Source organism: Oncorhynchus clarkii, chromosome 9 (assembly GCF_045791955.1).
Source record: "Oncorhynchus clarkii lewisi isolate Uvic-CL-2024 chromosome 9, UVic_Ocla_1.0, whole genome shotgun sequence".
NCBI lineage: Eukaryota > Metazoa > Chordata > Actinopteri > Salmoniformes > Salmonidae > Oncorhynchus > Oncorhynchus clarkii.
The window spans coordinates 34,161,316-34,233,404 of NC_092155.1; the positions used below are offsets into that span (position 1 = coordinate 34,161,316).

Here is a 72,089-nt window from a genome sequence, read left to right on the forward strand (position 1 = left end):
TCTGACAACGGGCCTGAGCGGTCGCAACGTCACCTGCGACAACTTCTTCACCTCCTACGACCTGGGCCAGCGGCTCCTCGAGAGGAACCTCACCATGGTGGGCACGGTGAGAAAGAACAAGGCCGAGCTCCCGCCCGCGCTGCTCCAGTCCAGGGGCAGACAGGTCCTGTCCTCCAGGTTCGCCTTCACGCCCACCGCCACTCTGGTGTCCTACCTGGCAAAGAGAAACAAGAACGTGCTACTCTTGAGCACGCTGCACACAGAGGGCCACGTCAGCGATCGCCGCGACAGGAAGCCGGCCCTCATCCTAGACTACAACTGCAACAAGGGCGGCGTGGACAACCTAGACAAGGTGGTGGGCACCTACAGCTGCAGACGGATGACTGCCCGCTGGCCCCTGGTCGTCTTCCACAACATCCTCGACGTGTCCTCCTACAACGCCTTTGTCATATGGCGAGAGATCAAGCCCGACTGGATGCCTGGCAAGCGGAACAAGCGCAGGGTGTTCCTCGAGCAGCTGGGAAAGGCACTGGTGAAGCCGCTGATCCAAAGAAGGCAGCATCTGCCCCGCACCGAAGCGGCGTCAGCCCTTGTCAAAGTCCTACAGAGTGCTACGGCGGCTGAGGCGGCCGCGGCCGCGGCGGCGGCTGAGGCGCCTCGTGATCAACAGCGCCAGGGCCCCGCCGCTGACACGGCCGCTGCCCCGCTCGTTGCCCCGGCCACCGGGGCAAGTAAGAGGAAGAGGTGTCAGCTCTGCCCACCCAAGAAGGACTCCAAGACACACACGGTGTGCTGCAGGTGTAAGAAATACATCTGCAAAGGCTGTTCACACGCCTACTGTCACACTTGCGCACATTGGGCCTTTAGCCAGGACGGGACAGGGTGACCCGGAGGACAAGGGGACTAGACACAATACCAGGACAACGGGAGGGATAACGATACATAACAGCCATACCCAAAGGCACAATGTCCACAACACAGGGAAGGTAGTGGGTGAGGGTGAGAGGGGGGGGCGTTTTTAAAACCGATACCCAAACCCACACGGGGCCCAAGGGCACACGGGGGGCACACGGCTGGAAATCACACAGTGGCCTGCCCGTGAAATGTCCAGGAGTTTTTGAGGCAGGACCTCCCACTAGTGTCCACCGGTATCCAAATGGAAGACAACGTCTACTCAGTCTCTAATACCCAGTGGATCACAATACAAGGCAGGTGTACAGATCTTGTTGAACTGTGCATCTGGAAGAGACATGGATGGGCCCGGAACAGCCGTGGTAGATCGGCCTTACTACACAGCCTGTCCTGTGGACTGTACCGGATACAACGTGAACACTGGTGCCAGACTACATTCCCTGGGTCTCAGTGTACTAAAGACTGAAGGTGTGAGGATGATGGACCCGGCTTCGGTCTCACTGAATCTGATACTGCTCCGAGAAAGTATGGGGGAGATGTAATTATCAGTTTAAATTTTATACTGTATTAATTTGGTACTATGGTGATGTGGACCTCTTTTATCAATAAAGTACAGTGGTTACACTTGACAGTTGCTTGTCTGAGCATACTTTATTTTTACTTGCATTCAACAGCATTATAAACTATAACATGGCTACCCAAGCCCTCACAGTGAGCAAGCATGGCAGCCATTATAGGATCCTGTGGCTTCTGTCAAGCTGTGTGATTGATGAAGCTTTCCTTAGGCCCGCCCTATCATGACTCAGTCAGCAAGCATGGCAGCCATTATAGGATCCTGTGGCTTCTGTCAAGCTGTGTGATTGATGAAGCTTTCCTTAGGCCCGCCCTATCATGACTCAGTCAGCAAGCATGGCAGCCATTATAGGCTCCTGTGGCTTCTGTCAAGCTCTGTGTGATTGATGACGCTTTCCTTAGGCCCGCTCTATCATGACTCAGTCTGCAGAGCTGTGGGTCTCTGACAATAGGGGCCAAAGCGATATATTAATGACTATACGGACGTCTCTCAGGAAGCAGAACAAAGTGTATAATGGCACATGGGAAATCAGAGTCTTGCTATACACTCAAATATTGTAATACAGCAAAGGACAATGACAGTAGCGACGACTCAGACATTGACTTTGTTAGTGGCAGCACATGCAGAGAGCTGCAGTTCAACCCTGTTACAGCTGAAGATGCCCAGTCGCTGTGTACGAGGCTGAAGCTGCAGTGCAAGAAGAGATCTCTAAGTAATAATGCGTGTGGTGTGTTAGGGGCTCCTTGCAATAATGTGAAAATAAAAGGTGACGGAAACTGTTTCTTCAGAGCGGTCAGTGAAGCGCTATGTGGTACAGAGGAGTACCATGAACCAATTCGAAATGCTGTGGTGCGCCAGCTCCAGAGCAAACAACATAGGTATAGGACCATTCTGAGAATGTGTTACCGTTCAGTGTCAGAGTACGTTACGAAATCCAAAATGGACTGTCTAGGTAGTTGGGCGACCGAAGTGGAGATTCAAGCGGCAGCAGACATGTTGGGTGTGAGCATATATACATACTATACAAACCGTTGGATTGAATACAGATCTAACGGTTTACAGGTCTCTAGGCAGGGCATATATTTGGAGAATAGTCGGAACCATTATGAGACAGTTGTTTGTGTCAAGAGGCCTCAGACTCAGTCTTGTTATGGGTACTGTAAGGTTTATGAGATTGGGAACAGCGGTATACCGCAAGCCGTTAGGTCTTCAGGCTCCAAATCGTCCGATTCCAACAGCAGTTGGAGAGCAACAAGGTCAAGTGACTACGATGATTGGATGTGTGATGATTATCAAGGACACGGGCAAGAGGACTATACACATAACCGAGCTACTCCCGGTGCTGACATGGAGAATACCAGAGACCAGGAGGCTGACACTAGTCCCCAGTACCATTCAACCGAAAGTCTTGTGGACTATGACGTCTACGATTCTGAGGGTTCAGACTACGAGATCCACATCCAAGATGTCGACAGTGAAGAAGAGATTGACGACGAAGAGGTGGTGTACTGCGAAGAGGTCTACGGTGAAGAGGTTGACGATGAGATGGTGGACTGTGAAGTAGTGTACGATGTAGAGGTTGTCGATGAGGTGGTGGACCGCGACGAAGTAGCCAATGAAGAGGGAAACGAGGTAAAAGTTTGCGGTGACAAGGGTCACGATACGGTTCCAGCTGTGGAGGAGTCAAGAAAGCACCAGCAGATGCACAGCATCCTTCATTGGTCTATACTGAACAGATCATGGCATTCATTCCTAGAATGGCTGGGTGAGCGCTGGTGGGGATCTGTCTCTAAAGAGCAGATTGTCGCATTCATGGATACAGCTACGATTCGCCCAGGGGACATTGTCATCTCAGCACACTTCGGTGACATGCAAGGAGGAGTGTGTTCGATTATGGTGAAGACACAGGATGCAGTCGTGACCTTTGCTGTTGTTATTAGTCGAGGCCGGTACATCTGCACTGACATGGTACAAGGTCTATTTTCAACTCCTATTGATATTATGAAAGTGCTGGTCCGTAAACTGGGAGAAGGACACTTGCTACGTAGACCCAGGGGAATGTCTCATAACCCTGAATACTTTGCTATGACACATATAGTGAACGAGATGTGTTACATGCTAAAGGTGATGAAAGGCTCATGTTGGGGAGCTACATTCCTCAGTTTGGAAATGTCCCCACCGCATGGTGAAGTGATAGAGCTTCTACAACAGAAGACAAACATGTACACCAACCCAGCTGCCGTAATCCATTATATGGATGAGGACAGTCTGGGATACCTGTTTGATATTGTAACTGCCAAGGGAAAGAGATTCAAGGTGGCGTTTGATAACTTGGGTTTTACGATTGGGACAGGCGCACGCTTCTCAGAGATAACAAGTGTACTGTCCCACATCAGCAGCCTTGAAAGGGTAATATTTGTAAACCGAACAAGGAACCTGATCCTTGAGGATGAAGAACTGTGAGGACACCCAGGTGTCAGATATGCCACACACACTATGTAGATTAGGAAAGATATAGGTGGATAGCGTATGTGATCACTGTCAAATGGCTTGGTTCATGTGCCATTACAAAGCCCTTGTACTGTACTATTCAATGTCCATATCCATGTGTGAATAAAGACAATATTGTTCAGAGAAGGAATATCCAGTCACATTTATTGACAATTTGCATTTAAATACATCCATACCTAAAGCAGGGCATAGTGACAGCATTCATTGTCAAAGAACACAACCTCTATTGCGAACAGAAAAGGAAAAAAAGGTTTGGTGTAGTTAGGCCTCCACATCCCGGCACCTAGTCGTCTCCCTCCTCATCATCGGCCATATACTTGAGAGGAAGAGAATAATCGCATTACCAAGATGTCATTAGACACAAGCAAAGTGTAATCACAGTATACACTACCATATCTACCATGGCATTGTCTGCATTGTTCAGCTGGGGAAGAGGAGGTAATGCCGGGTGAGGTGGAGGCTGCTCAGGCTGTGCATGGTTGAGGACCTCTGGGGGCAACAGTGGACGCTCTTGTTCCAAGACAGGGTTCCTAGGTCCCTCGTCGTCAGACGATAGTATGTAATCACTCTCCTGAATGTGTATTAAAGGCATGGGATGTATATCACATACACATGGCATTTACTTTGTACAACAGTGAATGAAAGGACATGAAACATAGGCAGTCTCAATCAAACCGAGTACATACAGAACGGTTCAGGATAACGGTAGACACCTGTGGAGTGGAGATGAGGGTCAGAATCAGTACAGTGCAAGTTAAATGACCTAGGTTAGCATGGTCTATGAACAAGTTGTGTATAGCGTATGATATAATCATGTGTGTATCTTACCGGGCTCAGCTCGCTGTTGTCAGTTTCTACACCACTGTCCTCTGACATCATTACAATTCTGAAATGCACAATGGCTTGAGTTAAGTACATAGAGTTCTATATGTGGCTGGTAAATGTGACAGTTGCAGTAGGTGTCACGGTCAACTGACATTCCATGATGGGTTACGGTTAGGCACAGGCATTGTGGCTGTGTAAGCTGTTCAGAGAGCTACATCTCAGCATCATCCTGAGGAGCCACTAGCCACCTCGCTAGCAACAACAGTTAGAAACATGAGGCAATTTCCCTGGGGTTATTGAGTGTTTGCGGGTTGGGGTATGCTTCCAATTCCCTAGTACTTACCATTGCTGGTTTCAAAAGAACTATGATACCATTTACACACATATAGCGAAATAGCTACCGGTTTGGACGATGGCCTATGTAAACGGAAGACAATTCGATTCAATCCGTGTCTCTTACCGAAATGAATATGGCAACTGGCCTCTATTGAACAGATCGTGGCTTCCACTGTTAGACTCTCTGGGTGAGAAGTGGTGGGGTTCCGTCTCCGAAGAGCAGCTAATATCATACCTAAATAGACCCGATGTTACTGTAGGAGCTATTGCCATCGCGGCCTACTTTGGTGACATGCCCGGAGGTGTGTGTTCAGGTATGGTGAAGAGGCCCGACAATAGCCTCGTCACATTTGATATATACGTCACCCGAGGCTATTACAAATGCACAGACTTCGTAGACTGGGACAACAGTGATCCTGCTGCGATGATAGAGGATGTGATTAAAGCAGTCCCAGAAGGTTACTTGATGGCTAGACCGGGAGACATACCCGATGGGCCGAACAATTCGTCTGGCACACTTGCGGTGGAAGGCATGCGTTACATGAAACAGCAACTAAAGCATGCATGGTGGGGACTTCTAACGGGCAGTTCCCCAGGGTCACACAAGCACATTGAAGTGATACAGGACCTACAAAAAATGGAAGAGGAACACCCCAATCCGGCTGCAGCAATCTGTCATATGGACGACAACGAGATTGGATACCTCTTCGAACTTGTAACCGCTAAAGGCAACACATACAGGGTAACATTTGATAAGTGCGGGTTTGTGCTTGTAAAAGATGTAGTAGTCAACGATGTGATTGACACAGAATTACACTTCCACAACATGGCACGTTTGCTGGACTATATGAGCAGGGTTGAAAAGGTGACCTTTGTACCAAGACCCTCTCCTACTCTGCAAGAGCTCTGCAGGAGCAGGATGGCGAAAGATGTAGCAGGACCGATCAGGAGACAATGGGAGATGGAAACTCCACCCCACCTCAAACACTTCATGCAGTCCGGTCCATATGCAAAGAGATAGAGAACATGAGCATTGAAGTCCTGCATCTCAATGAATATCAGGCAGTATATGTGTGTCATTATACTATACCATTATGTATCCTTGTTTTGACGTGACAGCAATAAAGTGAATCACCAGTCATTTCAGAGCCTTGTTCGTTTTTATTCACATAGATTACAAGGAGAAGTCACATTACCACCACACATGTTCCACCCAGAGATTATGGCTGTATCCAGCCAGGCTCACTGTCTACACCCCTGTCACAATGTTTGTTTATTTAGCCCTGGGCACTCAGCCAAGTGTGTCTGGTCTCCAGGCTTCCAAATCAAATAGTTTATCTAGCCCTGAGCACACAGCCAAGCCTGTAGTGGGTGTGTACCCAACCATATTACAGGAAATTAGTAAATATCAAGGTATGTTCTTTGGCTCTTTAAACATTCGGCCTGTCTCAACACTGGGGAAGAAGTATGAAGTCTATTCAAAATGGCTTGGATGGGAAGAAACATATGGCAATTGGCCTTTATTGGACAGAACATGGAGTTAATTAATGATCAGTCAGATATGTGTGTTGGGTTTTATTCATAGGAAACATTACTGCATAACATAGTGCACCTGCACATATCACACCAGTGTTGTTAGTCCATACATGTCACCCCATAGTAAAAGTTATACCAATCTTTTAAGGACATATGATTAGCCAACATAAACTTCAACTGGGTTCTCCTGATCAACACCTCAGTGCTTAACTGTGTGACAGTAGCAAGACTGTCAATGTCTTCTTCCTCACATCCCTCCGCAAGCCTCAGCCCATGGATGAGTTTGGTGTATATGCCCGAGAGTGTTGATCCGTAGATTATGGTGATGGAGAGATGTCCAGTTATTTCACCTATGTTATCAGAGGGGCTCTCTATCAAGACTTTGATGTGAGGCGTATGGTGGTCTACAATGGCAATGTTGTCTGCGTACTCGCTCATGGTCTGGTACAGTGCGGTGACATATTTCATCACCTCATATGAGATGACAATGTCCCCCCCATACATGTGTCTAGGAGGGAAAGATGTACAGTCAAGGTCTTGGAAGACTCGGTTGGTTGCCATCTCCTGAGTGACTCTGTGGAGAATTCCAAGGTTGTCAAGGGAGGCTGATCTCAAAAGAGCTAGGACATTTCTGAGAGCATCATAGTCCTTGTCTGCGCTGAGTTCCTGACACGGTATGCACAAGTAGCTGTCGGCACACTGAGGGAGAGAAAAGGATGAGATTCCACTGGGTCCCCTAGTAACGCTGACAAGGCCTATGGTAGAACACAGGCCGCATGTGAATTGAAACTCCCCTCGGGTAGAGGCGACCAGAACGTCTAAAGCTCCTTTCGCTCTGTCCGAAGCCCAGAGGCTGTTTGACATCATGAAGGCAAAGACATTGATGAGAGCCTGTCTGTTGTCCTCGTCATACACAGATAGGGTTCGATTAAACGGCACCGTGTCCGTGCCAGCTATCTTGATACAGGAGCCACCGTTGATGTCAACATTCCACTCGGATGAAAGCTTAGCCGGATCATTAGTCAGGACCCTTGTCTTGTTGTCGTTGAGGACTGTGAACTTGACCGGTATTTTTTCCAAGGTGCCTTGCTTGTATGCGGTAACTGTCATGTTGTCAATGATGAACAGAGTGCTGCAGTCTCCAAAGGGTATGAGTCCGTGCAAGTCGATCTTGAACATGGCAGGTTGATGTGCTTCACTGACCTTGTTCATGGTCTGGGTGAACACATACTCCTTCTGACTGAAAGACATCTTTACCCGGGCTTGGGATGATAATGTGTACTATCACCGGTGTTTACTCGATGCATGTATACGGAATCGTATATACGCTGCTTTTCGTGTCAATCTAGGTTGGGGAACTGTTGAGCAGTGGCAATGTTGATGTGATCGAGGCCGCGCCAGGATCACGAGAGCCACCGTTTTTCATTGACACACCGCCCTATCCTTCTCTTCTTGTCCTCACCGTAGACACGCTGGATAAGCCTGTGGCCGGGGATATTGTTAGTGCACAGGTCCTTGTAGAAGTTTTTACAACCTGTGCAATGATAGGTAACCTCCCTGCAGTCAGAGAGAGGACGGGTCCTCTTTCCGAGCTTGGCCCGGATTGGGTTGATCCACTTCTTCTCCTTGAAGGTCTCGATCCAGGTTCGCATGACTTTGTCGTCGGCGCAACAGTATGGCATGATGCAAAGAACAGATTCGGGGTACATGACGGGCCCAGAGCTGAAGGCGTCAGGGGTGTGTATCTGCAACAAGAGTACAGTCTGATACAGAAGACCTGCCAGGTCAACTAGAGTCCTCTCACACAGCTCGCTTCTCACTATGGAAAGCCTACCAGTGGAGCCGGAGATCCCCGCATCTGTCAGCATGCCATTCGGCACCGAAAGCGAGATGGAGGCGTCAGAGCAAGAGTCGTTGTTGCTAAGGGACAGTATGCCTTCCGCGATGGCTTCCGTGAGCCTTTTCCCGAGCGAAGCGCTTAGGTTCCTGTAGACATCACGGGGCTGTAGGGACATGTCCTCTGTGATCACATTGATGCAAACCTCGAGTTTCTCGCCGGGCAGACGCGCCACAGTCTCCCTGTTTATCCTTAGGTGCTCCAACTCCCTAGTACCGCAGACCGGTATCATGTGTTCGGGGCAGTTGTTCATTACCGCGTTGAAAGCCATGGTTGCCCTCTTCAACCTCTCTCTGACTGATGAGATGGAGGTGAGCAGGTGCTCTTTGCAATCATCCAGGCTGTGGGAGCCGAGAGCAGAACTGTACATGTAGCGGGGTAAGCAGTAGTCTATAATGCAGTGAGCCAAAAGCTTCCCTGAGCGGTTGACCAAGGTACAGTCTGCATAGTGAGCTATCAGCACCCTGGAGTTGGCGAAACATTTGTTGAAAGGCTGGTAGGGGTGGGAGATGATCTCGGTGTACGAGGAGGAATCCATCGGGGTGCTTTGGGGCTGGTCGCCGTGATGCTCGTCCGAGTTGTCATCTGTGACGCGATTCGATCCGCAATTGTACTCGGTATCACCGTTAGGCACCTTGCTTGATTCGGAACGCTTGGCCTCGCACATGAGCGATCCACCGAACATGGCCGTGATACACCCTGTGCTAGCCTGGAGGTTCAAGGGGTATCTGTAGAAGGCTGCTTCGCAAGGTTTACACTTATGATACTCGGCGCACTCTACGGGCTTAACGGAGAGTCCTGTGATCTGCTGTAGCCACGTCTTCACAGTTTCTAGGTAGGTCGTTTTAACACTGGAGTTGGCTACCTTCAAGCGATCCAGCGTTTGTTGACTAAAGTGCTTGTTCTTTGATGATTTGATGAGACTGCTCCAGGGAAAGAACCCTGCTGCCATCTTGGACGCGATGAGTTGGGACGCTTTGCACGCTAGCAGGTCTCTGAGGATGGCTTGCTTGCGTGAGAACATGTGGTTCATGCAGTATTTCCAGTCCTTGTACAGTGTTCTCACTGTGATGGTGTCGACCGCAGCAGACCCGTAGGTCCGCGCGGGAACCAGTGTCGCAGAGACCGCAGAGAACCCAGAGTCCAGCTGTAACGTTATAACATCTTCCACTCTGTAGGAGGTTAGAAAGGAGCTAGCTCGATGCAAGTCTAACCACTGCCCGAGATCGTCCAGGATCGGTTCCCTCTCCAGGTATAAGATTACATCTCCAGCCTTGAGCTGGTGCCAGGGAGAGGTGGAAAAGCAGGATACCATGTCAGTCTCCAGTTTGATGCAGTCTCCCCTCATGACGCAGGCTATGAAGGTGTCCGTCACGGCAGAATCACAGGGGGATCTCATACTTTTGAAGGCCGACAGCCCCCTGACCTTTACGTAGATCGAAGACAGATCACCCTTGTCGTCTAGGTTGTGACTGAGGGCCACGTAGGTCTTCTTAGCTACGTGGCAGTAGACCGAGCAACTGTTTTCATACTCCAGCTTCACTCTCCTTTCTTTGACGAAGGGTCCTGTCACGTCGGCAACCTCTTCGGACCCAGGGACTCTTGCCACAAATACGGGATATCCTTCCTTGGTCAATGTTCTTTTCGGGTCTCTGACTACATGTTGGTGTGTGTTACCTCTGCCTATCACGTACATCCTCTCGAGAGTGTCCTCCACCAAGGCCGTGTGCACGTAGTCCAGAAAGGCAGGCACCTGGGCACCAGCCCTCTTAAACGTGTCACCCACAGCCGTCCGGGCCTTACAGGCAAAGCTCTCGAGGAGTTTACTGTCAGTCTCCCCGGACCGGGGCGTATCTTCTCCGTGCACGTCTACATCAGACACGTCGGTTTCAGGAAGGTCCCCGGGGCCGTATCCAACTGAGACCATGACACTGTCAGTGTCTCCGTAGACAACTGGGCAGCGGTGCTGATAGAAAGTAGACACGCAGTTGTTTACCACGGAAATCTGTTGCCTGCCATGGCCAGATATGAGAGGGCCGCAGGGACGAGGAGCTGTTCCGTAGAAGGAGTTGGCTAGGACTTTACACTCTCCTTCCTGCAGCTTGCAGTAGACCCGCTCGGCCTCGCTCATGTCAGGGTTCTTGAGTTTCCTCTTGAACTCAGCTCGCTGGTTGAGATAGTACTCCACCGAGGAAGAGAATATGCCCGGGGCACGGATAAAGCAGCCTTGGGTCTGGTCGTACTTGAGAATGAGCGATGCATACTCAAACCCCTCAACCTCCCAGTTGTAACACACCCAACCGGATAGATCGTGGGGAAAGTTCACGGGAGGCCAGGGGATGGTGGTCTCAGGCGAGATGTTGAGAGCGCACATGATGGAGGGGTACATACTGGAGAAGTCGAATGACAGCTCCAGACCCATGCCGGGTCCCGAGTAGTGTAGGCCCGTGAGGGGGTCGCACACCGCTCCCCCCTTCCACTTGTCACTGTCACCATTGTCAGAGGCGAGATTGGGATCCCAGCGCAGGCGGCTGTTCAACTCCTTACCCAGGGGTCCCGCTTTGACTCTGAGCGTATCGAGTGTGTACTTGAGCTGAGGGATCTGAACCGAGTGAATGCTCTGCACGAAGCCGCAAAAGTTATCCCCTCTTCCGTGTACCACCACGTCTATATTGAGTGTGGCCCTACATCGATGAAACAGAGCTGATACTGGGTTGAGAACTTTAGCCAGCCTGGCGCACAGCTGTGAGTCGACCAAGTTGTAGACCAGCACGGCAAATAGACTCTTACCTCCGAGTCTGATCATCTCGTCCATTGTAGAGTAACCCACGTCCGCTAGCTTGCAAAGCTTTCTGGTGTCCTTTGGGGCCTTTCTGTGTAGCTTCCTGACCTTGGAGATGACAAAGGGTGCCACGTCGTTCAACTTCATGCTGGTACACGCAAACTTTATGTCTCTGGTCCCCGCCATCCTGTACAGATCTATGATGTTCATACCGCAGCTGTTCATCTTGAAGTGGCCCAGCTTGGCCTTCTCTTTGTTGAACGTTTCGATGTGCACAGATATCATTCGGAGCTTGTACTCGGTCAAGGTTCCGTTGAGTAACACAGAGCCTACGCTCTTCAGCATCTCCTTGTACATATCTAGGTAACGTACGTTTTCAAACTGGAAGAAAGGTACCATGTCATCGGCCAGGACCCTGGTCACAAAGAGGCCGTGCCAGGCTCGCAATAGCGAGGCGCCTCGTTCCTGGGTAACGGCGTCGCGGAACTTGGTGTAGTTGGATTCAGTGTAGAAATGCACACGCTGCTCGATCACCCTCACATCGAATTCGGCGTTGAACACGTACAGGAGTTCTATGCCGTACTTGTACAGCAGTTGGATCATCTTCTCCAGGACTCTGAGTTCTCCGGAGCACGGGTAAAACATAATCCTTGTGACATCGTCTACACCGGCACGCCTGGCTAGTTCGTGGTCCACCTCTGGGTGATGGTTGCCTGTTACCTTACATTTATTGTAGACAACCATCAGCTTCTTTCTGTGATGCTCGGGTGAGGTTTTGGGTATGTGGGAGTTGAAGATCACGAGAGAGATGCAGGTTATCTCGTGCTGCTGACCTGGCATGTCAGGCGAGAGAGCAGGGATGGAGACGTGCTTACAATGTTTGGACAATTGTAACCTGCCAGTGTTTAGCGTGTGAACCAGCTTAGTCCTGTACTCTGTCATGCCCTCAACCGTACGCTCAGTGCAGTAGGGGAACCTGTAGGCGAAAGAGTCGCATCTCAGGGACATATCCCGGTATGATTTGTCAAACACGGTCTCAATGTCCAGACACGCTGCCTTGTAGAAATAGGCTACGTGTTTAGTGTCAAAGAGCTTAGTCTCAGCCTCGGACAGGTCGTGATCATAGATGAGTTCGGAGACTGAGAGGACCTGGTTCAGCTTGTTTGCGGATATGAAATAGACCCTACCGAACATGACATCGGAGCATAGGGCAGGCGTGTTACCATCTCGAGCAATGTAGTAGCCCTTGTCCGGGCAGAAGTCTCCAAACGTGAGTGCTCCCCTGACGGTTTCTACATACTTTTTGGCCAAGGATATACATTTTAGCGGGAAAACCAGAGCATTTACTTTCCGCTTAATGTCATCATGGAGAACTTGGATGTTCACTGGCTCAGAAGCAAAATGTTTAGACCAATGTCTACCAACCAGCTCCCAGGTGTCTTCCTCGCCATCCTGATCTCGAACTAAGTCTAGGTCATAACCCACAACAGGAGCTATACCAGTAACTTTGAAGTGTACGGTAGTGTAGATGTTGATATCTCGAGCAAGTACCACCAACCCTCTGCACAACAGAGCCTCCTCCTGCCTGTTAAAGAGGACAGACTTGATCATCACCCCGACCAGATTAGGCTCAAGGCCAGGGTTGACAACTCTACGCTCAGGGTAGATGTTAGGAAAGTAATCCACGAAAGGCACGGCTTTGTTCATGATTCTGAATCAAGAGACCTAGGGTACTTTACAGAGTGTAGTCACTTCTTTTAACTACTTTTCAATGACAACCGGAAACCCCTTGTATGGTATCAAGCATCCAACGGAGGCTAAGGCAGCAAAGTGTTGAACTAAGGAGCATTTGGACAGCAAAAGGTGAAGATCGTCATCAAAAACAAGTACAGGCCTACACAACCAGGGCTGAATTATCCATTTCATGCCAAGGCTGAGGTATCCGCACACGGCAGGCTTGTCCGATCAGTGCTGAAGTTACCGTCTCCAGCCAGGGGCTCACGTGCCCGAACACGGCTGACTTAGCTACGAGACATTGTAGGGTGAATTATCCATGTCAGCCCAAGTCTGAGCTAACCGATCACGGTTGACTTCTCTGTTCAGGGCTGCAGTAGCCGTGTCCGACTAAGGCTGAGGCATACAATTATGGATGCCATATCCAGCCAGGGCTCCCATATCATTCCACGGCTGACTCACACAAGTATGAGACATTGTGAAACTTAAAAACTACCCTGTCAAAGACATTAGGTTTAGTGTAACATCTATGCCTAGGGGTTAGGAAGTAGTCTCACATAGAGCGCTCAATTGTGTCAGACCAGAGAAGGCAACACTATCTAGGCATGGCCACTAAGAAAAACAACAAGGTGTCAACCGATTGTAATAGTTTGCCTCACAGACAAGCAAATACAGCTGTATTAGAAACGGTGAAGGTACCATCCAATAGGAGAGCCTTCTTCTTAGCGGTTGACACTGACATAGTACACGACAGGATATCGGACGAGCTGTCGTTCGGCGCGTTGTCACCAAACGACAGAGCTACGTTCCAATTTCTCCTATACCTGACATATTGCTGCAAAGGGGAGGTTCTCCAAGTAACTCTGGAGAACACAGATTTCTGCAGCATGTCACCTCCTATCAGAGAAGATTTTGCTCAAGGGCGCCTATTCTGTTTCGTCTTAGACATTAGCAACGAGGAGACATGTGAAACAAACACGCTATCGTCTAGCCTTGGTGTACAATCCAGGTTGGGCACACTGGCCGCATCTGACGACGCGGATGGGGACGTGTCCAGTACCCAGCTGCTCAGTCTCATGAACATGAGTGTGAACATGGAAGTGTTCAGAGGAGATGACGCAAGGTATGACACCAATGACCACACGTCCTCACATCAAGCAACTGGCGATGAGATGACCGAACCCCTGGAGGAGGCGTTCAACGCTTTCATGCGACTGCAATTGGTCAGAAAAAAGGCATCATCCCTCAACAACGCTATGATAGTGATGAGAGACAGCAAGGGAGAGCTAGGCTCCATGTTCGACTGGGTGGATATTCGCAGTGATACACTGAATTCTACCAAGGTGGATAAGAAGAAGGTGAAAGAACTACAGGGTTCCATGTACACCCCAGCCTGTCAGTCAGGGAGGCAGGTGATTGTCTTACCAGAGTCTATAATGGACCTAAATCTCAATGTTCTGGAGACCTCCATAGGGACGATCACAGACAGTACAAGCAAAGGTGAATCGAAGAACTTGTTCCTATCGATCATGTCTAAACTGACGAGCAGGCAGTTGCTGAAACAGAAAGTTGTTCAAATGGGCTACAACGAGACCATGACGGAGGATATGAGATTCTTGGAAAGACTGAAACGTTTCACCAGCGACCTCAACGGGTCCTTGGGAGGCTTGGAGGTTGACATCAGAGGCCTCTTGGTATTCAGGTACTCTGTGGATAAACTCATTGACAGGGAGAACCCGGACCTGTTTCTCAACTCTCTGATCCACAGGCACATGCCCGTCTCCAAGAGCCGCATTGACAGGGTGTTATGTGACATAAAGAGTAAACGCAGGACTAAAGCTATCACGTCTTTGCTGAAGAAAGGAAGGTGTCAATGCAAGACAAGGCTCACCAATGACCGCATTGGAGCATGTAGGGGAGAGTGTCAGACTGCTTATTCGTGTTTCTACAACACATCCGAGCATCACCCCTTCAGTGTGAGTAAAGATGACCACAGCTACTACTTTGCTCACCTATACCCTCATCTGGGTAAACTGGAGCGCCTCAGCAAGGAAATGAAAGTCAAGTACAGAGGACGCAGACAGTTCGAGAGCATAGCGGATATGGTTTTCAATATCCTTGTCAGGCACCCGTTCAGTGAGAAAGAGTCACTGTATGAAGGGTTGACCGATGTGATAGACGACGAAATGAGAAACTCAAGCCTGTCTCTCGGGCACGACCTCACCGAGATCCACGAATCGTGTTACCTGGCGCCGGGCAATAACGACGAATACCCGGAGCAGTCGGACACTCTGGATCCGGTGAAAGTGTATGACCAAGCATTGGTGCGCTACTTGTTCTGTGACAGCCTTCAAGTGGGCAGGTTGTTTCAGGCGTCTACAACGTTCAATTACATTATCACCAACACAGCTCCCAGGTACACGATCGAACGGATTATGCTCTTAAACGTCACAGGTCCCGGTGAAGGCATGAGTTACGCCAACAACGTGCTAAACTACCAGTTCAGAATGGTAAAAGGCTGCATAGAGACTCTGACGTCTTTCACCCCGCAATCTTTCAAGTACAAGCAGAAGAGGAAAGCATGCGTAGTCATGATAGACGACGCTCACATAACCCACGAGAAGAACATGAAAGCCGTTGACAAAGAGTCCAACGTGATCCCCAATACGTTCAAGAACCTGTTGGACACCAGCGTACTGGAGAGCGATGTGGTAACCAGAGACATGAGCAGCGGCAAGGTGGACACGGTTAGGTACAAGGCTGTCCACAACTGCGGCTTTGTGTGGAACACCAACACCATGGGCTTTGTGAGTGAAGCATGGGCCGACCGGTGTCTGATCATGGAATCAGAGTTTCCCGAGCATGTAACTCGCACACGTAGCACCAATCAGATACAGGACACAGTAGTCAAACTCAAGATGGACCGTATAGCTGCAGTGTGTCTGTATAGGCAGAACCTGATCCAGTCAGCGACCATGATTGCAGAGTCCGAGATAATGCAGTTCGGTGTGAGGTTCGACGCCAGCAGGGACGCATGCCTTGCAGCCTTATACGCTAGTCACATTGTGTGCACGGGAGTCGTCAGTCGGAGGGTTTCGTTCTGCATCAACCAGCTTGTGTTTGCTGAGGCCATGAAGTTGGCGTGTCACTTTGTCTTTGACATATGGATCCCTCCGTGGACAGATATCCCGGTTGAGAAGGAGTTTCTCGACCTGAGAGGTTACATGAAGCAGATGAACAGGAACAGGCTGAAAGCTCTGAACCAGCTTTCCTTTGGACAGATCTGCCTGGAGACCAACGCTGTCTACAAGCTGTGCACTGCGGCCTGTCTGCCGGACATATGTCCCCGTGCGGTCGACATACAGGGTCACTTTGCCTGCAAGGTGCTAGGGTACATCTTAACCCAGATCCATGAGCAGCATCTGAAGACTAGTTTGAAAAATGGACACATGTCCATTTTGGGAATAGACTCTATGTTTTTCTCTGATAAAGAGATCAAGGGTGGCACCGATGTTGCGAACGGGATGCTTTTGCTGTGCTCCACATGCAAGGTCCCGGCTCGGCGGGGTAACAACCCTGCTATGAAGAATTACAAGCTGTGTACGTACAGATACGCCACCAACCACAGCGCTCCGCATATCAGGAGAGGCAACTCGAATCAGAGCAAGAAAGTTGGTTCTGTCACAGTTCCACTTGAAGCGGTATACGATATCCTTGCCCTGTATGCCCCAAGTTCTCACTCAGGCTTTTGGGATCAGTTGGGTGAAGCGATGGTAGAGGCGTACGAGGAAGGAGACTTCCAGGACGGGAATGCTTTCGGTCAGTTTTCCAATGAAAGCGGCGAAGAGCAGCCGCCTAGGCCCAGATTGACATTCACCTTGGACTTCAACAAGGACCCGCTGCGGTCTGTGGTAATGGAAGCCACGGCGGCGATAGAACCACTAAACGAACTCACTTTCAACAAGTGCGTGCTGGGAGGGGAGACGTTCCAGTGCTCCGCGCCCTTGTATTATGGGGGAGTTGTCAGAAAGGCCATGGCTAAGAATGCACCTAAGGAAGCTTATGATAAAAGGCACCTGAAAGAATCTAGAGTAGGCCCGAGAGGCACCTTCCACGGGCCCAGACTGAATGTGTACTCAGCGGAGTACTCTGGTGTACCCGTGAAAAACATGAGCTCCTTTTGCACCACCAGGACTGTGTATCACCAGGACAAGATACTGTTGCGAGTCAACCGTGATAATCACGGTCACTTAGCTGAGTTAGAGGAGGATTGGGAGTGGAAGGACGCGGCCGATGTGTTTAACAAGATTCACGGCACTGACGTGTTCTCTGTGGAGATGTTGAAACGGGACTACGCTGCGACAATGGTGGACGTAAAGGGAGAGTTGATAACTGCAAGGCCTCGACATTCCAGAAAACTCAGCGCCGTGATAACTACACTGCTCGAGTCAGACGGACGCTCAGCACTCGCCCTGAGGAAGGGTATGATGCCTGCTAGTGACACACAACAACGCAGGACTCAAACTCAACCTCTTGGGGAGGTGTCCATGACATGTAGCCAGGGACGTAAAAGGCCTAAAACCGCTCAGCATTCGAGAGACTCTGTGGAAAGGCTGAGAGTGGAAAAGACAAAACGCCCCAGGTTTGAGGGTGTAGACAACGGAGGACACTAATGCGAGCTCAGATGGCAATATAAATTGGTAGACCCCATTTGGTTGCTGTAACAAACACAATGTCAATAAAGTGTACATACAAAAACCAGTAACCTGTGCATAGTGCTTATGTTATTATATCACCCTGTTTGAACCTGATATGACAAATGTCCTTTATGGGCATGACTGGGAGCAGAGATCACATGTTGGACAAGTGCTTTACTTCACTTTCATTTATTATGTTTCACAAGCAGTGATACAAAAGGTTCTACCTCTCAGACATATTCAGTCATTGACTGCAAGCTGATTACCTTGTTCACACACACATACATACATCCAAGGATAACCTGTTTAATTGTAAAGCGATATCAGTGCAAAGTGTTCACAGTGAACCTTGTCTTCTCTATAAGCTATATTTCCATAAAGTCATACTACTTTACAATAGATCGCAGTCTACATTGGGCTGTGGATCATAAACCATGTATTCTCGATCTAAAGCTCTTCAGCAGCACCGGAGGGAGAGACGAGAGAGGCAGAGACGGGAGCAGGTTCAGCTCAACACCCTAGTTAGTAAGTGCCTCAGGGTCATGGGAATGTCCCGGTTTGACATGTCCTTTGAGAACATGAGTTTCACCCAGTTCATCCGTATGCCTTTGGACCAGTACAGGGTATACGGGGATGAGTTTGTCAGCCTTTACGCACAACTGCTCGACAGGATAGAAGCTCTATGTGCCAGCGCCTTCTCGATGCTAGATGACTTGAGACCACCCGGCACCCTCAGATCGGATGAGCCTGAGCAGAATAGCCTTTCAGTGAGGCAGACGTGTCCAACGTGGGCCGACAACAGCCCTGACTTATTTGCTGATAATGATCCTCCAACGCAGCATACCGATGTTGCTCACACCTGGAACACGGACATCATCCCTCAGATCCGATGTAGAGACTTATTTGATGTGTCCTTACATGATAATGGTCAGCTGTTCGACGTCTGCACACATCAGGTGGGCGAGTGCGATCGTTATCAAACCTAGGTTGTCAAACCCTGGGCATGGTGTAGTTTCACCAACACTGTGTTTGAGTGTGACTCTTATGTTTCATAACCTGCAACATTTGTAAAATAAAGCCAAGTGACTCTGTCCACCCTGCCAGGTTGTGATGTTTTTATTCAGACTGATACACAGTATACATTTCATTTCGACACGTCCTTCACATAGATGGTACACAACAAATAGCCAGACATACCAGTGATATTGCGTATCATGTTGACTGAAGTTAATTTATCAGTGGTATCCACTTCAACAGCGTCAAGTAATCCAGCCTCTCACCGGCTGCCCTGAGAACCCCGTTCATTTTGGCGTACAGTAGCTGTCTGTGCTTGTGGCAAACATAGCAATGGCCCCTCTAGTCCGAGGTACACCTAGTCATCACGGATACACCTCGCCAATCGTTCCCTCTAACAGGCTGTGGTTGCATCAGCGCCCCTTCGCTGAGGTAGAGGAGTATCTCTGCTTCGGAGACTAAAGGCGCTTTGGGCACCCCTGCGGACCCTCATAATGAGATACAAGGTGGGACTGGTGATACAGTGCATGTTCCCTATAGCTATGCAGATATTGAGCACCACGTACTTCACCTCCTCACACTGGACATGGGAGCGGTAGTAAATGGTGCTTGCAATAAAGGGTAGCCAGCAGCACATAAAGAACGTGGCAGTGAGAGAGGTTAAGACCTGTGCCCGTTTCATCTTGAGTCCAAACGAATTCCGTTTCACGTGCTGTCTGACACTGTACACTATCATGCCGTTGCAGTAAACGAGAACGACAATAGGTACGATGAAACAAATGCTCATCCTCACCCAGAAGACTGTAAGCCAGAGACTCGGATGCATAGCGTTGACACAGATCATGTTAGTCTCGGATATGGGACGAACAGTGTAATAGCATATGTCCAAGAGAGCCGAGAACATGGGTACACAGGCACACAATCGAGCCACGATTCTCCTTCTGCTTGCCGCACGTCTGTTCACTAGACACTTCAGTGGTGTCCTGTTGTGCACCACCTTCATGTATCTCTCTATGTTGATGTAGACCATGAGAAGTATTCCGTACTGGAAACAGAACTGTAAGGAATGAGGGAACAGGACATGAGGACATGGCGTTAGTTGAGCTGGTTGGACATGCTTATGTGTACATGTCCTCATGGGCTAAGATTGCTGTTACCTACCGAGATCACCCCTTTCAGCAGTTTGCACATCACGAAGCCAAACACCCAGCCCCTCACGAGTATCGTCTGGGTAACCCACACCGGGATAGTCAGCAAAGTGGCTATGTCACAGAACCCCAGATGTGAAAAGATGACGTCGACATCACTGAGGACCTTCCTTTGCCTCCCCGAGTACTTTGAAGAGGAACAGTAGAGCGTGATGACCATGTATAAATTGACAACCAAGCCCGTGACCATAACCAGCGCGTGAAAGAAAGGGATGTAAATGGTGCGGCTGTATTCATAGAGACCATAACAATGTGATTCCGACTCTGGGTTGTGTGACGGTCTATTGAACATTGTAACATTGTCCAATGTGACGTTGACAAGTGGGTCCATTGTAGCGCTGTAGGTATAGCAGGCCACTGACACCTTTGGTAACAGGACACCAGACTTTGTAAGGTATGTCTATGGTACTAGGACCTGTACAGACAAGATCACTGGTCTATCCAATGTCACATTTATGGAGTTCCAGTTGCCCAACCGCCGCTGGTGATTCAAACGATGGAGTTCGGATCACCCAAGCCATGCTCCTTGGTCCAACCACTGCTCTGCTTTGCAATAAATGTTACATGCATGGCCTGAGACATATCCAAACACTGCTTATTAATCTACCCACAGTGTAATATATTGTGAACATCACTGACTGTTGTGTTTGTGTGAAACAAAAACGAGTACTTCAGATTATTACATACATGGTTTATTATAAAGTATAGTCAACATATACATTTGTTTGGTACAGTATAGCAACAAAGTACACCCAGCCACTACAGCAGTTGACAACACTCTCAGGGTCTCAGTAGGCCGGGTCCATCTATTACGCTTCGAAGCAGATTGCACACAGTCGAGGCTCATCAGGACATGGAAGTCGGGTCAGATAAGCACAACCCCAAAGCGACAGGGGAAGAAGGGGGAAGAACCTGGTGAAAGGAATAGTTCACCATGTGATGTAAGGTGTGGGCACGGGAGTCATCAACAGGTGTCTGTAGATATGATTAAGACACTTTGCTTGAGCAAGCCTGGTGTTGATGATGAATGTTACGACTTTGGGAAGAATGCAACTGTGTTCATGGACAGTCTATTGAAAGCGACACCTCTACGTTTCCAATACGGCAACAGTTGCTTTACCGATTTGATAGAAAGCATGTCACAGCTAACTGTACCCAAAATGAATGAGATCCTATCAGTGGGAAGCGGTGTCGGTTTAACCGACTGCTACATTGCTTACAAGGTACTTGGTGCGAGGACAGTTCATTTGACGGACATCGAGCCTCCCCACGACATGGTGGAAACTCTGTCCTGTGTGGACGCAATTGCAAAGTACACTGGAGCGGACACCTTGATGCTTGTATACCCCTGTTTCCATGCTGATGGCTATGAAGGAGTCATCCGAACATTCAAAGGGCAGTACATTGTACTGGTAGGGGAGATGTGCGTCTCTGGCCATACCAATCCTGGTGGCCTATTGGAGCAGATTAGTGATGAGTTCCACAAGGTCGCACATGTGGATATGAGCCAAGCAATAGGCTCCTATTGTAGTCACGAGAGTCTGGCTATATACAGCAAACGTTCATAATTGGGCGACGCGGTGTAGTTGATGAGACTACGTTGAGTCACAGCTCCCCATATATCTACAACTGTCCCAACTCTTCTATTACAATTGCACAAGTAACTGTTCTCACCTATTAACGGCTCAACTTTGCAGACAGCACAATCTCACTCCAGAGCGTATCATATAATTAGGTCGTACTGCCTATTCTACGATGGCTAAAGTCTTGGTAGACAAACAGCAACATGCCCTTGACACTGGGAAACAAACTGTGCCCATAGCCCTATGTTCCACTCAATCAAAGCTGGAAAGGGACACTAGGGAGCTTCTAGGCCACATTACTGCATTGGGTATGCGTACACCCAAGTTCAAACTGAGGTTTACAGTGAGACTTTCATCTTTTACCAGATACAAGACAACTATGACCTGCCTAGGTTATCTGGGATTGAGTAGAACCTTGGATGAGATACAGACACTGGGCTCTGAGCACCAGCCCTACCACAACTTTATGTCCGAAGTACAAGCACCCTGTGTTTATTATCTGGAGAAGGGGAGATGTGACGTCAATGAGCCTCAAACTCCGTTCGGCTCAGGGTTTATCTGCCCCAGAACAATGGCCAACGGAGACTTCGATTTAGCTATCACCTTAAGCGTCGATCAAGATCTCACACATCACACCAACATTGAGGTGAACAACAACTGCTCGGAAGATCTCAAGGAGGCCTTGAAAACGGGCACCCCAGGGGATATTTGTAAGGTGTTGAGGCCTATGGAGAAGGTTGTCTATTATGTGCTGTTCAACACCTTGAATGAGATCTTGCAAGGACTGGAGTGAAGAGTACAGCGTCTACCCAACCATAAGGCATATACAGTACCTAACAGTAACTAAGTTAATATTAATGCAACTGTGGTGAGTCCCAGCTCAGTCAGTACATGTGATATACTATGTCGAAAGCAAGAGGGGTTTACGGTACTGTCTCTGTAGATTATGTAGTGATTAGAGGGGGTCAACAGGACCTCAACTCTCATGGTCTGTTTATGAATGACACTGTGATGGATAAAGACTTTAAGTACGACCTCTTAGTAGACCTGGACTCCTCGTTTAGGGGAGAGTACAGCTCTATTCTGGACCAAGAGCTGCTTGTCAATGAATACACCAGGTACATAACCAATGAGCTGACGTGCTTCCAAAGACAATTGCCGCTCGAGCAACGCCGCGTACTGTTCGTGTCTTCCAGTTACATACCCAGACCCTTGATCGGGATCACAGGGGCTAGGACTGAGATGATATCCATTTTTTTCAACTGTTTCAACAAAGTGTATGTGGTGAACGGGGAGTCGCTGTGCAACCAGGAGTTTGTGGACAAGTGGAGTACGGCAACCCAGCTCCCTGGATATCTGCTGGAAGCTGATGCTGTTCTGGACAGTTACACACCTGTGCCGTTGAGCGACGCTACACGTTTATCACTCTTTTCAGGTGAGCAGGAGGAGGATATTCAATTGGATACGTATCTCCTGTACACAGAGGACCATATCACCTATATCAAAATGTCTCAGTGTGTCATGCGTCTTAAGCTACAGTGGAGATCTAAGGCTGGAGTGTTCGACAGGAAGCCTAACTGTCACTACGTGATACAGCCATGCGGTGGAATTGTCTTTATCCGTGAATTCCACTCCTTGAAAAGTGTGTTTCTCCGTAGCAAACTGATTTCCTTGTTAGCTTATATATTTTGATCCTGGTTCTAAAGGCTATGCTGTATATACATGTGGGTCTATGTCAATTATTACAATCTGTACAGTGTTGTGTAATAAACAGTGACACCTGGTGTATGTGACTTGTATTGCGTTTCACACTCAACACTTTGCTAAGGGCCATCATTTCCAGACCCTGGAACAGGACCTGATCATGTGTCCCCCATACATTGCTCGGATACACGGCGTATCCACTCCCCTCTACACAGCCAGAGCTACAATGTCATTAGTCTGCAGTGACAGAGATACGGTTAAGATCTCTCCAACCCATGTAGGGGCCATGTACGTATCCTTGTCAGTTGTATGTAGCTGGACCACACCCCTGATACACTTAACATTGGGTAGGTGGAATCAGCCATGGTTGGCAGATACAGCAATATCTGGGGAAGGGGATGGTTTCAGCTTATATAAAAGGGCTCAACTGCTCCTGCAGGTCCCATTCATAGGCTGCGCTCCCTGTGAACACAGTCAAGATTCCACACTGTCTAAGACTTGGCACTGTCTAAGACTCACTATGGCAATGTACATTACAACAATGTGTCTGCTGCTCACTGCAGCAAGTACAGTTGAGTGTTGCGTGTTGACAAGGGCGAGAGGTCTTACAGATCAGAGACCTGAACCATTCTCCATTGTAGCTACAATGGGAAACACTGTCAAGTTACCGGGATACTTGGCAAACAGCACTGAGCCTTTCTATAAGGACAATAACGTTGTGTACGCTACTGAACACATATATGATCTCATGCTCACCCCAGTGGGATCCCAAGTTAGCATTCGTTTCCTCACGTGCACCGACGAAGGCACCTACAGGATAGGGAGTGTGACCTTCAATCTGAGTGCGAAAGCGGACACGTGCGCTATGTTCTACTATACTGCCAAAGTTGACAAGGTTAAGAAGGCCGCCTTGGTTAAGCCACTGAATGGTGTCATTAGAATCTCTATGCTCTACATAGAACCCGAGAATAGCCAGTTGTGGAGTTTAATTGAAGTATGGAATGACACTATGACCAGAATGACAAGCCCAGGCCATTGCTGTTTCATGATCGATGCAGGCACCACCTTTGGGGGATATGGCGATAAACAATACCATTATTTTATGTATCAGAGACAAGGGCAAGCTGCCAGCTCCTGCTCCAATGTCCATCTAGCAGCCTCCGCAGGTGCCAGCGTTACAACAACGCGAAGAAACCCAATGTTGACAGGGACAGATCTGAAGGAGTTGGAGGATGTGAAGACACAGGTGAAACTGTTCAACGTCAGCGACGGTGTGTTGAGCTTTGTTTCTTTTGTAAGGACAGTAGTACTACTTTTTACATTGGACTCACACTGTCTCTCTCCCTGCAGGTATACGGGACCTGAAGAGGATGATAGACGAATTGGAAAAGTCTTGGAAGTCTGCGGGACCTAGCCTGGAAACACACATCCTGACACCACTCTTCATTGCAATGACAATACTGATGATGTCTATTTAGTCATGAACCGATTACATGTGTGGCCTATGGAGTGTCTATATAACTCGGGTCTCTCTGTTGAGTGTGTGTCACAGTTTCCATATCTTTAGGAGAAATTGAATACCTACAGTAGCCCCTCCACGTTCAGAGTCCAATACACAAACTGCTCTCAGTCTGTCAGAGACCTTGCAAGAGTGAACATCTCCCGTGACATTTATAAAATAATTTACAAAATTGTCAAAGCTTGAATGTGGTTCACCCATTTCTGTCCCAGCCCTGAAACTGCATCAATGTATGTATATACATATTGTGCTCTGTTGAATAAAATAGACACATACCAAGCCGATTATAGTCAACTCTTTATTTTTTCATTTCACTATTAAATTAACACGGTCATAGACATACTATACATTTAGGTAGCCAGAGTATATGAATATATAATGTTACAGTAACCCTTATAATCAGCTCTGTTTGTAGTCAAGTTCAAGTAGTGCGATCTCGGCACAGCATTGACATACCGAGCTTCTGCATACACAAACTCAGTATCAGAGTGGGAGAAGTGCCAGGTGCTTTCCCCCTCCTCTGTGTGTGTCACAGTTTCCATATCAGTTGGAGGAATGGAATAGCAACAGTAGCCCCGCCCAGTTCAGAGTCCAATGCACAAACTGCTCTCAGTCTGTCAGAGACCTTGCAAGAGTGAGCATCTCCCGTGACATTTATAAAATAATTTACAAAATTGTCAAAGCTTGAATGTGGTTCACCCATTTCTGTCCCAGCCCCGAAACCCGAGAAGCGCCAGGGTCTTTCAGTCCCACACACCAACTCCGGCTTCTCTGTTGAGAGGCTGTCACAGTTTCCATATCTGTTGGAGGAATGGAATAGCTACAGTAGCCCCGCCCCGTTCAGAGTCCAATGCACAAACTGCTCTCAGTCTGTCAGAGACCTTGCAAGAGTGAGCATCTCCCGTGACATTTATAAAATAATTTACAAAATTGTCAAAGCTTGAATGTGGTTCACCCATTTCTGTCCCAGCCCCGAAACCCGAGAAGCGCCAGGGTCTTTCAGTCCCACACACCAAGTCCGGCTTCTCTGTTGAGAGGATGTCACAGTTTCCATATCTGTTGGAGGAATGGAATAGCAACAGTAGCCCCGCCCCGTTCAGAGTCGAATACACAAACTGCTCTCAGTCTGTCAGAGACCTTGCAAGAGTGAACATCTCCCGTGACATTTATAAAATAATTTACAAAATTGTCAAAGCTTGAATGTGGTTCACCCATTTCTGTCCCAGGCCCGAAACCCGAGAAGCGCCAGGGCCACACACCAACTCGGGCCTCTCTGTTGAGAGGATGTCACAGTTTCCATATCTGTTGGAGGAATGGAATAGCAACAGTAGCCCCGCCCCGTTCAGAGTCGAATACACAAACTGCTCTCAGTCTGTCAGAGACCTTGCAAGAGTGAACATCTCCCGTGACATTTATAAAATAATTTACAAAATTGTCAAAGCTTGAATGTGGTTCACCCATTTCTGTCCCAGCCCCGAAACCCGAGAAGCGCCAGGGTCTTTCAGTCCCACACACCAAGTCCGGCTTCTCTGTTGAGAGGATGTCACAGTTTCCATATCTGTTGGAGGAATGGAATAGCAACAGTAGCCCCGCCCCGTTCAGAGTCGAATACACAAACTGCTCTCAGTCTGTCAGAGACCTTGCAAGAGTGAACATCTCCCGTGACATTTATAAAATAATTTACAAAATTGTCAAAGCTTGAATGTGGTTCACCCATTTCTGTCCCAGGCCCGAAACCCGAGAAGCGCCAGGGCCACACACCAACTCGGGCCTCTCTGTTGAGAGGATGTCACAGTTTCCATATCTGTTGGAGGAATGGAATAGCAACAGTAGCCCCGCCCCGTTCAGAGTCGAATACACAAACTGCTCTCAGTCTGTCAGAGACCTTGCAAGAGTGAACATCTCCCGTGACATTTATAAAATAATTTACAAAATTGTCAAAGCTTGAATGTGGTTCACCCATTTCTGTCCCAGCCCCGAAACCCGAGAAGCGCCAGGGTCTTTCAGTCCCACACACCAACTCGGGCCTCTCTGTTGAGAGGATGTCACAGTTTCCATATCAGTTGGAGGAATGGAATAGCAACAGTAGCCCCGCCCCGTTCAGAGTCGAATACACAAACTGCTCTCAGTCTGTCAGAGACCTTGCAAGAGTGAACATCTCCCGTGACATTTATAAAATAATTTACAAAATTGTCAAAGCTTGAATGTGGTTCACCCATTTCTGTCCCAGCCCTGAAACTGCATCAATGTATGTATATACATATTGTGCTCTGTTGAATAAAATAGACACATACCAAGCCGATTATAGTCAACTCTTTATTTTTTCATTTCACTATTAAATTAACACGGTCATAGACATACTATACATTTAGGTAGCCAGAGTATATGAATATATAATGTTACAGTAACCCTTATAATCAGCTCTGTTTGTAGTCAAGTTCAAGTAGTGCGATCTCGGCACAGCATTGACATACCGAGCTTCTGCATACACAAACTCAGTATCAGAGTGGGAGAAGTGCCAGGTGCTTTCCCCCTCCTCTGTGTGTGTCACAGTTTCCATATCAGTTGGAGGAATGGAATAGCAACAGTAGCCCCGCCCAGTTCAGAGTCCAATGCACAAACTGCTCTCAGTCTGTCAGAGACCTTGCAAGAGTGAGCATCTCCCGTGACATTTATAAAATAATTTACAAAATTGTCAAAGCTTGAATGTGGTTCACCCATTTCTGTCCCAGCCCCGAAACCCGAGAAGCGCCAGGGTCTTTCAGTCCCACACACCAAGTCCGGCTTCTCTGTTGAGAGGATGTCACAGTTTCCATATCTGTTGGAGGAATGGAATAGCAACAGTAGCCCCGCCCCGTTCAGAGTCGAATACACAAACTGCTCTCAGTCTGTCAGAGACCTTGCAAGAGTGAACATCTCCCGTGACATTTATAAAATAATTTACAAAATTGTCAAAGCTTGAATGTGGTTCACCCATTTCTGTCCCAGCCCCGAAACCCGAGAAGCGCCAGGGTCTTTCAGTCCCACACACCAAGTCCGGCTTCTCTGTTGAGAGGATGTCACAGTTTCCATATCTGTTGGAGGAATGGAATAGCAACAGTAGCCCGCCCCGTTCAGAGTCCAATGCACAAACTGCTCTCAGTCTGTCAGAGACCTTGCAAGAGTGAACATCTCCCGTGACATTTATAAAATAATTTACAAAATTGTCAAAGCTTGAATGTGGTTCACCCATTTCTGTCCCAGCCCCGAAACCCGAGAAGCGCCAGGGTCTTTCAGTCCCACACACCAACTCGGGCCTCTCTGTTGAGAGGATGTCACAGTTTCCATATCAGTTGGAGGAATGGAATAGCAACAGTAGCCCCGCCCCGTTCAGAGTCGAATACACAAACTGCTCTCAGTCTGTCAGAGACCTTGCAAGAGTGAACATCTCCCGTGACATTTATAAAATAATTTACAAAATTGTCAAAGCTTGAATGTGGTTCACCCATTTCTGTCCCAGCCCTGAAACTGCATCAATGTATGTATATACATATTGTGCTCTGTTGAATAAAATAGACACATACCAAGCCGATTATAGTCAACTCTTTATTTTTTCATTTCACTATTAAATTAACACGGTCATAGACATACTATACATTTAGGTAGCCAGAGTATATGAATATATAATGTTACTGTAACCCTTATAATCAGCTCTGTTTGTAGTCAAGTTCAAGTAGTGCGATCTCGGCACAGCATTGACATACCGAGCTTCTGCATACACAAACTCAGTATCAGAGTGGGAGAAGTGCCAGGTGCTTTCCCCCTCCTCTGTGTGTGTCACAGTTTCCATATCAGTTGGAGGAATGGAATAGCAACAGTAGCCCCGCCCAGTTCAGAGTCCAATGCACAAACTGCTCTCAGTCTGTCAGAGACCTTGCAAGAGTGAGCATCTCCCGTGACATTTATAAAATAATTTACAAAATTGTCAAAGCTTGAATGTGGTTCACCCATTTCTGTCCCAGCCCCGAAACCCGAGAAGCGCCAGGGTCTTTCAGTCCCACACACCAAGTCCGGCTTCTCTGTTGAGAGGATGTCACAGTTTCCATATCTGTTGGAGGAATGGAATAGCAACAGTAGCCCCGCCCCGTTCAGAGTCGAATACACAAACTGCTCTCAGTCTGTCAGAGACCTTGCAAGAGTGAACATCTCCCGTGACATTTATAAAATAATTTACAAAATTGTCAAAGCTTGAATGTGGTTCACCCATTTCTGTCCCAGCCCCGAAACCCGAGAAGCGCCAGGGTCTTTCAGTCCCACACACCAAGTCCGGCTTCTCTGTTGAGAGGATGTCACAGTTTCCATATCTGTTGGAGGAATGGAATAGCAACAGTAGCCCCGCCCCGTTCAGAGTCGAATACACAAACTGCTCTCAGTCTGTCAGAGACCTTGCAAGAGTGAACATCTCCCGTGACATTTATAAAATAATTTACAAAATTGTCAAAGCTTGAATGTGGTTCACCCATTTCTGTCCCAGGCCCGAAACCCGAGAAGCGCCAGGGCCACACACCAACTCGGGCCTCTCTGTTGAGAGGATGTCACAGTTTCCATATCTGTTGGAGGAATGGAATAGCAACAGTAGCCCCGCCCCGTTCAGAGTCGAATACACAAACTGCTCTCAGTCTGTCAGAGACCTTGCAAGAGTGAACATCTCCCGTGACATTTATAAAATAATTTACAAAATTGTCAAAGCTTGAATGTGGTTCACCCATTTCTGTCCCAGCCCCGAAACCCGAGAAGCGCCAGGGTCTTTCAGTCCCACACACCAACTCGGGCCTCTCTGTTGAGAGGATGTCACAGTTTCCATATCAGTTGGAGGAATGGAATAGCAACAGTAGCCCCGCCCCGTTCAGAGTCGAATACACAAACTGCTCTCAGTCTGTCAGAGACCTTGCAAGAGTGAACATCTCCCGTGACATTTATAAAATAATTTACAAAATTGTCAAAGCTTGAATGTGGTTCACCCATTTCTGTCCCAGCCCCGAAACCCGAGAAGCGCCAGGGTCTTTCAGTCCCACACACCAACTCGGGCCTCTCTGTTGAGAGGATGTCACAGTTTCCATATCAGTTGGAGGAATGGAATAGCTACAGTAGTCCCGCCCCGTTCAGAGTCCAATGCACAAACTGCTCTCAGTCTGTCAGAGACCTTGCAAGAGTGAACATCTCCCGTGACATTTATAAAATAATTTACAAAATTGTCAAAGCTTGAATGTGGTTCACCCATTTCTGTCCCAGCCCCGAAACCCGAGAAGCGCCAGGGTCTTTCAGTCCCACACACCAACTCCGGCTTCTCTGTTGAGAGGATGTCACAGTTTCCATATCTGTTGGAGGAATGGAATAGCAACAGTAGCCCCGCCCCGTTCAGAGTCGAATACACAAACTGCTCTCAGTCTGTCAGAGACCTTGCAAGAGTGAACATCTCCCGTGACAATAATAAAATACTTTACAAAATAGTCAAAGCTTGAATGTGGTTCACCCCTTTCTGTCCCAGCCCTGAAACTGCATCAATGTATGTATATATATATTGTGCTCTGTTGAATAAAATAGACACATACCAAACCGATTATAGTCAACCCTTTATTTGATCATTTCACTATTAAATTAACACGGTCATAGACATACTATACATTTAGGTAGGCAGAGTATATGCATATATAATGTTACAATAACCCTTATAATCAGCTCTGTTTGTAGTCAAGTTCAAGTAGTGCGATCTCGGCCCAGCATTGACATACCGAGCTTCTGCATACACAAACTCAGTATCAGAGTGGGAGAAGTGCCAGGTGCTTTCCCCTCCTCTGTGTGTGTGTCACAGTGCCTACTCTGTTTGTTTTCAGCCCTTGGAGCTTAGCTAAGTGTGTCTGGTCTCCAGTCTTCCAAATATAATTGTTTATCCAGCCATAGGCACCCAGCCAAGTCTGTCTGTTATACAGTGGGTTTGTACCCAGGGAAAGATTAAATAGCCAGGTCCTACAGTCATGTTTGGATAATAGATTTGTGGTGAGATGTACCAGTCACAGTCAGATAGCCACACTGTGCTGGATACTACAGTCATGTTCGGATAATAGATTTGTTGTGGGGTGTACCAGTCACGGTTCACTATCCAACCTGTGTTGAGTCTACTATGAGTGAAAGTTATTTTAGCCAACCAATGGTAAGTGATGTCAATATAAGGCTGTCATGTAAAAGCACAGGGAATGCACAAATCACATCCACTTCACAACCCTGGAGGCTTTGAGAGAAGTCTAACAGGCTCCCGGTCTACCCCATAGACTACACTGTTTAAAGGCAGGTTCATGTGAAACACAAGACCCGTTTACGAGAGGTGATATTCATCGATAGCCAAACACCATGGAAGGTGTAACCACAAAATATATCGTTACAGAACAGCCTCCTTGGTATTTGAAATCTGATTACAAAGATAGCTTCACTTGTAAACAGACAGAAGGACTGTTTGATAAAGTGGTCGACCTGATGATGTGTAAGCAAGAGGCCCTGTCGGAGAGGGAGAAAAGATACAAACCTAAAACCATACATAAGATTATCAGGAATATGGTGATCAAGGACGCTATCACTATACAACAACAACCGTCCCGTTCGTTACTTCTTGCGCTGATGGACCTAGTTGACATTGAAAGTGGGACAGGCTTAGAGTCTATGGCAGATGTAGACAAGGCCGGTCTCAAGCACGTGATACTGGCATATGGTAACTACACAAACTTCTATATACCAACTAAAGAACTGATAAGCACCAACGGTAAGAAGGTGATTCCAGTGGTCACACAGTACTCTGACAAACACAACTTCTTCTACTGTGACAGCAGCCGGTCCATGATCGGAACCTACACCGTCCTCTTCCTGACAAACGGGAAAAGCAATGTCAAGTCATACTTCATCCAAGAGGTACTGTTTGTTCCTGGACTCGAGAGCCTGGGGTTGCTGAAACATGTCACGGGTAACAAGTTTGAATTTTGGGACATGGCCCTGGAAGTACCCACTCACTCCACCGCCCTCACCCCTTCCTTTAAACAAATACAGCCTGTCCAGTTGTTGCGCACTGAGGATAAAACAATGTCCACCCAGGCTCTAGTCTCTCACCTGGAAGAGATAGCCCCCATGTGCTGTGTGCTAAGCACGGCGTCGCCTGAAATGTTGAAGAAAACGCGGGAGACGAGGGTTGATTGTTTCACGGACAAGGAAGTGATATGTGACCTGAAACACTTCCACTATGAGAACCGTGGCACTCGTACTGTCTACTTTAGAAGGAGCTGCAAGATCCTGGATGGCAGGCGGGTGAACCTGGTACCTGTTGTCATCCTGAGAAAGGGCCAGGCTCTGGCTCCTCAATTGTACGTGTCTACCACTGTGAGGTTTTGCAGGGCCGTGAAGCAATCGTGTGTCAAGGGCAACGGGGAGCTGGTGAGCTGTTGGAATGACACGTTAAAGGACCTGGAGAGAGACACGTTTACCACCGGGCCCGACATGTATCAGGAGATACACGGTCCCGCATTGGCAGCGTTCGTCAAGCGGGTGAATCCAACCAGCTGGTGCAATTACATACCAAAGCACGTGGAGAGTGTTATTGTTGACCCTATCATGGTGGAAGTAGTAGAACTGGCCATTAAATTTATGGACTGTAAGATTCCCAATGCGTTCGCAGTGGCAGAGCTGCTACATTGCCCAATTGAGAAGGTGAGAGACTTCGTCAAGGTCTGGGACATGTACTCCTCTGACAATATCGTTCACGCCACCGTACAAAGGATGCGGACAAGAATGGTGGAGCAGCAGATGAGAAACGACTGGTTAGAGTTGGCCCACGTCGCGTCCAGATACAGGGAAAGGAGATATGGTAACGATGGGAATCCTGATATGGCTACGGGGTTTGAAGAGTTGTTCAAACAACACACTCCCGAGAACGTAGGCAAAGCCCAGAAGACGTGGCACTCCCTGATCAAACATGATACGAGCAAGATCAAGGACAAGGAGTTGGTACAGCTGTATGCCACGGCTAAGGTGCTCTTTTTAAAACTCCGCACTTATCAAAACAAATTGAAGAAATATCTGAAGGTAGGAGAGGGAGAAGGGTGTGATCCCGATAGCGCATCATCCTCCCCACAATCTACCCAAGTGCAAGAGCCTGACATGTCCTCTAAGAACCCGGCCGACGTTGATGAGTACAGCGAAGACGAAGCTGTGCCTGGTGCCAGTGAGACAAATGACACTGTGTACTCTATCGTCACAACCGAACCCATTCCCATTGCGACGTGGATCAAGAATCTTCCGGTTCTGCTGCTGAGCGAACCTTGGTTGAATGATGACAGTCTCCGGAGAGACGCGGTTTGTACTCTCCTTGGATTAGATAAAAGCCTGTTGGACACAAGACACGGGGACACCCTTGCCGATTGGGTCAGCAACAACCGAACCGTCATCAATATACTTCAGAGTTACTGCTTGCAGGACAGACTCAGCAAAGCACTGGTTGATTGCTTAAACTCTTTGGCCACCGACCACTGGAGCCGCAAGATATTAGTATCCTTCCAGGGTACCCGGAGTCAACCGAGGGGTGATTCGGAGCAGCCGGTGACTAACCTGTCCAGAGCCATGAAGGCTGAAGCAGAAAGGAAGAAAATGGATTCGGGTAGCACACGAGTTGGCAAATGTGCTAAGAACAAAAGGCCTTTTCACAATACCAAAGTGGTAAATCAGGATCTATCGGCTTCTAAGTCAAATAAGTCATCGGGCACTAAGTCATCCGTGTCGAAGAGTGACACGAAACTTCGCGATTCAGGAGCTCAAAGGCCTCGTCCCAGGTACAGTGGCGATGACGATGACCAGCCTTGGCTGAGCCAGGCCGAGGAAGACAACAGTGAAGAGGAAGAGTGTAACGTGGATGAAGTTAACATCCCCGGTGAGGAGTTGGAGGCTACAATGATCTACGACGAGAGCGAGCCCCTTGACGAATACGATACCAGTGACCAATTCATAAACGACGGATCTACCGGTGAGGCATATAGCAGTGAAGAGGAGGAGGACGAGGACGCGTTCTGTGCTCAGGTGAAAAACAGGGCCAAAGTGGCTAAGTGTAAAATTAAGAATGTTAAGCGGGGACATAGGTATAAGGTGGAGGAGTCACACTCAGAGTCTGAAAAGGATGCCCGCTCCCCAAAGCCTGGCTGCAGTGGTTTGAAAGAGGAAAGGAGCATCTATAAGCGCGCACTGCTCTCCGACTCGGACACCGATTCTATGATGCCAGAGTACAAGCGTGTCAAACGCACAAAAGACAACCTCAGGCCCCACAAGAGAGGATCTAAACTGAACAGGAGTGACAAGGTGGTTAAACATACGGCTCTCCAGCTCTTAGGAAAGCAAGATAACGCGTGTGCTAAAAAGAGACTGGACAAGTCTAACAAAAGGTGCGAAGCAGTACAGACGGCTAAGACCATACCAAGCCGCAATCGAGAATCCCACCAATACAAAAACAAACTGTCGGATACGGAAGACGACGACTACGAAGGGGAGGGGAATCGCTGGCAAGGTATAAAAAGGGGGCATTGTTCCAAGCTAAAAGTCACTCGCTCTCCGGTCATTGATACTGACTCAGAGCACGAAGATATATGCACGCTTAAGAAGAGGCAAAAAGGCACACTTGTCAATAGGTCCGGAGAGAACCTGGACAACCCAGTAACCGAGAGGTCCCCGGTCCAGCACCAGCAAGACGATTCCAAAAGCCAGCAACCCAGCAAACGCTCAGGTGCTAAAGTCCTACATGGGAGGTCTGATGTGTCACAATTCAAAGGACACGGATTACCTGTAGAGGCTGGGAAAAAGGCAGCCAAGGTTACTGATCAAGCTGCTGCCTGGCCTGCTGACACCACTCAACAGGATTGTTCAGATCAGGAGGGAGACAGGGGCCGTGACCACGAAGGACTAAACAGAGAGGATCACCCTACCCATCCTGCTGAGCCTACATCCGCGGCCGAGCCAGAAGAGCCAGAGCCGCTTTCAGAGGAAGATTCCGACTCGGACTTTCATGGAGGAACAGCAAGGACAGGGTGTAGCCACCCTGTAATGGACTCTGGCGAGGCAGAATATTTTGTTTCTATGTGATACTAGTTATGTCTTCCCGTATAATAAAGAAGCAGCCTGTACGTGGGCCCAGGGGCGATTATGTGATACGATATCTAGAGGGGCTGGCTAACAGCGTGTCTGTCTCACAGTTAGACGAACCGTGCACCTCATCAGCAGTGCTGTCAGCTACCTATTCAACTGTGGCTTATAAAGCAGAGGAACCAAAGGTTGTTGTAAATAACCTGGATAGGTATCTTGTGAAGATATGATACCAATGTGGTTAGTTTGATATGCAAGTTCAAGAAATGTGTAAACCTGTGTGATTGCCCTATACCCAAAGTTATACCCATGCCTGTACGACATAATAAACTTGAGTTAAACACGGCACATGTATCAGGATCTCTTTGTGATTGTCTTTGCATCTGTCTCTAACTTCATGTAGTTATTATAATACAATGAGTGACGCATACAATGGTACCTTTATCACTCCTTTATTATTTCATGCAGGGAAACGTAAGGTACATGCTGTTAGGTAGTATCACATATGTACAGATCCTTCATTCGTGTCACAAGGGGTTCGACTATGCTGTTTACGGTACATGAGCATGTAAGCTACGCCATTGCATAGCATAGATCCCGCTTCGTACGTTGACTTGACATCTTCCCATGAGCACACCCTGACGTGAGAGTCGTCTGCAAAATACCAAATGTCATCGTCTCGCACATAAGCTGTGTAATGTCCACAGTAGTGAGAACCACTGTGGGCTAGAACAGCGTACAGCTTGTATACAGTATCTACCGTGGCTTCAGGTTCTTTCATGATATATTTCAGGTCCAGTGTCTCAGGGAAAGCACACCTCGTGCCTGTCTTGACTATATCAGCTGTATCTCTGCCAATGTTCCTAACCCGTTCGATCCTCATACACACAACCTGCGGTAATGTCAATACCTTGCTCGTGATTTCGATCTGTGTTCCTGTGTGGCAGTGTGTACAATGGTAGTCACACGTGGCGAACGTGTTGTCAGTGTACATTTTGATATAGTCCTGCAGCTCCGTGGGGAGATGAGCTCCTATCAACACGGTGATTGTGTTGGACTTATTGAGTGTGGACTGGACTGTGTTACAACGGAGGCAGCGCACACGGTCCTCGTTCTCAATGTCCCACAGAGAACCTATCCTCTTAGCTATCCCACAGTCGTCTGCTAGAGCGTTGATGATGCACTTGAAGACCACGTCTGAGTCCTCCTGAACGTCGAAAGGCGCTCCTCTGTACGATGTCATTGCATCTACTAGTAAGTTCGGATCACACGGCGACGGGTTGCCTTTGGTCATATCGTAGATGAGACGCTTAAGCTTCAATGCCACCCTATTAGGAGACCGGTGATCGACCAGCCGAATGAGGTCCCGTAGCTCGCTTGTCCCATACAGCACTTGGACAACGCTGTTGATACTGCAGTAGGTCCCGTGATTGATCAAGCCCCGCATGGTGTACTGTGTAAAGGGAGATAGTGATCAGCAGAGACAGCAGGCTTGGTAGAACAATTTCACATTTGAGTCCGATGTGGCACAGTGAACATGGGGTTAGGATATTTAGTACTCGGTCACACTGAACGTAGTCACGCTCTGGAACATCTCTCGGAGAGATATCTTAGACCCCTGCGGGCTCAGTAGAACCATGATTATTGTCATCTTGTAATAGTCGCTAGTGAACTCCTCCACAGGTCCCTGCCGCTTACGCTTTGTGAACATTATAACAGGGGCCCACTTGGAATCGGTCTGGGACACGAGGTCGTGTGTGAAACGGCTGCCGTTCTCGGTGAGTGACATCGACCGGTCCAGTTGATCTATCCTGGTTATCACAGAGAGTGCAGAGGCGTCCAGTGTCACCTTTGTCAACCCCTGCGTACAATCCAGTGTCGTCACTTCGAGCCTAGACGATCCGAATATCTTTACTCTCATCCGTAGCACTATGTTCCTAACCAGTGTACTCAGCTTAGTAGCACCCAGGCCTTCTGCTGTCTGGTTGCCCCTGTAAGGATCAGGTTCTCCGTATAGCAGCAGTTTGCCCCTGCTTCTGTTACGAGCGTCTTCTTCCTCGCCCACGTCTGTCAGCCAATCTGCTATTTCGGATGTATAGTCTCTGAACGTGAAGTATCTACCGAGTAGATTTAAGTGGTGTGGACTTGTCCTTTCGCAGCTATTTAATCCTCTCAACCACTCGATCGACACGGTCAGCACCTGAGAGGCAGCCGTGCCTCTGCTCAGCTTGCAAAGCCATTGGCACAGTTTCGAATTGGGTAAGTGCTTTGCCACCATAGTAGTACAGAGACTGACCAAGCTCTTACATTGGTCACCGAACATCGAGGACAATGGCTTGTTGAAGTTCCTGCTCAGATAAGGGACAATGTCGATCATCACGGCTCCTTTACTGATCAGGACATATCTCCATTCGGTCATGTGCGTAGGCAACAACTGCATGTCTAGGGCCGCTTTGAGCGTGAGAAACACTTGTAGCAGGAAGGCATGTGCCGAGTGAGGTGAGTCCGAGGTGATCCAGTCCAACACTTGCTTGCAGCCATTGAGCAACTGAGCATATTGGAAAATGAACATAGCCCTGTTCCTAGAGCACTTACACAATCCATCTCGGGGACCAGCAAACATAGCAGGGTTCATTCTGGTCATGATTTGTGACTGGATAACCACCCTGTCTTTGAAGCATGCTATCTCCTCCTCGTTGTTACTCTTCAGAATGACCATGGTCGTGTCCATCTCCCCTTCGATCATCTTGCCTCTTACAATCACTCTACCCTGTATGTCATCACTGAAACCGGGGACTGCATCTGCTGCCCGTGTGCTGCTGGGTGCTTTTGGCTCGTCCTCGCCACTGGCGTCAATAATGTTCACTTGCGACTGGCTGACAATGTGCTTGTCCACACTGGCTCCTACTTGGCCTGTGGTGAGGTCTAGAGGCTCGTCAAAGTTATCACTCACAGACGCTATATCCAAATCGCCGCTGAAGACTATGCCATCACCTAAATCGCTACAGTTCAACATTTCGGCCGAGTTGTCACTCCATTGAAGGTTCTTCAAATCCAGGCGAGCTAACTCCCTTGACATGTGCTCCGTATCGGGGCTGACCGAGCTTTCCCTGCCATAAGCCTCGCTCGATTGGACCTGAGGAAGCTCGTCTGCCAGTTTGTGTGTATGTGTCACATCTACGACCGAAGGTTGAGGATGGAGCTGATGCTGGCGACTGTGTAGGATCGAAGTACCCACATCTGGATAGTCTACGTGCACCCCGGGAGCCATCTTATAAGGCCTGACCCCGATAGGGGTGTCTGTGCCACCAACCTTGCGTTTGCTATACTTGCTCTTGTATGCACGGTCCAGCTCTGCAACCTTGCTCGAGTACCAACTGTAAGGCTGGATAACATCAGGAGCCAACCTGATGAGGTCTATTCCGTAGTACACTTTGGGTTCGGACCCGATCACTGTAACCGGGGATGGGGTCGCCGATTTCGCTTTCACCAGTTTAGTGAGTGTCTTGGGGACACAGTCGTTGGCCACTATCATGTCGGTTGACTTATACTCCCCTACCTGTACGGACAAGGGCATCTGGGTGCAAGGTAACTGAGCGTCCTTCACATCTCGCATCAAATACTGGTATCGTGTGAGGCCAAGCAGTGTGGAAGGAGACCATCTCTCTTGAGGAAACAGGGTAATGCATAGCACTCCCATATAGACAAACCCTTTGTCCACTATGCGGGAGCCCATGTCAACGAGGTTATTGAGTATGGCCTCCACTGTGGGCCTTTTGTGTTTGTGCTTAGCTTGGAGGGAGCTAGCGTTTATCGATCTCATGTAGTGTATGTCCAAGTTGTCATCGTCATCCGGCCTGTAAACCCCTACCATATTGGATAGATTCTCAGCGTATGTCTTCTTACAATACCCTTTGTCCAACCCTTTGTAGTTGAACAATGTCGAGTTGCTGTGTAACTCCCACATCACACAGTACCAGCTGAATATGTCGCTCCCCGTGGCTGAGTTCAAGCACCACAGCACTTCGGGAGCCATGTTAGTGCGGTTGCCCCGAGGCTGGTCTGGGGTAGAGAAGTTGCACGACGTGCCAAAGTCGCTGATCTTGAAGGCAAAGGGTATGGGCTTTCTATCCGGCTGGTGACAGACCAAGACGTTCCTGTGTGTGAAGTCCCTGTGCTGAATGGATCTCGATTGCAAGTATTCAAGCCCTCGGAGGGTGTCCAGCTCTACTGCGGGGACTACTGAGACGTCCTTTAAACGCCACATGAACTCCTGTAGCGAGAGTGCTCGTTCCATGACGATAACAGCTCTACCTCCCAATTGGTATCCGGGAATGTCACACCAAAAGCCTCCGAATGTGCGGAGGATGTTGGGGTGTTTCATCGACACCCCAATCATCACCTCCTCCACCTGGGAGGCGATGTGCGCGTAGCGACTGAATTCATTGTCTATGAAAGGAACACTCCAGTCCACCATTTCTGGAAACAGGTTGGTCTTTGCAACTAGATGAGAGTTAACCAGAGCGGTCACCCCAAAGCCTCCTCGACCCAGCACCATGTCCGGTGTGGATACCAGTTCTTCTATGTCAAAGTCACATCTAGACCCACTCGGCCCCTCTATGTTGGCGTAGACGGTCCAGGGATGGCCGTTCGTTGTAGGGCTTAGAGGCTTGAATATTCGCCCAAAGTTGTCTATGGTCACCTTGGGTGTCCTGGGTTTAGTCGTGTTGTAGCTCATCGTCGAGCATCCATCTATCACTGGCCGGTCCTGCTGAGGCATCGGTTTGATGTCCTGAGATGTAGCCCTCGCGAACGTGGGGAATAAGGAAGTGCTGAGGTTGTGGACTAAGGCCTGTGTGTCCTTGATCAACTTGGTCAGCTCCATAGAGTAAGGGGCACTCACAGTGCCTTGTATCACCCTGAACAATAGGACTGCATCATATTTACAGCGCATCATCGCTGGGTCGGAGTATCGTTTTATGTATACCACAACGCGATCTTTACCCTCGATCAGAGGTTCTTCGGAGATGCTCACCACTCCGACACGTGTGAGACTATGCTCTAGGATAACTCTGTTGAGAACCGTCACCGTGTCCTCTCCTTGTCTGAAGGTGAAATCTCCGGGGGTTATCCCAAGCCACTGCAGCACACTTTGCACGTCTGTATAACACAAGGTCTTAACGTGAAACAAATTGTAACGCTCTACCAGTCCTAGCAACCTTTCGGCGTTGCTTGTGGTGTGCTTCTTCACCTGGGCCATTTCCCTTCGAAGTCGCTACATCTAGGACATAGACTATTTCTCTCTAACACATCAGGTGTAGTAAATAGGAGATGAACGGTGCGGTTCGTAGAGAGATCGTGTTCTCTGAACACGCTTCAGTATCACTGTTCGAGTGCCTAATCGTGGCAGGCGCGCCAGCTACGGGGCTGCTCCAAGACAGTGGGTTAAAGAGCGGAGAAACGCTCCAGATGGCATTGCAGGTCTTGAGAGATATGTGGAAGAGAGCCGATACCTTGTATATACCCAGAGGTGATGTAGAATCTCTCCACCGCATGGAATGCTACAGCACTGCGCATAGCGAAACACCTATACCCGAGAAGATATTATCAGATGCTGGCAAGTTCTCCAGATACTACATATATCTGTTGTTTCGTTACTGCATGACTTCAGCTGGCCCAGCGACATACAACCAGCAGGGTCTGATGGGTAACTGCCTGATCCGCAAGGCTCTGTGGGAACCCAAGACAAAATCATTTCCCCTAGGCGATATACCCAGGAGCTGGCTCGAGGCTACAGTGTCTACAAACCTCCCCTCAGCTCCACCTAGCCCAGATGATAGCTTCACGAACGGCTTTCCTCAGTACCTTCCCCAGCAGCCACCTCATCGGTATCCCCAGCAGCAGCAACATCGTCATCCTCAGCCACCGCAGCATGTTCGACAGTGTAATGGAACCTTTGACCGTACCAAGGCTCAGGATCAACCTCTCCCTTTACAACGCACCACCAAGCAGTTATATCCAGCCCTGACTGAGCACAACGTTTGTGAACCGTCCCACGGCAAGCCCATGGCTGGTGTGGTTACTAAGCCTAGACCAAGGAATCTGTCTATGAAAGGCTGTTATGACTCCAATGTTGACAGTGAGGAGGACTAGTGAGTGGATGCAGAAGAACAGATAACCATGTGCCCAGTGCCTAGTAATGGGTGTCTAGGAAACAGTATGTAATCATTAAGGGCATATGGCAACCTGTACATGGCAAGGAATGTAATAGTAAAGAATCTAGGCGGTTGGATGCCAATGTTCACTCTAATACTAAAACAGTCTACAGTATAATTCCCTGAGTTAAAATGTTCGGTGACACGGTCCGTGTGTCCAGGCTATGGGGTCTTTAAGAACACTAACAGTGGTGCTGTCTACCTCAGTAAGACTATAATCATCACAGATTGCAATGGCAGCAGCATCTAGGGGACCAGAGGATATGGACCATACCAGTGAGGTGATGAAGGAGGTGAGACAGAACTCAGAGTACAATAAGTCACTTATGGAGCCTGCCATTGGGGCCACAGTTGCCACCCAGCGCAATATGGACATGGTATGTGGTGTCTGTTTGGATGTGGTGCTTGCCAAGGACAATCCAAGGGAGCGTAAATTCGGGATTCTACCCAACTGTGGCCACTGTTATTGCCAGGCGTGTATCCGCACTTGGAGGACTGTGAAGTGTGGTGATATCAACACCGTTAAACTGTGCCCAGAGTGTCGAACCAGATCGCATTTTTTCGTCCCGAGTGATCACTGGGTCGAAGATAAAGAGGAGAAGCAGAAACTGATCCAGACATACAAAGATGTCATGGCGAGTAAACAGTGTCGATACTTTGATAGAGGTCCTGGAACTTGCCACTTCGGCTCCAAGTGCTTCTACAAACACCACTGAAGGGAAGGATCTCATACCCAGATTATAAATCCCAATTGGACAATGTCGTCCACCGATTCTGGTTACGACTGGACATTGCCATCTGAGACAGAACAAGAGGAGAGCGGTTACCAGTTGTACCAAGCTCACCTGAGGCAGATGTTGTTCATGCTGCTGGAAGATTATAATTGAACTTATCCTGCCGATTAAATGACTACGTCTAGCGCTATAGCTATTCCTCTCAAAACTACAACCCAGGACGGACTGTCTGTGTCAGTAATAGGCAATGATGTTGCTATCTATTGTACATGCAATGTCCTGTGTAATATCAACCTTGTATCTCTTTGCAACTACTTTTTATTTGGTATAACTGTGGTTATGTTGATTGTGATGATGTGTATCAGTCCCAAATAAAGTTGAGATATTGCCAAAATGATAGAAACAAGCATGTATTTATTGTAACATAACACATCACAAGGTACATGTCAAACATACACTGGTGTGAAGCGGCCTTTGAAACCATTTTTAAAAGTGGTAGCTCGTGACCCAGGGTAGAAGCTTCTGCTTGAATCGTCCCGATAACTCCTGGCTCGATAGCTGTAGTTTCCAGGGTTGTGCCTGCTGGTACCGGGACACTCAGAGGGCCCGTTGCGTCTCCTCCTGTGCACTGCTCTCAATCGGAATCGGCCCTCGTTTCCCCTGTTGTTTGAGCTCACAGGGACGCCCAGTCGATCCTTAACCGAGACACGGTCCTTGCCCCTGGAGACACTGACTGTTGTGGGACGAGGAGAATAGTTGAAGAGCTTCCTCTGTCCACCAAGTCGATCCTTAACCGAGACACGGTCCTTGCCCCTGGAGACACTGACTGTTGTGGGACGAGGAGAATAGTTGAAGTGCTTCCTCTGTGCACCAAGTCGATCCCCTATTGATAGTCTCTTGATCTTGGATGATAGGGTGTCGAGGTCCACGGGTCCCGGTTTCCTTGGGTTACGTGAGGTATATTGCGTCCGCTCTAACAAGAGTTTCTTCATCAACACCTTTCGTAGAGTATCGCACAGGCTCCGATGTTGTTTAGCGAAATGTTCTCCGTAGTCGTCCATCAACTGTCTGTAAGGGATAGCTAGAAACCTATCCAGCGTCACATGCTTTAAACTGTCACTGTGATGACATTGATCCCATTCCGTCAGATAGGACTGTACAGCCATGACTTGTAGATATGGCTATTGTACACGAGTCTAGGTTAACATGTATACAATGGTAAATAGAAAGTGTGTCTTTTATTTTCTAGCCGCCTTTACCCACTGTGACCCTCGTGTTCCGGTTGAGACCTCAGCCTCGGTCGGATATGTTAGACATAGTCCACGATTCAGCCCCGGTCTGATGTTTCAGCTCCCATAGGCGCAGCATGGTTAGGGGGATTCAGCCCAGGTCAGAGATATTAACCATCATCTGAGACTAGTGCTCCATCCACTAGACCTTGGTGAAAGGATATAAACATAGTCACATAGTGCAGGTACACATCCCCACAGATCAGAGAGACCAGACAGGGTAGAGGCACAAAATGGAACCGACTAATAAATTCATGATGGCAAACTACCTAGTGAGAAACAAAGACACCTTCAAGAAGCTCCTGGCAGCAATAGAAGACTACAAAAGCCTGCCGCTAGATAATACACAAGGGCGCAACCTTAACGCGATGCTTATGAGGAAGAGGTCAGACCCCGATGTGACCTACCCGGAAACTCTGATAGCTGTAATGTACTCCTACTTGGGCAGGGAGGTTGCCTGGACTCTTCTCGTCAGCCTACTCAAAAAGCTCAATAGTGACTTTAGAATTACTGACATGGAAGCGCACGGCCTTGAAGAGCTGGTGAAGTATGATAACTATCGGGGGTCGAACCTACGTTCAATTGTGGAAACCGCACTGGCCAACCTCTGCCACGCTGATGTGTACCGAGTGAAACTGTTGCTGTCATGGGAGCTTGTCATTGGGTGCACATATATTCCCTACGGTGTTATTGAGAAGAAAGATATCTACGACCTAGCAGATACCATTGTCTCTAGCCACTTTGGCCATGCAGTCTTTGTGATGACTCTGATCCTGACACACCTCGAGCAGATGGACCTGGTGGTGGAACTAACCTCAGCATCATCCGGCAGGAGGCAAAGAACCAGTGTGTGCCCGAAACCAAAGTGATATCGGTTGACAACTGAATGGACGACTCTCCACAACACTGAACCATGTTTCATTCTCTGTAATGTCCATATATGTAACCCATGTTTTCTTTACGTACAATAAACTGAATATCAGTCTTATGTACTAAAAGTGCTTGGTTATTGTGTCTGTTCATTGTGCAATACAAAATGTAAACCACATTCCTTTTGGTGATACCCAACAAAGAACTGTTAAAGGAAATGTATTTGCTAAGATGCACATGTACCTCAAGGTGATGATCTGTGGATAACCCTACACACACACACACACAAACACACGCTACACAGTAGAGTACATCCAGAGATCGGACACCTTCCCCTTCACAATGGTCGACCATGACGAGTACTACAGTAGTTACTGGTGGATTAACAGCAAGGACGATTGGTTCAATATCTCCTTGCTAGGGGCTCCGTTGATGATTGTTTTTGGGTTGGCGCTGCTGATAACTCACAGGACCTGTAGCAAACGGGCCTCGTCCCCTATTTACACACCATGTTCGCGTGTACATTCGCTACAGTATGATGCCGTGTATGTGCCCACAACGTGCTCCTGTGACAAGTTGAGCTACGATGGGAACTGCCGGTGCCATGTCGTGGAAGCTACAGAATCTTCTGTGATTCCTGTTGCGGAAAAGGGTAACTATATCTCCGGTCCGCAAATATAAACGCTTGCCTTGCAACATGTACAACAACCATCTGACACATACAACTGAGGTCTACTTCTTGTTTCCTACTCATCCTCCATATCTGAATAGAACCAGAACAGATCGAGAAGGTCGTGTGACACCGGGACCCGGCTAGAGTGAGAGGACAACGTAGCCCTTCTGCAACGTGTGACATTAGTTAACCTCCAGGAACACACTTCGACTGTGTACCCTATATAATACACTATCTACACACCCTTCCCATTCATTGTACTTCTGATGTCGTTTGTGTTTGGACCACCAATAAAGGACACTACTGCGAATCCCGAATGTGTTTGTTTATTAGCAGATTAAATGAATAACATCACATGTACATAATAGAATCACACCGCAATCAAAGGCAGTCTGCTGTGTCTTCTCTTCCTTGCACATAGCACACATATGTACCACAAGCCATAGATAAGTGAAAGCACAGCCAATATTAGGACCGTAGCCATGCTCCATATGCACAGCCCTTTGTCAGCGAGTCCTATGTCCGAGTGGTACACAGTAGTGTTATTAGAAAAGCTGGATATGACGCCAGACTTTGCTGCTGCTCCTCGTTCCTCGGCAGACTGTCACCCGGGGCTCTGTACGGGCTCTCAGCTTGGTTAGGTGTACTGGGGTTCCACAGCAGCCCCTTGCCTTCTCCACATGAGCCTCAGAACCTGAAGTGTCAGAGGCGCAGGACACAGGTAGTTTGTAGGTCGCAATATGTTGTTACTGTGCGATCATAATTGTAGTCTGATCACTGTAAGACAGTAGACATTTACTACTACATAAATATTGTTGTTGCCGTGAACATTATCCTTACACACAAAACACCAGCTTACACCCATACCAGTAGAGGCTACTCACCCAGAGGGCCATGAGTCCCTAGAAAACAGCAGTGTATAATAGCAGTGCAATGAACACGTCCATTACAGAGGTATACAGAAGGCACCCTGGGTGGATAAATGTGCCCCAGTCCATAGATTTAACATTGGGCTGGATGTGTTAGGCACCGTTAGACGCTTGCACTCTCATGTACAGGTGCTTTGGGTGGAGGAGTGAGCCGTGGTCTGGTGTTCTAAGCGTTGTCGGAGACTGAAAGCCCAGGTACCTAACATTGACTGGATGGGGTTGGCACGCTTGGTACAGCTGTGGTGTGATGAGTGAGCGGCGAGTGGAAGCTACAACCCCCAGAGCCTCAACATTGGTTGAAACAACGATCCATGCTTGGACACATGGTGCTCCCCTATTTATATAGAATCAGCTCAGCTACTCTTTCAATTACATTCTGTCCTGTCGGCCTACATGACATTAGTACAATGGTGTACCTTACCATAGCCATTAGATGGTGCTGTACACCACTAGAACACATCAACATCATCAAGGCTAACATCACAAAATGGTACATCAGCAGGTGGACATACGCCGACACTAGACATTTGACAGTTATCTGCGTTCAGACTGAATCTAAGAGGGCAAGCACTTACATAGGCAAGTTACTAGGTTTGATGCAAAACCTCTGGGTTGAACAGACTCACAGTGTAATGACGTGTGGAGACTTGGATACATTGTTGGGAAACAAAAATAGTTTGGCTGTAGTTAGCAACATCTATAGTGTCACGTACACTGACAGTAGACCAGGACTCAGTTTCTACAGACATTTGACTAACGCCGTGGCTTTAGTGAAAGGTTACGAATGGACGCTAAGGAAGGGGTCTACAGTTGCAGACAATGGGACGAACATGAAGCTGTACTGCCAACATGTAAGTTTACAACCCATCATCATCGCCGTGAACATGACAGTTCTCTGTATACCCCTTGGTTAACACTCGTTTGTATGTGTCACCCCTAGGAACCCCACGTTGTCACCGTTATACTGACTGGTTCATCGAACAAGATGATAACAGTACAATGTGAAGAACCCCAGAGAATATACGACCTGATGCTGAGGTATGAGGTTGTATGCTCCAACGTATGGGATTCCAACATAGCACTGTCAGCGACTGCTCCTTGTACAGCACTGAGTGACCACAAGATGATGCTAGTCTATGCAAACACGATCCCCTACACCGAGAATGTTGGTCAGGACTCCAATGTGGACACATTCTACCACAACATGAAATACATCACACTGGAAACAAAGGGCAGAGTACTGAGACACAGACCATACACCATGCCTCTCCGCCGCTGGGTAGATATACCACCACAGCCATCGACCAGTCGTAACAACATCATCTCAAGGGACACTCAGGACGATACTATACCACTTGCTCTGTACTACGGTGATCAATGGGCAAAACTAAGCGCCGTTATCAAGTCAGACGGTCGATTTGTTTCAAGTGTGGAGTGTGAGGATACCCAGATTGACCAAGATACAAAAATGGTCGAAATTGAACCGGGTGAAAACGTTGTGCTTATAGGTAGGTACATCATTGTACATAGGGCTGTTGTAAGGATAAGCTTAACTGGTCATTACTTTACACTTGTGTTGTGTAACTTATGTGTCTATCCCTATAGGTACCGATGAAGATGATGGGTCAGAGGACATGTGCCGCAACCCGTTTAGCTGTCTATGCTGCTTGGAGATATCAGACCGCTACCTTTCCTGTGGACACTTCATGTGTATACAGTGTATACAAAGCATCAAGGCAGATGGTGTCATTGTGTGCCCAGTGTGCAGAACAGAGGCAATGTTTACCAGACCCCTTATAATAGCACCCCACTTCGTGTTTACATGTCCTGCATGTTGTAGTACCAAGACCTGGGTTGGAGAGTGTGGACACGTAACATGTAGATGCAGCACCAGCTGTGCCGAACGCTCTAAACCCATTACAAAACTGAGCAAACTGTATGCCTTAGGGTAATTGAGACTCAACCAGAACGACTGTAATGGGTAACATTTTTATTGTGCCATGATCCATTGCTAATGACAACATAGATGAGTCTGTTGAATGGCTACCTTTGCTGTACATAAGTCTAACATAATATCTAACAACATATGCCTATATACCATATATGACCCTGTCACAATAGAATGCTTTGTGTTATTGCATATATTACCTTGTACGAATAAACTGTTGTATATTACATTAATAACCTTTTAATAAATATCAAGTGTTGTATATGACATGGTGTACTTTTTACATATAAACTGCTGCCACCACCTTGTTGCAAGCTGACAAAGGACTTTGTTGAACACAGGCAAACTATACATGGCCTTTTAGTACAATGTGACTAGTTTCAATGGTATCTACACTAGGTGGGGGATCTTTTGGGTTGGAACCCACTGGCCCTTGACATGCTCCATAGGACGTGTGACAAAAGGGATGCGTGTGTACCTGGAACGTCACTGGGTACGGTAGCTTTGCAAGGTTGTACATGTAAGACCCTTCACTTTTGACAGCAAGCAAGTAGTACTGTCTCAACCTGTTCTCTCTGTATACTATGATAGTATATAAACAACTTGTCCTGTGATCATCTCCATATACCTCGTATTCACCCCCAGGTGGCCAACATATAAAAAGCCCACATTCTAGTCTCTGAGAGAGTTCTGTCATCTGTGAGCAATGGCAGGTGCTTTGGTTATGATGGGACAGGGCCTTGACTATCTCCTCAGAGACCTGTAACACACTCATCAGAGTATCAATAGGTGTCTCACATCCTAAATTTATGATCTTTACATCATTGTGTATCATCAGGGATTGTGCTATGTAGTCCGGAATCGGTCTCTTTCCAGGGGTATCATTCTCACCCAGTTGAATGTCTAACATGTGAACCTTACTGTGGCTACTGATATGATCCTTGACCAAAGGGAGGTACCTATTCAGTTGTGTTATTATTTGACAGTGAACCACATTGTTATTTCGGTTCCCTTGTGACTCCATCTTCACTGGAAGATTAGCATCTTGTTGCTTCTCAGTTTTGACTGTGTATTCAGAGTTAGCGTCGTGGTTCACTTCACTCGTGCATTCCTGCTTCTTACGCACCGGGTGGTCCTCTGGGCTACTCTCCAATATGGCAATTGGAGTGAATCTTCGTTTCACTGGAGATTTGATGGATCTTGGTCTTGTAGGACTAAACCCGCTCACATCCATGGCTCGATGTTCTGAACTCAGACGTTGTATGATGTCGTGTATCTCCCTCTCATAGTCTTTGAACAGCTGACCGGTATCGGACCCAGTGTCCATATCATCTTGATCACCGTGATCGTCATCATCTTCCTTAATTACCTGGATAACTGTTCCTTTAAGAACCTTACGTATCCTTTCAACCGAGGCTGCTTTCTGAGCCGTTATCATATCTAGCACAGTTCTATGCTCACCATTGGCCATTCCAACACCTAACAACTGATCCAGTGAACACAATTTCATCTTAGAAATGTGCAATTGCTTGCCCGTAGTGTGTAGTTCCATGGTCAGCGTGTCCCTGGTCTGAAGGAGCTCATTTTTGTTTTCCTTACACATGGCAATGGTGGCCATAAGGTCTTTGATATGTGCTCCCTGATCATGTATATTGCTATCTAGCAGAGCCCTTTCACGTCTTGCATTATCTAGCTCTAGTGTATGCCTACACTCCGTGTCTTGTATATCACTCTTTAGCTTTTTCTCATTCCGTGACAGGGTGTCCGTAACCTTTTGCAGAGTAGATATCTGATCTTTACGGTCACACTGTTCGTTTAGATGGACTCTCTGCATTGTCTTGATTCTGGACTCTGTTGTGTCTACCTGCTTGAGTAATCTCTCTACTTTCAAACTCCACTCGGACCTCTCCCTCTCCTGTTCACCTGTGATCCTGACTATGTCCCTTTGTAGGTCCTCCGCTTTGCTCTGCGCCCCGCCGTACAACTCTTTTAGTTCACTGATGCGATTGTTACTCTCCAGTGATGTCCTCTGCATATCCTCGTTGTACATGTCTGCCGCAGTAACTCTTTGTATCATGATAGACAGATCACGCTGTAGTTTATCAATGGTTTCCCTGGCCGTGTTGCACTCGGATTGCAACCGGACATGTTCTTGTCTAGCGAAGGTGATCTCCTTCTGATGTTCTGTGCTCTCAAGTGTCCCAGGCAAAGAAGGGATATTGTGGGTCTGGATCATTGCGATGAGAGCACGCACTATCTCGACTACAAGAGCCCATTGCACCTTAAGCGACTCGACAATGTGAGGCGCCGACGATATGTTGCCTGTGTCAGTGGACAATTGCTCGACAGCGGTCCGTATGCTCTCAGTTTCCGAGTCTGCGCTATTGTCTGGTTGGCAACCCAGCTCTTCCAAGACACGTTTCAATGCACGGGTGCCATCTCCTTTTATAAAGGTCGCAATATTCTCCAGCGCTAGGTCTGCCGCTTTGACATGTTGTGCGCTTTGTATGACAGTAGTCTGTCCAAATGTATCCCTTAGTCCATTCCCCAGTCTACGGATGAAGAGATCGTAACATCCGCACAGCTCCATAGCCAAATCGAATCCTATTACATCCCTAGCTTTGGTACTCTCAAATAATTGAAACCACTTAGCCAGGTCTTGGAAATGATTCCCCAGTGCCTCTACTGCTATTAAGGTCTCATCTAGGGTGCTAGTTGTGGGGATGTCAGGCTCTATGACAGGCTCTGTGCTAGATGTTGAAGGCTCCGCATTGATATCCAAAGGGAAGAGTTTTGATATGACATTGAAGAACATTGCATGAGAATCGCTTCCAAAGTCCGATCGAAGTGGAGTATCTACTGCGTTCATCGCCTCTGTGGTGTGATCCTGAGAGGTAGAGGTCCCAGAACCTGTGTTTACGGACCCTTTCGCCATGCGTGTAGCACCCGAGTCTCTCGAGTCGTCTCCGTCGACAGTCCTTCTGCCATGACCACCAGCCTGGGTCGGTGTCCTCTTTGGGCTCTTTCCTTCTGCTCTTCGGCTCCTGTCTCGATCTGTCTTCTTCTTGTTCTTCTCGTCCCGTGTACGTTGCCGATATTTGCATCGACCTGTATTTTCGTCGATGTTCTGATCTTTCCCCTCCGTCTTCTGTTTCCTGTCCCCAGTACCACCTTGATCCATCTTCCCACCACGATGCGATCTGGTTCGCTCTTCTTTCACACCCGGGGGTGATTCGTGACTCGGGTTTAACGATGTCTTCTTCGACTTGCCTTTGGTCGACTTCTTCTCGTTCTCTCCACTCGTCCTCTCCCTTGCACTTGTACAGTTCCCAATGTTCCTCACAGCTAGCTCTGTAGACCCTTCGGTGATTGAGACAATATCTCTGTTCCCGTTCTGCCCGGCCTCGGTGTTCCGAGGGGTAACTGGCTTGTTTATCTGATCCTGCCGCAATCGATCCATCTCTGTTATCTCGGGTGACTGCAGCACACAGAGTTGTGCAGATGCCACCCAGGAGCAAATTGTCTATCTGCAACACAGCTGACACTCGCTTGGGCCTTGACTCACACACCACGGGTGATATTCGATAAGCGTACCCGCAGCGTTGACACAACTCGTCCTTCTCTCGTTCACTCAGGAGTAGATTGTTGTCGACTCTCAACGCCTTTGACTGGTTGTCTAGCTCGAGAGACCAACGGTCCAGGGCTCCGCAACACAGGGCCGCGAGTACAACTGCCCAGTAGGGAGCCTGTATAGTGTCTTTGGTAGCACTTCCCCCGCAACACCTAGTCACCTCTACACCGGTGCACGTCAGCCTTACGCTCAACCACCGAACAGCAGATGGGACTGGCGATAGGTCCGTGTGTTGGTTAGCAGTTGCACGTGAGAGAGTGCCTAGGGTCGAGTCTAGCTGCCACAATACACAGGTACCCCAAAGCGCTTTGTGTGGATCGGGTATGGTGAGAATCTCACGGTCACTCGGACACTGCAGCCGTTCCAGGGTTAGCCTGCTCTGTTCGTGTAAGGCCTTGAACGCAAGCGGGGCCCCGAGTATGGACAACGTCTCGCCTACCAATTCTGAGGCTAAACTATCCCTTTCTGTAGAGTCCTGGGTGTAGGAGGTAAACACTAAGGTGTTGTGCACGTGACGGTTCATATTGGCGTATATCCTCGAGACGATAAGCTCGGGTTGATGTCCACAAACCATGTCCCCTGTGTAAGGGTAGGTCAGGTGGCTAGCTGCCGTATCATCGGGTGTGTTCATCTTCACCCAGGCCAAGGGCGCTCTTGCTAAAACGCTGATCCTTTTCACTTTGTGACCCTTGGTGTCGGTGTACGTGTTGGTAAAATGTTTGGTTGTAACAAGTCCGTAGCTGTCTCCGCAGTGTGTGTATACAGCCCGGAGAACTATATAGCGTGTACTAGGGATCATATGCGACCCTACGGCTATGCGGAAGACACCATCATGACCGGGCTCCGTCAGACTTACAGATGTCGGTATTCGCTTCTCTATATCAGCCATGTGCACCCAGGTGTACTCTACACGACTTATAAGATGTACGTCGTCGAACCTTACGCACATATGCCACGTACGGCTCCAGTCCCCTCTCTGAAACGGTTCCATGGTCATATGCCCTGAGCTAGAGAGGCATGAGTGGGCACCTTGGTGTGGAATAGACAGGAGACAGGGTTGTGTGTACAACAAAGGTTTAATTTATTTCTGTGTTACAAGCAACAACACAATGATACAAGACCGTGTATAGTATAACAATCACCAAATGCTTACAAAGGGATAATGAACAGTCAGTCCTCGTCAATTATAACTTTAGACGTTCTCAAAGTCCCGTGTTCCAATATACCCTTGCACCCCACATTATTGTCTTGTGTCACGTTGTCTTGGACTGGAGCAGACATGCAGCTCAGATCATCCTCGACCAAACCACTGTTGAGTCCCTCCTGTTCCCATTCCTCATCTGAATAATCTTCCCAATCGTAACAACTCAGTTCCCCCAGTTCAAGGCAGCAGCTACGAGTGGTATTACATTTGAAAGTCTCCAGATACTCGCTCATATCCTCAGAGTCCTCCAGTCCCATGACGCTCTCGGCTGCTTCGATCTTTGCGTTATCACACAGGGAGGGGTCCACTGGCTCTACTAGAAGCGGAGTCTGATCCGATGCCAAGGTCTCCACTCTGCCTTTGCTCCCCGATGCCATTTTGGCGATATCTCTGTACAGTCCCATAATCTCTCGGATGGCCCCTTCTTTTCTGTCCAGCCTATTTGTGATGCTTAAGTACAGGTAGAGATTTCTGTTACCGATGGCCGAGCCTTGCTGACCGGCTCGGACTCTCCGCCACTCAGTGTCAAAGTGATTAGCTCCGTAATGTGTGCAGATTATATCTTTCAATCTAGCAAAGGGTATGCAGTGTACCGCTCTAAACAGCGTCACGTCGGACTGGTGCACAATGCCCGATGCTGCTTCAGCCATACCTTTGTCCGTCTCGGAGACTTGGGCGTCGTGAACAATGCCTGAGGCAGCTTCGGTCATCATAGCCTCCTCGGTCTTGGTGAGATCGCTAGTGTCTATTCGGATGTGTCAGATATGGTCCGAAGTGCAGACCACACAGCGCGAGTAGAGCGTTTCCATATCCACTAGTAGTTCGGAAAAGATCGGCTGCTTGCATGTCTTACAAGAGGTGTACATCTGTTTCATCTCGGTAAAGGTACAAGTGTTGACTGTCTCCGTGCTGAGGGGTACGTTTATCATGGGCGCAGCGCAGCACGATGACCCAAACCTCATCTGTTCGAAGTCAAATTCCACATCTATGTTTCTCGGGTTGCCTTTCACCTCAGAAGAGTGGAAGGTCTGATTCTTCAGACATCTCGAGCACCTCAAGTCTCCATCCCGGTTAGGGGTGCGGGCGCTCGGTTGCCCGGGCATGAGGAGTATCTGCTTGTGGTTGTGGTCGACCCAGTTGATGTGGCAGTTGAGCACAGCGTATAGCAGCATCTGAGACCCGAGAGGTAGTCCACTCAACTTGTGAAACTGTTCACTGTGGATGAGGTCCACTGCTTGACGCAGTTCGGGTAGACAGGCCGCTGCCATCTCCAGCGGCTGATCCGTGGTGTAGGCGACTGCTAGTTTGTAGTAACAACTCAGGCCCCATTCGGAATTGAGTGTAAGCATAGAATGTCCGACGCCTTTCACCAACTGGAAGGCTCTTATGAGCTTAGCCTGGTATGATTTCCTCTTCACAGAAAAACTGAGTTTAGCCCACTTTATGGAATCTTTCCTGTCTCTGGGTCGTTCACCGGTCTGTGTGTAAGGTTGATGCCTGCGCCGATTGGGCCGTTTGCTCTTCCCATTCTGGCTATCCCTGTTATCACAACGGCCCTGGTCCTGTTTGCTCATAGACATTGGACATGGCCCGGGTCCTGGTTTGAGGTTACGTTTCTTGTAGACCTTTTTAATAACACTCAGCTGCGTTGGGTCCGTTGCAAGGGTGCCACCTCTCTGACTCGTTATCTGTGCAGCAGCAGCCTCATGTAGACTGGGCGACAGGTCGGCTGCTGATTCTCGGGTGTGCGGAGTGTATCCACCCAGATAATCCCTCCCTTGGACACGAGAGCTGCCATGTTCAGAGGATCCTACTACAGTTTGACAAAGGGGCTGTGGCTGTAACGGTGGTCTGCGGACGGGTGGGTTGGCCCTAGTTCTATGACACAGAGGCGTTTTGGATAAAGAGATTACCTTTGGTAGTGTACGCTCTGGTCGGACATCAAGTCCTTTTGCGAGGAAGCTGAATGCCTTGGCCCTAATTGCACACAACTTCTCCGTTGACTCCTCCTTATTTAAAGCCAGATCTTCCTTTTGGTACCTATAAAAATCAGCCAGGAGAGCCAGTCTGATCATATCTTCATTGCCCTGCATCTGAGACAACTCCTCTTTGCTTGGCAACACTGCACTCGACTCTTGTGATTCAATCAGGGCCAGAGACAGTTCGTCCCACAGATCCAAACAGAATTTGTAAGCATCGCCGCAGTCCGCTCCTTGTCTTAGACGTCAACATCTTGACTAGTTTCGTCTGTAGTCGTGGTGTGGACCCACTATCTCTCTGTTTAGAATGGCAAACTGTGTTAAGACACTCCAGGTAAGCCTGCAACAGGATGGATTTTGCATAGCGACGGGACCACACGACTCCGGCATCGTCTACCCTTGCCCCGCAAACCCATTTGCGCCGGTGCTTCTCAAGTCTCCCGTGGTCTTGCATCTCCATTGTCCAAACGTCTTCCCCGACGAGGTGTTGAAAGTGCACGCAGAACACCTAGGGCACTTCTTGGCATTACAGAACATCCCCAAGATAAACGGGGAGTTCGAATCGACCCTGTTTCTGAGCCTGTGCAAATTGTTCACTCGGGACACGGTCCTCTCCCTGTACGAGAACACCCTGACTGACGAGGCTCTACGTGACAACGTTCTTAGTGTAGCCTCCGAAGACAAGGATGGGGATGACTCCTACCCAAGTGTTTTCGTCAACTTTCACAAAATCAAGGCAGGTCAGATTCTGTCGTTGCTGCGCAAGTTGCTGGACCTGTTCGACCTGGACGACCTTCGCGAAAGCGATATAGTATACGAGCGCGGAGAGGAGCCTAGACACATGGTATTCCTGTACCTGATTCAGTTACTTGCTATATTCGTGAGCAGCTGCATTGAGGACAAGGACCTTGCTACCATAATGAGTGTTGCATCGGCCACTTTCCTGGAGGTGAATCATTGCGACCCCTTGTGCGCGGCCACGGTGGTGAAGCCCATGTTCATTCCCTACTATGATCAGCAAGTGGGTAAAAAACACAGAAAAGGTGAGACCGAGGGAGTCAAGCAGGACGATCCCGAGGCAAGATTGAAATATTACAGGCTGTTCACGGGCTATGAACTGGACACTAAGGGGTCTGACGTGTCCAGCGGGATGGATATGACTATTCGCTGGACCGATCACAGTGTACTGCAACGTATGCAGGGGTGCAAGATCGTAGAAAGGCAGAGCAAAACGTTTTGGTTCGTGGCTCCTCAGATGGGAGACAGGATGGTGATGGTTAAGAATAGTGGCCTGAAACTGATGGGAGGACAGACAGGCAACAAGGCCCTGAAGATCTGCTCCTACCTGATTTCGGATAACATAATGGCTTACATGCAGTGCGCCGTATTTGGCACGATGGCCAACATGCTGCCCTGTCATGCAAACAGCGACTTCACTGAGACTGTAATGACCACCATCAAGAGTTCCATGACCACTTTCACAGAAGTGGTGCGTCACCAGAGCGCGAACCTGATGGCCGAGCTGAGTAAAATGCCAGACAGCTGCCTGTCCACCACTGGTGTAGGGTTTGCAGGGCAGGAGACAGGCAACTCGCTCTACTTTGGAAGAGTCTTCACTGGTCCAGAAGACAAGAGACCTCCTCCCAGCAGTCAAGTGAGGTTGGGGGTCTTCACTTCAGTGACTCTGGGGATGACGAACAACACCATGATGAAGAGTATGCTGACTATTGCCCTGAAAGCAGAGTCTAAGATCAATCCCAGTAGTAGTCTAAACAGTATGCTGTCTATGCCATATAAGCCCGTGGGAGTTACCAAGGTGGCGACCGATGCTTTTTTCTACGGCCGATACCACCACAGGTTTAACACGGGCGAATTCACAGAGGTGGCCTGTGTTAAACCCATGAACGACCCCAGGTACAACAACCTCGTACACGAGGAGAAACTTACCAACAGCAGCAAGTATCAGCTAACCTTGTCCCATGGAGCCTTGCCAATGTGCACACTCACCCTGGCCATGACCGTAAGACAGACTGTGATGATGGTAATGGGGTTCCTCTGCACCGAGCTGGCCCGTGTTGTATATGCCCCGAAGATGACCGAGGTTAACCTGTGCAAACATCTTATCACAATATCAATGGCTGGGAAGTTCAGACACGGAAAGGACGAGGAGAGCACAAACGCGTTCGAAGCGTCCTATGGCACCTTGATAAAGCTGACCGGACCAGCCTTCGGCAACCCGGGTATGAACGGTGTCAACTACCACGACCTGGATTCTATGGAGTGGTTGCAAGCCGAAGACAACCGTCTCCCCGACTACATCCACAGGTCTCTGAATATGATAGGGGACACAAAGAAAGAGGTCCGAAGGATCATGCAGGAGAAGAACATGTCGTACAACAGGGTTGTGTTTATGGGAGAGCTGGGCCCGATGAAATTTGCCACTGTCTTTGCTAACGAGGAATACATGATCCACGCGCCCATGATGGTCATGTCCAGCATGAGGATATTCTCGAACAACAACAACAACAACAGCTACGGCTCTGTCAAGCTCTGTAGGCAGGGTGTCTACTACCATGTGAAGGTGTTCAGCAATAGGTGTGTCGATACAACACTGTACAGTTCCCAGGGAGGTAGAAACGTCAGCTGTGCCAGTGAGAACAAAAGTACGATCGATGAAATTGTGGAGAGGATCAAGAAAGGGGTGTCCTGCGTATTGCCCAGGATAGACGTAAACCGCATCAAGATGATGACACCTGAGCTGAATGAAAAGGAGTTTGGCTTGCTAGTGTCAGCTGTTAAGAATAACAACATCGAGGTGACTGGACAGGAGTCTTGTTCTTACTCCTCATCGGCGTCTTGTTCTACATCATCAGAAGGGAACAGCCGTGTTTCACCTGGCCACTGGGCCGGTATGAAACGGGCTACAGAGGAACTTCAAGGTAGCCCCGAGAAGAAGAAGGCGAAGGTGACAAGCGAACTCACAATATATGACCCAGAGGTGGACTTTGGCTTTGACGACTCTGACTGGTGATTGTGCTTTTGTTGTACCTCACATATACAGAGTGACTCTTCACATATACAGAGTGACTGTTTGTATCCATTTGTCTACCCTATATGTTTACTGCTTAGCTGTGTGTACCCTATATTTCTAACACTTTGCTATTTTGTAGATGTGAAATAAAAACTCTAAACAGAAACATAGCGTGATGGTAACGTTCTTTATTACACATATACAACAACCAAGGGTGTCAGTGGAACATGACACGAGCCCGAACTTTATGAATATATGAAATGTATCATGTTCAGGTGTAACAGTTCAACTAAAACCAACATCTGCCTGTATGCGCATCCGAGCATGTGCAAATCTTCTCTCACTGTGAAAATGAATCGATTCTCCATGCTGCCGATTGTACTGCCCAAGTCGCCCTTGTACACTCTCGGCACCCTCATTTTACTCCTGCAGTCGAGTCTAGCGAACTCCTCCGTGGCTCTGTGGTAATCTGACTCACCACAGTGAGTCAGATCTAGCTCCCCGTGGTCGACCCGGGCGCTGATTAGCGGATTGAGTATCCCACTGACTGTGATGAGTCTTTGAGAGTTGGAATTACAGTTGTCCTGGGGACACGCGAGTTTGGTAAACTTGCAAATAAGAGTTTCCCCCTTGTGCTGGGAGATCCTGGGTACATTGGGCGGGTCAAAGGAACACATTCCGTATATGTTCATAAAGTCATAGGAGGAGGAGGACGTGCTCAGCTTTTCCACGTGCTCTCTCACCAGACCCTTTATATCTGACAGCGCTTTATTCCTCAGGTCACAGTAAAGACGTCTGTATTCCTCATCAATAGGTCCCAGGGACACAGACTCTTTCCCTTCGTTATTCAATCTGGGTCTCTTTTCGACCGAAGGACCCTCGCCCCGAGACTGCCCTCTCTGGTCCCTCGAGTCCTCCCAACAAGGTAGTTTACCATAGCACGCTTTAATGGCAGTTGCTACGAAAAAGAGTTCAGGGATCCCTTTGCTTGACCCCACTGGCAGATGCCCCGGTCCACACGTGGACATAATAAGGTACGATATCTTTATTGGGTACCTAATGGGTGAAATGGAGTGTACTACCGTTACCGATGGCCAGCTCTCCAGTGAAGCCTTAATAGAGTGTCTGGTGAAGCACCGAGAGCTGATCTCAGGCCCTAACGTTTGGTCCCCTAGAGCTCGAGCCTACGTTCACTTTGAGCAGCACAACCACGGAACGTTCGCAGTTCTGAAACCCAACGGCCCGACGGTGGTTCAGTTACTGGGAAAGCTACTACCCGTGTACTGCAGGCTGTGCTTCTTGTCCGAGTGTCATGACCGAGCGAAGGCTGCGGCTCAGGCTTTACTGGCCCGTCTGACAGTATCAAGGGACTTGAGGGGTGAGGTTGCTGAATTTGAAATCAGAGCCCTGGTCTACCTCATAGATAGCCTGTCGGCGACACCTCCCTCGGAATGGGGGGAGGTCTGTCAGTCATCTGACGTGTCAGCTGAGACCAAGATCGCAGTCGAACTCCTCTGGTCTCATTTGGTGCTAGTGTACGCTGGCAACCGCAAGCTCCTGCTGTGTAATCTTGAACTGTTTTTCACCAGACCCCAAGACTCCCTGAATCTGTGTCCCAGCGAGCTTAGGGCAGCGCTATTTGTGCACGGTAAACATGAGCCATTCACTAGACAACGGCTGTTGTACACAAGAAAGTGTCCCGTTCTTCCACGCTGTGCGTACCCCAGGTCTAAACGGTACACTTGTAGATCCAGAGTCACTGCTGTCAACCAACTTTACGAGTCTCGAGTGTCCCGCATTTGCTGGCTGGGAGCCCTGTGGATCCTCGACATCGAGTGCAACAAGGGCACCCTTCACTGGCTTTACAAAGCCGAACCGCACAGACTATAGCCCGAACGTCACAATTCCACGCGAGTCCAGGTCCCACTACAGCTACCTAGCCTGTCCAGAGAGAGCATGAGAAACGCTCAGGGCCGAGGGGAGCTGCCTGGTAGAGTTGGACAACAACGTGCTCCTCCACGTGCTGCACGTAAACACGGTTGGCAATCAGAAGTTCAACGCGACCGTAGTCTCCAAACATCTCAGAAGGTACGCTCAGATACAGTCCAACACCACCAAGACCAAGCTGCTGAGCAGACTGAGGTTTGTGTCAGACAAGAAGAGGCTCTGCTCCCAACACGGCTATAAAAACACCCGCATAGAGTTCTCGTCCAACCCCAGCCGCAGCGCCAACTACACCTCGAACGCCAAGTACCTGCTACAGCCCTACTTCAGAGGGGTGTTCGAGACCATAGCCTTATCCCAGGGAACCTGCATGGTGTCGACAAAACCGTTCACAGTTAGCAACGAGAACCTCACCTGCTACATATACGGAGTGGCCAACCCTTTAACCGTGGTGATCCTCATGAAGAACACAAGGAAACATTTCCACACACCCTTCTTCTTCTCCTCAGTCAACGTGGCTGGCGAGGAAACCAGACATCAGCTATTCTCGTCCATGTCTATCAACTCGCAAAAAGTGAGGGACGTAGCCAAAGAGCTCCCTAAGGCACTGGCTAAGGTGGCAACGCTGGTGGAGATACACATTCATCTCAACAGGCTGTGCTGCGAGCTGGCCCAGGAGCGGCGCGGCATGCTGACATCGCAGGAGAAGATGTGTCTGGTGTACCTCACGGAGACATACTTCATAGAAGTGAGAGACCGCAGTCACCCCAAACACTGGCCTGGCTACAGAGAGGCCGTGAGAGGCGCATTTGTCGAACGGTACCGTAGCAATCTGACTTCGTTCCAGGATAAGGTTCTAACAAATTACCATCTGAAGAACCCAGAGTTTATCAACTTGGTCTCCTGGTTCCTCGACAATCCCAGCTCTCTGCATGACAAAATCATAGTCTCACACGAGGCGTACCTGAGAGAAGAGGGTAAAGTGAACGCTAGAGTGGAGCTGATCACAGCAGTCGACGTTCACGTCAACCACCACCCCAACTGTCGCCGACCTTGCGGATTCCCCAGCTTCGAGGACATTGATTTTACAAACCTAGGATACAGTCAGCAGACCATACAACTGGCTTTAACTAAATCACTCTGCGCCTCAACAAAGCGACCATTAGCTAACGTCAGGAAATCCATCGAGTCAACGATGGGAGGCCAAAGGCAAGAGACCCATACTTAACAAAGGCCTTGTGAGAGGGGGGGGGGCTCTCAGCCAGCAACGGCATCCATGGCAAGTGAGAACCCGACCATCGGCTACCGGGTAGCTCCCTCGGCTGCATCTAGATCGTCCATTCTAAGGGTATGGCGTATAGTGAACACACACTTTGAATCGCTACTGACAAGGGCGGAAGGGTCTACCACCAAGAGCAGGGCTGAGATCAACATACAGTGTCAGGTGAAGGAGCTGCGAGACCTAATGGGAACGTGTAGCAGGCGCCTCAAGACCATAGAGGCATATATATCGGAACTGCAGACACAGGACACTGGTGCCCAGAATAACTGCCCGTCGAGTCAGAGGCCGTCCTCAGACCTGACAGGAGAATGGCATTTTCTGTACATGGAAGACAACAGTCCTTTCGGCTACATGAAGTTGGTTCCAGAAACCGTCTCGGTCACTAGCGAAAACGGTCACCGTGAAGGATCTACCTTGGTGAAGCGAGCCGAATTCACCATCCCAGGTGCTGTGATGAGAGAGGCGAACGAGGCCCTGGTTCATGACGCTTACACTCAAGCCGACCGCAGTGCCGAGTACGCACTGTGTCCCTGTTGTCAGATAACTTTCAAACATTCAGAATTCTGGAAGCACGCCTTGTTTGAGATAGCAGAGAGAGGTAACAGAGTGCCAGCCTGGCAATCCCTGGATAGATCAGAGACGCCTAAGTGGATAGTGGACCGAGGTGCTGGTTGGAGCAACCCTATTTACAGACCCAGAGGTTTACAGAGTACTTGCCAGATTGGACAAAGTTTCGCAGAGCTGAACCTCACTCACTTCCTTTCCGACTACGATTTCTCTCGAGCGCTCGACAGCACATTTGACTTTCTGGCTTTACAGTTGAGAACCTGAAACATGTTATCCTACTCGTATCATCCTAGCGCTATGCTATTCCCATCACCTGTTCCTCCTCCTCCTCCTCCTCCTCAACCTCCTATGCCTCAGCAGCAGTCGATCGTTCACGAGTCCGATGGTAGAATCTTGGAAACAATACGAGAAGACTTGGTGACCCTAGACTACCTGATTGGAGTTGCTTTGCTGGGCAAAGAGTATGTTTTTGTGCAATACAGGCCCACAGAGAAACACAAAAGGTGCGCAGGGCTAAGGATCGACCCTGTTCAGCAGATTAACATGTTCATCAAGGCGCTGCGAGACAGGGCCATAGCGATAGAGACATTGCTATACACGCTCATTCCGTCAGCTAAAAAGTATTTCTGGATACGTGTGTCACTAGCAGACCTGACAGAGCTCAGCTTGGAACCTCTCTGGATGATAAAGGGGAAGGTTGCGCTGTACCCGAAGCATCGGTGGGTCACGATTACGATCGATGACCAGTCGCTCCAGCCCTGCGTCCTTAACCCTCAGTCCCAGCTGCTCTTCTCTCAGCACAACAGAAACGGAACGGAGCAATTGCTAAGAATGGCCAATGAAGGTCTAACGGGTCATCGTCAGGATGAGAGCGAAGACGACGATGAGCACCTCTCGACTGGAGAGCAACAGGAAACATGTGGCGAGTGCAAGGTGGACAGGGTTCCACAAAAGCGCAAAGCATGTAAAGTAGAAGAGGACACGCTGATCGGCACCGTGGTGCCAAATAAGAAACGCAAACGCCTGGTCGATAGTTGTAAAGTGAGCCCAGGCTCTGAACCCGATGTGCGATGGCCATGCGAGAAAGAAGACAAACAAAGATGCAGTACAACACAGTTAGGACACACAACCTTTAATTGTGGCATGCAAACCAGAATTAAATCAAGACAATATCAACCTGTGAAAAGAGGAATGAACAACATGTACAATAGAACAATGAAATCCCGTTCCCCTTACAAAAATGCAAACAAAGTCACCCTGAACCAGAGCGACCGAGCTCTATCTCATCCATGTCATTCGTCTGTCCCTCAAGTGCACACGGAGCAAGCTTCGGTGGCTAGCGGTGTCACGCACGACACGTCTAATGTTGCAGCTGCCTCCCCTGATCACCCTGAGCAGAACAGTCCTGATGACTCTATGAGTCGTTGTGTCTCTGCTGTAGTGGAGCAGCGTTTCGGTGACCCCAATTCTGTTTCTGCAGCGATCCCTTGTGTGAACATCTTGCCGATTGTAAACCAAAAATCTCCTTTGCGATCTCAGCCGCTGGAGCCTCAAAGGAACCCAGTTGCTCAGCTACGTGGGGCTGAGGAGCTAAGGAGTTGGCGCTGCTCGCTGATGTAGCAGACTGCAACCCACTCATGCACTCGGCCGCAATATCCCCATGGTCCTTTTCATCTTCACATTTAACATCGGAAGGCCTGAGACCCAGCTTGTTGGCCAATAGTAACCCATACGCGGTCGGGTGCAGCGAGTCCCGGGTGAGCATAATGTCGTTGACTGTGAGGGAAGAGTCTGGTTTTCTCCCTGATAAGCTGTCTGCGAATGTTACACCGGACGTGTTCAAGAGTGTCACCAGCATACAGTGGAGAACATGCACCGGTGACCCTGATTGTAGCTCTCTCACTGTATCCCTGTTGTTGTACTGGATCGTATTGTGTCTCCTGTTGAACTGGCTAAATCCGGACAGAGCGCTCCTCCAGAAAGTGGTCCACATGCTCAAGGTTTCTTCCAGGTGGGCCACGCTGACAGTAGAGGGGTTGTTGCAAACTAGTTTAACGTCTGACCCGAGCTCTGTGACGGGCTCTTTGGCTTCAGTCTCACCGCCCTGGCTGATGGCGTGTTCCAGCTGCCTTGTAACGCTCTTAGCCATCTGCAGCAGCCGCGGTTCCTTGCAATTACTCTTGAGCCGTTCCAAGGCCATGCGAGGGTGCCTGGTCACTTCGCCCAGGAACTGTCTGATCAGCAGAACCTCTTTGCCTTCGGAGATCATCGAGGCCATCATTTTACTCAGGCTGTGCGAGACGCATGCGGACTTGTGCTCGGAAACCGTAGTCCCGACCCCGGATCTCAGAAACACATCTGGTAGCTCGGCCGTGTTGAGGCCAAACATATCGGGCTGCTGGTCGCTGGCCAGGAAGCGGGACAGGTTGTCAAGTAACGGTTTGCCAAATGAGTTGCCAGCTGCCGAGATCCCAGCACGCTGCTGCTCCCCACGCGATGAAAGCATCACGTCAGCCATGTGCGTCAAGGAGGACCGGTCTACGCTTGTGCTGGTGTATAAGTGTCTGGTGGAGGCCGTTGTCAGCCCCTGTATGATCTTGTGAAAGAGAGTAGCCCAGCTCTTCACCGTTGCGTGAGCGCTCTTGGCCAAAGAGGACAGATTGGAACCCCCTGACCAGCAACTATCCCCCATTGAGATGTGCCTGTACAGGACCCCGTCCACTGTGGTCGTAACAAGGTCCGTCTCCGTGTCGTAGAAGGCCAGGCAAGTGGAAGCCCTGCACTCGGGTATGACTGGGCACCGGCCGTGCTCGAAGGTCTTCATCACACCCCAGAGGGCCACTGTTGCCATCTTTAGCTCTGTTTCCTTGATCGGATCTCGCTTGAGCGTGATGTCCCGTTGGACCCAATCTCTGATGATCTTACACACCACCGAGACCTGAGTCTCAGGGACCGAATAGCTCATCAGCAGTTTCAGAGTGTCAGCAAGGTGGTCGAGCGGCACGTCCAACACCGAAGGCAAAGCTCTCTCGTGAGCCTCTCGTTCCTGTACGGCTTCGGCAGCGGCATCGGGAGGGCTGAGACCGTCTCTTACAATCCTGAAGCAAGGTTCGTGCCGCTTGCGTCTAGCCTTGCCCATGTGCTCGCCTATGGCTAAGCCACCAGGTCTCCTCTGGTTCTCAATTCTCCTCCGTTTACGTCGGTCATAGCTATCGTCATCATCATCATCATCATCATCATCATCATAGACCTGTTGCCTGTACGTCTCCCCGTGGACTGCGGGGTTGTCAGAGACTAGGTTGGTTACGGTAGCTTTACCCGATAACCCCAGGCCGAGAGCTCTGAGTTTCTTCCAGGGCAAGAAGACGCAGGGCACAAAGCCCGCTAATACAGTCCAGCGAATCATGTTCCTCAGGGTGCTCTTGATGTGTTCGCACAAGTGGTTTGAGGAGTAGTAGTTGATGAGGTACCGCACCAAGCAAGTGGAACTCTCGCTGTTGCTCCCCAATATGTTGTAAAGCAGCAGCTCCACGGAGAGAGCCGGGCTGAACGTGTTGACAATCTCCTCTATTGCTATGGCCAGCTGTGGATCCTCACTTACGTAAGCCCAGGAGTCGACGTCCCGATGGATAGGGATCAACCCGTAACGCTCGTAGTCGACATTGTCACACTGAACCCTTTCACGATGACTAAGCTCACGTTTTCTGAAGATGTCTAATGTGTAGGCGCTCCCTCTGTCTTCCAGAGCAGCTTCGGCAAGCTCCTTCTCGCAACGGCAAAGACGCTCTCTGGACACGCTGGTAGTAGCTCTCGTCATCTCCCTGCACGGTCCAATCGGATAGCCCAAGGTGTCTGTAATATCAAGCGTTCGATGTCTGGTTAACGATAGCAACGTGCTTTCCCGTATACTTACAAAGTGCTCAGCTTATGAGCCGAGCCTCCAGCATGATCTGGATGCTGTTCAGAGCCTTATGTTGTCTGTGTAGCAACAGGCAGACCCTGAGTAACCTAAACCGAGGTGGTGGATATTACCGCTACTACCAGGACGACAGCGACGACGAGGACAGCGACCACGACGACAGTGATACCAAGGTCCAGGCACGTGTGGTTAAGCTCTCCAATCTGAAACGCAAAGCCATCGACGTGACCACAGATGTGATTGTTGCGGAAAAACTTCTAAGACGACACGGTGACGATTCGAGTTTACTAATGTACCACGACAAGTGCTCCAAAGAGATGTATAGAGCTCTCGGTAAGCTCCCTGTAACGTCACACGGAGCTCTGGTTAAGAGTCCTTACAAGAAGCTTCGCAAGGGCGTGTGGGACACTCGAGACATTGTCTAACCAACAAAATAAACATCTTATCAATGGACTCTGTCTGTCTCAGATGTTGCTATTGACACCAACTCTATCTCTATTATAGCAAGTACACAGCCAGGTCCCCTGTTAGTCAGTATACTTTAAATAAATCGACTAGAGTCCCAAGAGGTTGCCTGCATCATGAGTGTGGTAACCATGGACCCGAGTAGCTACACGCTGAAACCACTGGAGACAGTTGTGCGTTTGGTGAAAGCCCCAAACTTCCTGGCCTCTCCGAACAGCACATTCGCTGAGTACATGACGGATAACATAATCAGAGCATCGGCCACCAACAGTTCCATCTCGGCCGACGCCACTGTCCTGATATCGCAGGCTCACATGGGAGTTACGCTTTTCAGACAACAGAGAGACACGAGTCGCCTACTCGCTGGCTTTGTGTACAAGATGCTGGTGCCGGATGAAGTGGTTCCCAAAGGTACGAGGTTCTGCAGGCGCTACAGGATCACGGACCAGCGCGAGGCTCAGCAAGGCACCTATGACACAATCAGCAACGGAGTGCAGACTAGGGAGTACATCCAAGTGTTCCAACATAGGTCCAAGGTGGTCACGATGCAATTCGGAAGCCTCCTGAGCGTTACAGTGCCTTCGGTGGCCATGGATCTGATCAGAAGAGAGTTGGACAGGGTCAGCACTTCCTGGGAGCTAACTAGGACTATTGAGGTGCTCAGATATTGTTCAGCTCAACCCACCTTGACAGACAGAATCGTACAAAGGACAAAGAGCTCTAGTCGGGCTGAGAAATTGGACTCTGTCTTGGTGATGGCTGAACTCATGTGCGGTATGATCAACATACAGGCCGACTCTTTTGTTTGTGCCCTAGAAAACGCTCGGAGGATACTGGGGAGCGATAAGGCCGAAGTCATGATCGTGGGTGACACGCTGTTCCGCGTCATCTCCCAGAGAAGCTCCAATGGCATAATATCGTCTCAGATCGTCAGCGAGGACACCAAACTCACCCCGGAGTTCTCTGTGTACACCATGGCCAACGAGACCGGTAGAACCGGGGCAGGCTACGAGTTCACCATGAAACAGGTCACCCAGCACGCTCTCGGTGACAAGGACCTACCCTTCACCAACGAATCGTGCTTCCAGGACAGGTCAATCGACATGAAGGTAAACTACATTAGAGTCGGAGGAGGCCCCAATGATAAGATCCCCATTGTGCAGGTGGACGGAGTGCAGATGGAACACGGTAGCAACAGAGACACGTCCACTGAACACAAGGCCTTCTGTAACTCCGAAGGATTCAAATGGGAGTACTTCACGGTCGGCTGCATGGCGCCAGCTCTGAATCAGATCAACCCGTCACATGTCCTCTCTACCACAGAATCGGACGACATCAACTACAAGCAGCTTGCTCAGCGATCACCCTGCGCCTCGTACCTCCACCAGTATGACGGAGCGGTGGCCTGTGTCACTCTCCGTAGCCTACACCCCGTGGGTAACCCGAAAGAGCTGTTCAATGAAACACTTCGTACGAGACTGCAGAATGATGTCAACTCCTTGATGAGAGCCGACCCCAGCGCCATTTCTGTAGAACAACTGGCCAGTCTCGGGTACAGTAGAGACTGGTACAGTAAGATAGAAAACCCAGCGTCTGTACTTAAGTTCGACTCCCGCAACATGGTGGTACCTCGTCCACCTGACAATTGTGACAGGGACAGGGACCACGTCGTGCCCGAGCGCTGGGTTGTTAGGCCTCGCGTGGCTCTGTTCAACTCGTCGCCGATGAACAGCATCGAAAACGAAATTGCTCAGATAGGCAGCGAATTACTCACTCACTTCGGCGATACAGAGCATGCCAGACATGTGCGAGATAACTTGATATTCCTTGAACGGGCGCTCCACCACGGACAAGGTTTAGAGTCAATGATTGTCTTGAGAAGGGCTATCCTGGACAGAGGAAACGTTACCCATTTCCAAAATGCAGACTGGACCAAGGGAAGACTTTTCTGGTTTAAGGGCATAATTGGGAGCAGACGCAACTCTGTGATAGCCTCCATGCCTATGTTTACCAATACCACTGTCGCCACGGAATATGGCTACCCAACTACCTTCACCTTAGATGATGTGGACTATTGTAATCTCATGTACTGGATCATCCTCCCAGTCCTAGGCGCTAGAGTGTACCGCTTTGGGGATACTGGCAACGTTGCTGAATCTGTCCAGGTCCCTATCCTATACAGAGAGCACGACCTCAATCTAACCAATGAGTTGAACCTGCCAAACGAGAGAGCTCTCACCGTGATGCGTTTGAATGGACAGTGCGCCTTCTCCAAGGTAGCACTGCAGGGCTGGGTTGACGTCAGTGAACATTTTGAGCCTACCGCGTTGACACACAAGCGGTGTACCGATACCAGATTTAGCGATACGTCCCTCGTCACGTACATGTGGGCCATCAGACTGCAAAAGCTTGCGGGTATCAGCAACACCTTGGCCAAGGTGTTGCTGGGGATGCATTACAGTACCCTGTTGACTCACAATGTCATATGCGATCACTACGACACCAAGTACTACTCGGGCATGTCCTACCTTCTGTTCAGAGGTGTTCGTTTCACGGGATGTGGTGTCTCCCTCATGCAACAAAAGTCCGCTCTATACACACTGGGCACCGAGATCGTCTGCAAACCCACGTCTCACAATACGCACCAGGTGCACACCGTCAACCAATACTGCGAGTCTGTCATTATACCAGAGACCCTAGACTCTCCCGGGGTGTACATCCCCAACTTGTACATGAAGGACGTACGAGGAGGAGACGTGCACATAAACACGGGAGGTCCCTTCGACATGGTGGTCGCAGACGCGTTCAACGGATTTAGCCCAGAGTCGGACTGCTCGAGCGGCTATCGCAGACCTTACATCTTCACCACGGGCCGATCGGAAAGACTCAACGGGTCCGTTACGAGGGACACTATGATGCGAGCCGAAGCGTACACTTGTATGCCAACCCTACTCCAGCCGTTCAGCTCAGCTCTCAGGGTTAGAAACAAGCACGCCAGCAGACACCGCAACAAAGAGGAGAGTAACCATAAGCTCTTCTGCAACACCCTTCACATGGTGGAGTTTGAGAAGGGTGTACTCGATCCCATAGGGGATCCTTTCAAGGATACCGTGGAGAGAGTGAACGGTGATAAGCGTACCACAGACATAATGCAGCCAATGCTCGGGGTGGCCTTCTGCGGTACTTACAGTATAGGCCTGACGTCTGACAAGAAGCTCATGTGTGTCGGCGATGCGACCCGGGAAACACTGGTCGATAGGCTAGCGCCTAGAATCAGTGGAACGGGTATATTTGCCTGCAACCCCATCCATGCCACCACTCGCTTAATCAACCCCATCTTTAACAGGATATTCGAGAGCACCCGGTACTCTCGTCACCTCCAGTGTTGAATGGACCCTCGCAGTACCATGGGAAATGGCTGCTAGTAATACACATAGCTTACTCATTACAACCACGGTTCATTGAGGCAATGATGCGCAGTAGCGGTCTTTCACACAGCATAGCCCGGGGAGTATGCGCCTTGGCCGATTTCGTACTCTCATGCGGAGTAAATTTCTTCACCTCCCTGTACATGGACCCCATGGAGCAAGAGAATAAGCTAACCCTTATTAGGCGGAAAGAAGAGGCCGCTGTTGACAGAGCAATAAACACAGTTTCGAGATCCATATCAAGCTTAGACGTCAACATAGCCCTGCTCAAGGAATCTATGACTACAACGATAGGGGAACAGAAGGAGTACGACAAGTTCAAGAAGGAACTGCTGTCCACCCAGATGGAGAGAGCAGACCTCCGTTATCTACTGGGAGCGCTCCGGGGAAGACTGGACGTGCGGAGGTTACTCGGTGCAGTAAAGACTCTCTCTGACAATGTGGGACTGCAACTCAACGCCTCGGCCTACATCAACAGGCAGGTGTTAACCCTGGCTGTTCAACGGGATCTGGACGATATGAGAGAACCAGTCACTAGAGTGAGCGTTCAGGATGCATACAAGGAATACAGTAGAACAAAATCCCTAACTGAAGGGGATGTAGTATAACAACATGTTGTCACCTTTTCACAGTTAAAAGTTCCCTATGCCTACTAAGTGTTTGTACACTTTGGATGTTTTGTATGTACTCTGTTAGATATCTCAATGCCATTAAAGTAAAAATAAAACATATCTCTGGCTATAGCACAATGTCTCTGTGTAATTGGTCTACATGGGCATGGAATTGATGTGGAACTGTCACTAGCACATGGGAATCACCAGCACATAAGGGGGCGAGTAGCACCTTCCTTTGTAAGTTCTAAATAGACAGTACACAGATATGTCCCTGTGCTGAATGAAATAGCTTCTGAATCCTCTGGCGGTGATAACGGACCCTGGCCGTGTAGAACTAACACAGAACCTGTGCCTACTGAGTAATCCACCTAGATGTGCACCCGATCATAGCCGGTTCATTCTGAATTACTGTCACTTCAATTGTCCTTCAAAAGGTTGTGTCGCTGTCATCTTTCAAATAAACACAACCAAGATATATATGTATGTGCAAGACGTATTTTATTTCAAGGCAATAGATATATACAAGCTGATACAAACTTGGAAAAGGCTAGGTGCAAAAGGGTATACACATTACCCAGTGTAATATGGTCGATTAAAGTAAGGTATAAATCCGTACACACGTGAAATCGAGAACATCACAATATAGTCATTTTATCAGTCATGGCCCATTGTCAAACAAGACCTAAAATAACCTTTAGGCATCATGTCACCACACGGTCCCACATGTAGACTCTTGTAGGCTGAGGTAACAATATACAAACATCAGTGCTCTACTCTAAAGGAAGCTGTAACACTCTGTGGCTGTGGACATGTGATTGAGACCAATAACATCACTGCCACCGTTGTGGTAGGAGCTAAACTCCTCAACAATATCAATGTAAGTACCTACATAATTACCATCTGAGGGGCATGTGAACATGCTATTGGCATTCCTGACATTGAAACAGTAATTGCTATCATCTTTGGCCCGTTGCTGCGCCAGGTGAGGTATTACTGTTTCCATTCCAATCCTGGAGGCCAACAAAGCTATGACATGGACCAAAGTAGCACCTTCACTGGGTTTACAATCTAACACAAGGTTAAGCCGCCTGTCTTGTGGTGACATGTACTGAGCTGTAAACCACCTACAAAGATAGAATACCATTCTTCTAAACTCTATGCTCGAGGTGAGGTTTCTCAGTGTGTTGTCAACAACTGTGACTACCTTAGACTGCCCTCTACTGGGCAACAAAGTGCACCACATAGTCAAAATGATCTGTTTCTTCAAGACAAAACAGCCCCAATGAAACCTGTAGGACCCAAGTGACACATTGAACAATCTCGGTAAGGAGTCATCAGGTCCGATCAGCTTCTCCGTTCTGGGAAGGGGACGGGTTCCCACCACAACGTGATCCCAGAACCCAGGTACATGAGGGATGCAGACATATCTGTAGGCCACCTCTTCTGGCATTGCTTCGTTTACCCAGTACCTGAAGGACATGGTGTCATTCACTGTGATGAGATGGTTGAACGCTGCGTGGGAAGAGAACACTGTCAGTCCAGCTACATTATCAGGGCTAGTCATAGTAGTATAACATAGACAGATATATCTATAAATGGTAATATACATACCTCTTTTCAGGGTGTCAACTCCAGAGGATTGCTCCTCGTTCATAATCAGCTGCACATGGACGTTGATGTCCTTGTCAGTCTTGAACATATCATCTATGTTGAGTTCCAGATCCCATTCTCCTACATTCTCCAGAGCAGGGCAATTTGCAAGGGTGTTGGCTGTGGTGCTTACAGTGGCCCTCGTGGACAATACATTGTGTAGACGACAACCACTTTGTTCACTGTAACACAGTCTGCACAATACACAGCCGCATGCACATTGCATGGGCCTGTTCAGCTGAATCAAGTAGTTGTTACAGATGAACGCTCTGTTGAACTTCGTTTTACACGTGGCACATATAATCAACTGTTTCACCACAGGGATTATCATCTCAATGGACGACACGGTAGACCCGTCTCTCTCCAGGTTATATCGGCTGGGCCCAGGCACGGCTTCTTCATAGGTGACAGCTGCTTCGGATTGTGGTGGTGTGGGGAACAATGTCCTTTGCGACTGTAAAGATGTCACTGGCTTGAGTTTGCACAAGTTGGAGCCGTGTACATCAACCGTCTGCTGTGGAGTTTCAGGCACTTGAGATGCTGGGTTTTCGGGATGTAGGACCCGGGCTTCCTGTGGCTTGAATGGGCACAAGTTGGAGCCGTGTACATCAACCGTCTGCTGTGGAGTTTCAGGCACTTGAGATGCTGGGTTTTCGGGATGTAGGACCCGGGCTTCCTGTGGCTTGAATGGGCACAAGTTGGAGCCGTGTACATCAACCGTCTGCTGTGGCGTTTCAGGCAC

At 48.9% G+C, this 72,089-nt stretch overlaps 3 protein-coding genes across 3 annotated transcripts in view; 1 reads left to right on the forward strand and 2 right to left on the reverse strand.

Moving 5' to 3' along the window:
• The window catches only part of LOC139417526 (piggyBac transposable element-derived protein 3-like), a 3,250-nt gene extending 2,364 nt beyond the window's left edge, over positions 1–886 (forward strand). Inside the window, exon 5 of the mRNA XM_071166781.1 lies at positions 1–886. This exon is cut by the window's left edge and continues 169 nt beyond it. Within this exon, the coding sequence (XP_071022882.1) occupies positions 1–886 (886 nt within the window).
• An 18,326-nt stretch (positions 887–19,212) lies between these two features.
• On the reverse strand, positions 19,213–20,186 carry LOC139417527 (C-X-C chemokine receptor type 1-like). Its single transcript, XM_071166782.1, has 2 exons — positions 19,980–20,186; positions 19,213–19,875 (listed from the first exon to the last, which is right to left on the reverse strand). Exons 1-2 carry the CDS (start codon positions 20,184–20,186, stop codon positions 19,213–19,215), a joined length of 870 nt encoding a protein of 289 aa, XP_071022883.1.
• A 15,288-nt stretch (positions 20,187–35,474) lies between these two features.
• Positions 35,475–36,422, reverse strand: LOC139417528 (ubl carboxyl-terminal hydrolase 18-like). The gene has a single exon (XM_071166783.1). The coding sequence runs from the start codon at positions 36,420–36,422 to the stop codon at positions 35,475–35,477; it is 948 nt and encodes a 315-aa protein (XP_071022884.1).
• Between the last annotated feature and the right edge of the window lie 35,667 nt (positions 36,423–72,089).

Coding starts and splice junctions, on each gene's coding strand:
- LOC139417527 (XM_071166782.1), bottom strand. CDS start 20,186: ATGGTCATCACGCTCTACTGTTCCTCTTCAAAGTACTCGGGGAGGCAA. Junction 19,876..19,979: donor TGCTGAAAGGGGTGATCTCG/GTAGGTAACAGC, acceptor CATTCCTTACAG/TTCTGTTTCCAGTACGGAAT.
- LOC139417528 (XM_071166783.1), bottom strand. CDS start 36,422: ATGCGGGGCTTGATCAATCACGGGACCTACTGCAGTATCAACAGCGTT.